Source organism: Meriones unguiculatus, chromosome 3 (assembly GCF_030254825.1).
Source record: "Meriones unguiculatus strain TT.TT164.6M chromosome 3, Bangor_MerUng_6.1, whole genome shotgun sequence".
Classification (NCBI taxonomy): Eukaryota; Metazoa; Chordata; class Mammalia; order Rodentia; family Muridae; genus Meriones; species Meriones unguiculatus.
This window is the reverse complement of record NC_083351.1, coordinates 51,867,547-51,939,635: the sequence shown is the minus strand read 5'-3', so window position 1 is coordinate 51,939,635 and position 72,089 is coordinate 51,867,547. Positions and strand designations below refer to the sequence as shown.

The 72,089-nt window shown below is 44.4% G+C and overlaps 1 long non-coding RNA gene across 2 annotated transcripts; it reads left to right on the top strand.

Annotated features, from left to right (window-relative positions):
- Positions 1-13,204: 13,204 nt before the first annotated feature.
- Positions 13,205-67,573, top strand: LOC132653061 (uncharacterized). 2 transcript variants are annotated; one of them, XR_009590715.1, is made up of 7 exons: positions 13,205-13,445; positions 18,102-18,250; positions 19,213-19,363; positions 24,080-24,760; positions 53,142-53,278; positions 54,276-54,350; positions 67,296-67,573. It is a non-coding gene; the product is annotated as an uncharacterized LOC132653061 (long non-coding RNA). The 2 variants fall into 2 exon arrangements; XR_009590714.1 differs by having other exon boundaries at positions 23,940-24,760.
- The last annotated feature ends 4,516 nt before the right edge of the window (positions 67,574-72,089 follow it).

Sequence of the window (72,089 nt, the reverse complement as noted above, 5' to 3'; positions counted from 1 at the left end):
CAGGATGAGATGAGGCTGCCCAGCACAGATGCGCCATCCTGAGACAAGACGTTTTTCCATTCTTGTGGTTATCTCCAGGCTGTTTCTTGGGTAGGGGATTTTATGGTCTTGTTCCTGGAATTGGTGACCTGTGACCTAGTTCCTGGAACTGATGACTTTTCTTTTAAAGTCAGGCCTGGTCCTAAAATGGAAACAGAGTCTAGTTTATGTTGTCCTCTCAGGACTGTCTCAAATGAAAAGGTAGACAGCACCTGCACACTTTTTTGCACCTGTGCATGCACGCATGTATGTATGTACAGACAGACAGAAACAAGAAACACTATATAAACACGAGAAAGGGGATTAAAAAAACCTATAAGGTACCTTTGAAAATAAGAACAGTGGTAAGAAGGGCCGTAGAGATGGCTCGCCAGTTAAGTACTGCTCTTGCAGAGAATCCAAGACCAGTTCCCAGCACTCAGGACATGCAGCTACTGACTGTCTGCAAGGCCTTCTCCAGAGGAACCAACTCTGTCTTCTGGTCTCAGAGCTCACTGCAAGCATGCACACTACCCACACTCAGACATGCTGCTACAGACACGGTTAAAAACAAAATCTAAAAATCAATAATAGGAAGAGTATAGGAAAGAAGGAAAAACACAAGGGCAAAAGAAAAAAAAATAACAACCAGAGCAACATATTGGAGCAACCCTCTTCTACATTCTGAAGTTTTGGAGTCTGCCAGGGAGGAGGTGTGATGAGTTGAAGTTGGGTGAAGCAGAACTTGTGTTTTGCTTTGTTCAGACTAGGGCTGAGTCCTGAGTGGGCAAGGGCCATTGCCCAACAGTGGTACAATCGCTTTAGGGACTTCTGTTCTTTATGTACCGGAAGCTACTCTGACGGCTTGATCTTTTCGGTCAGAGGGCTGAGCAGTCTCCCTCCCTCCCCAGGCGGTGCACAGTAGCTTGGCTAATGTCCAGCCGAAAGGGTGTCACCCAGCTGTGTATGGGTAGCGGAGCACTGTGATGTGTTACTGCTGGCCTAGTCTCCGTGCTTTCTGATCCTTCTGGGTAGTGAACGCCTTGAGGGAGGGAAGAGGCCGCAGGGAGTTCCCCGGGTCCTCCGTTTAGCGCTGTCGGTTCTCCAAGTGGAAAAGCGCAGAGCAGAGGGAGGTGTGGTGTTCAAGCTGCCTGCTGACCTCTGGTTTAGGGCTTTCCTAGCCCACCACTATCCCACTCCTTGTCAAAGTGTGCTGGGGACGAGTGGCCATGCACGGCACAGCTAAAGCCTCCTGCCTAAGTTTCATGATGTGTCTCTGCCAAGCGCATCACCCATCTATGACTGCCACCTTGCATTCAGAGACTGTGGAAGGCAGCTGACCTATGATTGCTTGATATCAGGCCCCAGAGCAGCCCAGTCTTGAATAATGGCCACTGTATGACATATTGGATCTCTTTTCCAAGGATAACCCATACCGAATGGGTCACCATGTCACCCCAGCAATGCAAACGCCCTGTACTTGTCCTGTGGATGGTATTACTGGTTCTTTTTTCACCAATACCACTTGGATTTCCTTTAGGTTGTAATTTCTGCTTCTGCTAGCTAGTGAGTTGTGCAGATGGAGTCTTTGCATCTTGCTCATTTCTTCTGAGTCATCATTCCATTTCCCCAAAGTTTTCAGCTGCCACCTTCTTTTCGACTTCGAATGTCTTCCACTCTTTCTTTCTTGGGAAGAGAGTCTGTTCTTTGCTATCTAGGCTCCTCACATCCACATCACATGGAGACAGCTTCTAATCCATCATCTGACAACAGAGGTCTGAACTCTCCTAATGGTCTTTGGAGCTCCCTACTCCCCTTCCCCTTCCTGGATCTGCTGACTCCAGATCCCAGTGGGTTCAAGTTTCATGCTGCAGAGAAGCCCCCACCACTTGAGGAGCCCCCCACCCCTTACTCCTGCACAGGCAGAGCACAGACTCCTTATTCTGTAAGGAGATTTCATCGTCTAAAGAAATTTATGCATGTGTTCTCATTTAATTGCCAAAAGGCAGATATGTTGTTGTGGGTGTTATTGCTCTTAATTATCATCGCTGCTTTCTTGAGAGACAAGAGAGCAGAGGGCATCAGATGAGTTAAACCTCATATTCTATGTAGTATTACAAACCACCATAAATTAGACAACCTACAGCATACATTCATGACCTCACGACTCCCGAGTATCAGGAACCTGGTGGTGTCTCATTTAGACCTCCGAATCAGGTGTTTCTTGAAGCCAGGGGGGATCAGCCAGGCCAGGGTCTCATGTGAGGTTCAACTGGGCAAAGATCAGCTTCCAAATTCCTCAGTAGCTGTTGATGGAGCTTGGTCTCTTATGCATTCTTGGGCTGGAGTGCCATTCTACCCTGAGCTGTGTGCTTTTTCCAAGCTTCACTGTGAGCTGAGCCGGCATCTGAGAACTCACAAGTGAAATAGAGGCTAGAAGCTCTTGTAACAAATTCAGGTATGCCTCTGTCTCCTTTACTGCTTTTGTGGGGTGGAAGCAAGTTGCCACACCCACCATATTCAAGGGAAGCTCAGCATCAGGAAGAGGGGCCTCAGGCTATTCGAGTCAGCCCACCACAGGAAGCCACACTTACTGCCTGGACCCTTAGTAGTTGCGTATGCCAAACGATAACAATGGTATTGTTCTCCTCCATTTAGTAAAAATGTTTTTCTCCAGGGATGCCGAATAATCTACCTTTGGGGGGAATAAAGGAAAAAAAAAAAAAAAAAGATAGCAAGAAGAAAAAAAATCAGCATGCTTTCCAAAACCTAAAACACAGTAGCAGAAGTGATGACAGAAAAACCCAGTGACGCTGCTTATAAAGGCAGCTGGTGGCACCTTTCAACCATCCCTCCCTCACTTCTGCCCTAACTCAGACACTGGGCATAGTCCTGCAAACCGCCACTCTGGGGAAGGATATGGATGTGAGGAGCAGGAGACAACCAGCATCCTCCACACCAACGTCCTCTGTGACTCACCTTCCTAGCCACTTGGGTGAGCACAAACCAAGCCCAGACTAAAGAAATTTCCCCTTCAGTGACAGTCAGAAAATAATACCCTTTGTCAGTCATGGCCACTGTTCCTCTACTCTTGACACTTCTGATAGGGATGGCAGCCTGCCAGGTGGCCCCTAACCAGCTTGCAGAAAGTCTCAGGCTCTAGTGCCCGCATCCCAGGTTGTCCATCATCTCACTTCTCAGAAGGTCACTTCTGTTTCTCCAACCCTAGTCATCTCTATATCTGGTACATTCTGTCCTTAGCTCTACTCAGAGTTAATAAGTTATTTATGGGACGCTCACTAGAGAGCAGATACCCCTCCAGGCACCCACAGGAATCCACATAGACATACATTCCCATAGATGACAAGATTATAAGAACTAAGAACACCCCGAAGTCAGAGAGATACGTTTTGGCAGTGCCCTTTACTTTGGCGCGATGCTTCAGCTTTCTAAACTCTTTCCTTTTCTAGAACATGGGAATGGTTTCTCTACATTGCAAGACAGTTGCAAGAATTAAGTGATTTAATTCCGGGGGAGCACTCAGCATGGTGCCCTATAGTAAATACCTAGCACTTCACCATTCCCAGACTATGGAGAGCTCTGTGAAGGCTGGCTCTGTCTTTCTTGTTCACCTTCACATCCTCAAGACCTCATGCAAGGTCTGGCAAGTGATAAGTACTTAATAAACATTTGTCAAATGGGTTAATAAGTGAATCAGTGCTACTGCGGTTAATGACAGAAATAGTTAGCTGGTGTAACCTTCCCAAAAGCTCAAAGATCTCTCAGGGCTAACTGATTTACTTTCAAAGTCCACCTTGTCTGATAAGTAATAGGCCTGACCATTTAGCTGGGCATTTGGATGCATCCTGAAGGGTTAAGTGTGATTTGCCCAAGACCATAGAATAAAGCTGGATACAGGGTTGGCATGGTTACAGGGGTGATGCTCGGATTCTTGGACTCTCAGCTCACTACGCCTACACATTCAGCAGAGTAAGGCTGCCTCATCTTGATTGATTTAGCAAGCAAGTAAACAATTCTTGTGGACTCCAGAATTGGGCTGGGAAGGGCTTTTGATATTTTTTAACTTTTAGTCTTCCCTCATACATTACATTCTGACCACAGTTTTTCCTCCCTTCACTCCTCCCAGTTCCTCCCCTGTCCTTCTTCCCCAGATCATCCACTTCTTCTCCATTTTCCCTCAAAAGCAGGCCTCCCAGGGATATCCACCAAACATGGCCTAACAAGACGCAATCAGACTGGGCACAAATCTTCATATCAAGGCTGGACTAGGCAACCAGTGGGAGGAAAAGTGTCCCAAGTACAGGCAAGAGAGTCAGATACACTCCCACTCCCATTGTTGGGAATCCCCACAAGAACACCAAGCTCCACAATCATAAATTATATACCGAGGCTCAGAGCCTTGCTTAGCTGATTCTGTGGATTGTGTTCTCATGGGGTCCTCAACCTCTCTGGTTTCTACAATCCTTCAGGAGCCTTTTCTTTCTTTCTTTTTTTTTTTTTAATTCCTCATGACCACAAATCATTTTGGTGCTAGCGGCAGAACACAAGACATCTGCCTGATACTTGTTGGTTTCATATTATGATCAGACATCCTTGCAGAGTCTGTCAATCATTCCAGGGGTGACTTCCTTGATATCTTCAGCTCCTCAGCATGACCAGCAGCCATTCCCAGGGTCTGAGAACAAATCTCAGTCTCAGCCCCACAGCTATGTGACCTTGGGCAAGCATTCAACTTGTTTACATTTGCATCAAAAGTAGGAAACCAATATCTTGTGAGGACTCAGCGATCACATCTGTATGATAGAAGGTAACTTTCTTGTGTGCAGCACAGTTTTCAAAGAATGTGGAGAGCTGCAGAGTCTCTGCACATTATCCAGTTGTGGGGTTCCATGTTACTTACTCTTCACTATATGAAGAAGCTTCTCCGGTGAGGGTTGGGTGATGCGCTAATTTATGGTTATATCAATATTAGGAATCATTTTATTGCTATGTTCCTTTAGCAGGATAATATTAATAGGTTTCCTCTTAGGGCTCATGGTCGCTCTAGTCTCAGGGTTTTGGCCTCACTCACAGTGTCAGGTATAGGTTCCGTCTCGTGGAGTGGGCCTTAAATCCAATCGAAAAGTGACTGGTTACTCTCATAACATTTGGGCCACTGTTATCACACCAGCAGGTGCATCTTGCAGACAGATCACTGTTGTAACTTGCAGGGTTTGGAATTGGGTGAATTGATGATTACTTTCCTCTGGCAGCATATAGCACTTTCTAGCACTATGAATGCTAATAAGTGGGGGTAAAACTTCCAGTGAAATACATCTTGATTTCTGCATGTTCTATAGCATAAATATGTGGTATCTTCAGTGATAGGGTCTTACCATCAAGTTCTGAAGAGTAGCCAATAGAGCATTGAAATAATCTGTATTGTTTGGAAGGAGCTGCAATAACCCTTTGTCCAATTACTCAAAAAATGTAACCCATTTCTGGTAGTGGGAATTGTATTTGGGAGCATATGACGTCTACTTAGGTCATTGTCTTCCTTATTTAAGCACCTTTTATGTATGTATATAATTCATTGCCTTTAGTCTTAATCCTGCTGTTAAAATATTAAGAAGAAAGCATATGCGATAGGTACATATTTTTTAATTATTAAGGCAATAGAAATAAGTTTACAAAATGAACTGACTCTGAGTATAAACGTTCTGATACAGGTGAGGATTGGTGAAGAACAGAAAGCCAAAGCAGGAATACCCAAAGAGCACACAATCCCCATGGTGGCTCAGGTCACCCTGAAGTTAGTTCACCCAGAGAATCAGTCCTGAGACAAAGGGCAGAAAAGGTCAAGAAGACAAATTTCACTTCATTCATTTACTTATTACTTTGCAAAATACTCACTGAATGCCTACCATAAGCAAGGTGCTGTTTGATTAGAGGTGTGAGTTGAATAAAGTCAAGACATGGTCTCTTACAGTATACTAAACACTGTTACATCAAGCTCTAACTTGCCAAAGTCGCAAGCTTGGCTGAGCTCCAGCTCCAGCCAGGATTCTTTTCTGTGCCCGTGCTTTTGGCTCCAAGCCTGAGTCTTGTTATCTTGTGTTCACCCTGTCAGTGGACCTGATGAATTTTCATTCTGACTTATCCCCGATTCTGACACTGTGATATCAAAAGCCTGTCAGTAGAGAGTGTTTAGTGGGATTTTGTTTGTTTGTTTGTTTGTTTGTTTGTTTGTTGTTTTGTTCTTCCTTGACTCTGGTCAGAATTTTGGCTGGATTTGATCATTGGTAACTGATGGAGGGTTTTTAATTGGTCTACTCCAGTGTTCTTACTCAGTACTGCTAATTACCCAGTGTTCCTGATAGGCCAGGAGAATGCCTAATGGATGACCTAATGCCTGGGCTGAATCACATTCAGGTTCAAGAAAACCTGTCCTGGGAGGTGGGCAAGTCATGCAAGTGTAGCACTTCGACTTTTAGAGGTTTGAGGAAACAGAATCAGGTCTTGACGACCGCGGAGCTGGTCCTGATTCTAAGGAGCTTTTTACACTGGCTATTGAGCTTATCACGCTTATTGTGAAAACTCAGTTGGGGGAAATCTCTCACTCTCTGGTTTTTGGTTTGGTTTGGTTTTGGTGGTGCTGGGGACTGAATGGGACAGCCTTGTACACACCAGGCAGGAACTGGACTGCTGAGCTACGAGCCCAGACTCTCATTTGAACTCATTTCAAGTTAGAAGCACTGATTCTGGGCAAGCTATTTCAAGGAGCTATGACTCACGGGAAAGAAAGGAAAAAGGAAAAGGAAAGGAAAGTCAAAAGGCCCTAGCAATAAACCTGTGATTGTTGAGAAACGCTCAGTTTGCGGCGTGCACGAGGAAAAAGCCAGGCTCCGTCTCCCTGGGATGCTGACTCCTGCTATGTGTCTGCAGGTTCATTTACACTGAAGTACAAACTAAGTTTAAGCTTCAGAGGCTCAGCATTTGGGCAGACACATGGGCTGTTTGCTTTGAGCGAGTGGCAACAGCTACTCTTCCCCCCAGAGTTGGCACAGAGAACGTTTTTGAAGCACAGACTGTCATGATTGCTGGCACGTCGGCTATGTGGAATGAAAGAGTGCTTTCAAAAGACGGGGGGAAAAAAGAAGAAAAAGCGTATAATACAACAATAAGCCCACACATTTGGTTCTTTTGGTAAATGTCAAATTTTACTCACCAGCCTCACACAGCCAGCAGTGATTACCCCTCTGGTATTCCCCGTGGAAGAGCGTGCTGTTTGTGAAGTCTCGGCGGTGTGTTAGGAAAGACACGAATTAGATGGGCTTAATTACCCCACCAACACAGCCCAGGCTGTCTACGCATACCAGCTCTGCCCTTCCTCTTGGCAGGGGTCCTCCTACAATGTGGCACTCGGCTTTGGCCTTGCCCCAGGTTGCCTGCTCTGGCTCATATTAGAATGAGAGGTGGTAGAGGAGAGGGAACTGGAACATTTGAATGTTTTAGGGCTTTGGGCCCAGGCCCAGAAAGGCTTGATTTCAAATTCTAAATCTACTTTGTACTAGGTGAGTCTTGGGCTCCAGAACGGTAGACGTCTTAATAATAATATGGACTTACTATCGCTTTTCAGTTGTCTTCTGCTGGGGATTGAACTCAGAACCTTACACACAACTGACAAGAATCCTATTACTGGTAGCCACACCCCTAACCCCACATGAGCTTATTAAAAATCATGATGAGGGCCTAATGACAACTGGCTGCTCTTTCAGAGGACCCGGGGGTTCAAGTCCCAACACCAACGAGGCAGCTTACAGCCATGTGTAACTCTAGCCCCAGGGGAGACGATGTCTGGCTTCCTCAGGCACTGCATGCGTGTGGCGCTCGAAGAAAAGTTGTGACACACACACAGAAAAAATAAAACTACATTATTAAAAAAAAGTTGCAATGGGAAAACACACAGTACACAGATACATGTACCCAGAAGATGTTCTTGGTGGTTGCCGAATGTCTCATCTCCGTCACAGGCTTCTCGTGTAAGAACAGTTAAAAATAGCAGTGCTTTCGTGGATTTGCACCAGAATCTGCCGTTTGTCAGAATCCGTTTCCCAATGCATTATGCAGTGCTTTCCGATGGAACACTGAGCATTAACAGAGATTTCTGTACTCATGCTGCCTGCCACAGGACAGCTAGTTACTGCGTGTGACTACTGAACACTTCTAGTTTGGCTATAGGAAATGGCATTCAAATTTAATTTAATTTAATTTAAAAAAACAAACATCCATGTACGGTCTGTGACTACCATAGTAGACTGCACAGTTTTATGATACTAAAAGAGCTAAATCTGTGTGAAAAGGGGGACGATATTGTGACAGAATCATTAACAGAGAAATAGGAATGACCGGAGTTGGTAGGATCGAGTAAGTCAGAAAGAATCAATTTTTTAATGGATAATAGACACTATTTTTACACCTGTTAAGATGTTACATCTGTTACACTATTCTATCTGTTGCTTAGATGAATAAGCAAAATATGGACTAACTCTAACCTTAGACACCAAACTGTCTGGTTTTGTTTTGTGTTTTTGACATGGAGTTTCTCTGTGTAGCCTTGGCTGTCTTGGACTTGATTTGTAGACCAAGCTGGCCTCTAACTCACAGAGATCCACCTGCCCCTACTTCCCTGAATGCTGAGATTACAAGCCTGTGCCACCACGCCAGGCCCAAACTGTACTGTTTTAAGAGCTGTTTGATTAACTGTAAATTCTACTGAAATGAAAAAGATTGAAATTTGATTTGAAATTTGCTAAATTTGTGCCATTTGGCATACAGTTATAATCAACAATTATATTTATATATCAAACACGATCACTAAACCGCAACATGTACGGAAGAGCTTCTGGAATGTTCTCCTCTCTCCAAAGGACACTGAACCTGTGCAGCTGAGAGCATTTTAGGGGATAATGAGAGAGGAAGCCACGCCAGTGTAGTGAGCTCGCCATTGACAGAGTGATGAAAAAGCTCACGAGAGGAGAAATTGATGAAGTTATCATGTGTTTTGTTCCTGTTGGCACAACCCAAGAGAGCAGAACAAATAGTGCTGGTTTGGTAATAATTTCAATGTGCCCCACATGCAATGAGGAAATGTCTGCTGCCTGTGGTATATTGAAGTGACATAAAATTATGGCACAAGTCCAACGTGAAAAATGCACCGATTTTACATTACTTGACGTTGAACACGGAAGTGAACATAGCTGAAGTTAAAGCAGTCCTTCTCTGGGAGCCAGAGACTTGGTTCTGCCAGTTACCAGTTGGGAGCCCTTCGACAAGCTGCTTGCACCCTCTGTCCCCCCTCCCCCCGTCATTCCTGCATTTATAAATGGGACAGTAACACCCACCTCACAGCTTCTTTTAGGGGCTGGGTGGAAAACTGTGAAGCAACCTCCAAAGGACTCTTATCATCATCAAGTGTTTTACTTTCTCAGCAGTCGTCTACGGGATGGGGAAGAGCAAGCTGACCAGACTACAGATAAGGAAGTCAGGGCTGTGTTAAAGGACTTGCCCATGGTTACACAATCATAAAGAGTAGCAGGCTCATCACAGTCACAGGACACTTGATAAAGTCGCCCCATTCATTTTTCAGAGACCCTGCTCTAGAAAGGTCTAGAATGACAAGACTGTAAAAAGAGCAACTGAAGCTATATCTTCTACGTGGGAAGGAGAGGCTCTGCCCAGGGCTATCGCTGGTTATAACAATCAATGGCCAATTGGACCAGATCTAGCCTCACTGGTAGGTGCAGTTCTGTTGCACCACAGCATGCTCATTGAGTTGGGAAGTGCCTTTGGCTGCTGCACAACAGAGCTGAGCAATTGCAACAGAGACCATGTGATGTGCAAGGCCAAATATTTGCACTATCTGCCACCTACAGAATACGTTTAAACACATGGTCCTTCCATCTCTCAGGATCTGGCTATTAGAAGGGTGTGGCCCAAGATACTAGGCAGCTGTTATTGTGCCCAGCACCCCTAAGCCTCTGGGCCCTAGTTTTCTACATATGCTGAATGTCCCAATGTGTGTGTGTGAGAGAAAGCTCTGTCCTCTGGACTGGCATGGCCATTGTTGTCACTCACATGAAGCCCTTATAAGAGTGGCTCCAACACAATTCCCTCAGACCCTCAGCTGAGACTGTAACCACACCTGCTTTCCAGCCCCCGGCTGCACACGATCCTGCCCCAGGTACAGGACCTTGGCGGGGGGGGGGGGGAGGGGGCTGTTAAATTCTGTAGGAGATAAAAGGTTGACCGAGTGTGGGACTCCTGTAATGTAGCTCTATGATCTGGCTCTCATGCTCAGGCGGGGCCTTTGGTCCAGCTCCTGAGCTATCCATGCTCCTGTAAGTCAACTCAGTAAACCACTGGCTCGTCTAGCTGGACCTGGATAAACTTGTTTCTTTGGTTTGTTGGTGCCATATCTGCAGAGAATAGGGGTTTCTGTGCATCTCCCTAGGGAGAGTCATGTTAACACCTAGGGACAAAAAGAGATGGTTTATGAACACCAGGAGGGCTTGGTACTTCCACAAGTGCTCACTGGGGCAGGCATGGTTTTAGGGGTGGGAAGGAAGATTTGAGCAGAAAAGGCACTCAGAAAACAGTAACCAACTTTGTCAAATCTTTCTTATATAGCAGAGAGACAAATCCTTAAACAACAGAGTATCGGTCCCCAGTGGAGGAGGCATCTTTTGTTGACTTTGATTTTTTAACATACCTTCTTTATTTAGTGTTATTAAACACTTCTACCTCCCTTCCAACCCCTCAGCACTGGGTATGAGGGAAAGAAGGTTAGTGGGGACAAGAGGTGGAGTTCTGTCTGCTATTTCCTGCTGGGCAGGGTTGTAGGATTCTTTGGGGGCAATACCAGTATCAGTCATCCAGAAATCCAGAAGTCCAAGTAACCAGCAAATCTGCAAACAGCGAATGCAGCAGCAGGAAGAACCAGCACTCCTCCTCCAAGCAGCTGCCCTTCTTCCTCTCTCTGGCCTGTCATATTTATACCCCTCGAAGTCCTCGGACTTCAACTAATTCCATCTGGCTAAGACCATACTCCTCATGAGACGCTTAACAGGTGTGGACAAACTAAAATCAGCAACTCGGAATTTTAACAAAAACATGTTTACATATCATAAACCAAAACAGCCACAACAGCCTTTGCTTCTCCTTTGGGTTTCAGTTCCTGGTGCTGAGTCTGGGGTGGTCACAGATTGACATGGATACAAGCGACAACTGGGAAACTTCTGCAATGTTAACTCAAAACGCTTCTCTGTGACTCTTCACACAACGATGCCACTTTTTTTTTCCTAAAGTAATTTCATTTAGATAATTTTTACAATTTCATTTAGATAATTTCCACAAGCATGGATTATAATTTGTGTTTTACTTCTTTATTTTTAAAGGTAAAATTTAATTCTTAGAAGAAAAATAAACATGGAAAATATGAAAGATTATAATTTTTAGACTTTTAAACATTTATTTTAATTTTTGTAACTGGATGAAAATGTATTAAAAATGTATATATATATATATTGGGTAGTAATGTATCACTTTTTATAAGTCTTTGAGCATTACTGTCAATAAAACAATTGCCGTTTGCTCATTTGTGAGAGTAAGGATTTGGGGGGGGAGCCTTTAATAATCACAGAAATATCTTTTTTTAAATGTAGGCAGCAGGTGGGAAAGAGGCGGAACAGAATCATTAACAGAATCATTAGCATGGTCCCAGTCCATCCCCTACCATTTCCTAACTACTGAATGACCGATAAGGACTCATTAATGGGAATTACATTATTCTACTCTTAGAAATCTGTTTCTTAGAAGAAGTGGGCAGGGGTGGAGTGGCCTCTTCCTCCTCTTCAGGGCTGCCCAACCCTATTCAGTGCTACCTTCCAGGAGGACCAGGTCTCTTTCCACAACTGCTTTACTAAGGAAGCTGCCTCTCCTGAGGCAGTCCTTAGATTGCCAGCACAGCTCCTGGAAGCCCCATCTACGGCTCCTTTCCCAGGAGGAGGAAGAAGAGCTACTATGCTGGCCAAGAAACAAGGCGGACTTTGTCATCTTTTCCTGCTTCTCCTGGCATCCACTAACATAGCCATCCTGGACACCAAAGACACTCATAAACCCACCCAAGACACCGATGAAAACTGGCACGAAGCCCTTGGAGTTACCGACGTGGATGCCACAGCTCAGCTGGTGGGGAACAGCTGGTGGGAGATCATTCATTCATGTGACAAAGTATAGACTGCATGCCTGTGTGCCAAGCTTCATGCTAGGTATAGGGACACAGCTGTGACAGTGACCAGGGCGCCCCGGGTTGTTCTTTGTTCTGAGCTCCCCGGGACTTTCCTTGGGATTTCATGTTCGGTATGTTCATTATCCATCATGAGCTCTTTTGCATTCTCAGTCAGTTTATGCTAATGAAGTGACTTGGGGTACGATTCCCTAGATAGACTCAGGATTGGGTCTGGTGACTAAAGAGACCTTGGAACTTTTCGTGCCACCTGCCAGCCCCTCCACCAGCCTCCGTGGAGAAGCCCGGAGCTGAAGACTGAGAACTACACAAACACTAACAAGGAAGCGTGGCAAGCTTATGGACTGGTGAATGCACCCCAACTCTATGGAGGCAAAAGCTCTCACACCTGAGGCCTTCTAGAGTGTTCGTGGGGTTCTTCGCCTGTTCGTTCCTTACTGTCTTTTTTATAAACCACACAATGGATGCTTACTTTCTCTGAGCCCTGTGAGATGTTCTAGGAGAGACTGGTGGGAGTCCCTGATTTTACCGTGTTGGTCAGACTCTGTGTGCTCTGGGCTTGTGATTGGCATCTCAAGGGAGGGTACACCATGGAACCTCAACCCATTATGGGTAGTTAGTGTTAGGCTCAAAGTGAATTGTATGATGCTTTGGATGTCAGAGAACTGGATGGTGTCACAAAACATGGATTTCTCCTCACTCCAGTGATGGTACAATGGAGAGGGAAGACAGATAAGGTGAAGTGGAAGTTTCCTTGAAGACTCGGTTGTGTCATGTGATGTTTTGCTATGAGCTGTCTCATGCTAGGGGGTGTGACTTTGGCCAGCTGAAAACATCTGTGGGTGAACTTTGAGGAGAGACTTATATAGAGAAGTCCACAGACAGTAAGACAACACTGTTTGGATCAACATCACTGTGTTGGTCTTCATTTTGAAACTTTACTTTGCAGAGAGAAATGTTTCAGAGAACTTCTTGGCGCAAATCCAACTGAGTCTTGTGGCTTTTCTGGCTTGTCCTGGTCTGCTGAATCGTGTTGCTGTTTGGTGTTGGCCTTTGGACTGGACTGCTGGTATCTGGGCAATGAAGAGTGGACTCATCCGAAGGAACTACTTCTAAAAAGGTCTATAACCCTCTTTTCCTTAAGAACTCTAAATAATGTAGGTTTGTGAAAATATCTAAGCCTACAGTAATGAGACATAATTACATTAGGGTGATGTTTCAATGAGAGGAAGGATGAAGTACCCTGGGAGCCTGTAGCAGGAGGAACTTATCCCAAGGAGCTATGATGTCAGACCTAAGCTGCCTTGCCCTGAAGGAGAGTGCCATTGGCCCATGAAGAGAGTGAATGCATGCTTTCTGTTCTTTGTTAGCTCTTTATGAGAGCTTCATGAGTAACCTTATAACAGTTGATGTCCCCTTAGTGATGGTACCCTGTCTCTCAGAATGGACAAATGAGCAGACGTGGACATGGTGATTGGTTCAGGAAAGGACATGGAACTTGAGCTGGGCTATTAAAATCTTCCCTTAGGACTTCAGGTGGAACTAAAGAGGGGGGCAAACTACTGAGATGGTAAGGAAAGAAGTTGGCAAGACTAGACTGAGCACCAACCTCCAACAAAGCTGCCCTCAGAGTCCCAACTCCCCCACCCACCCTTACCCCCAACCCCTCACTCCTGCTCCCTCACTCCTGAGTAGAACAAACTTGAGGTTTGCATTTCTCAGCTTTTCAGGAGGCCCCTGGTTGTCCAAATCAGTGGCTCTTATCCTCCCAGTCCCTTAATCCTCTACTGACTCCTCACCTGGCTTTCTGGGATCACTCCCCAAACCAAATCCCCACCTCAGGGTCTCCTTGTGTAGAAAACAAACTACAAGGCTCTGTGGTCACTTTTCTTCATACTGCTGATTGTGTGTTTAAGGGCTCAGGGATGGAGGTGATGCTCTCCTTTCCCAAGGTTCAACATTTGGAATTTGTCCTCGTCCCAACATAAAGCTGACTGTTGCCTCTCTGTTTGTCCCTTTGACTGTAAGACGAGTTTATGTCAGACCTTGGCCTAATAGCCAAACATTTATAGGAGATAGCAGATGAACACCTCATAGAATACAGGTCATGCTTGAAATCAAGGGATAATATTGTTAGAGTACAAAGAACAGACTGATGAACTATCAGAACTTCCTCTTAGACCATTCCAATCCTATGTGATGGGTGTGTCAACCGCAAAGCTCAGCCCTCAAGAAGATTCCACATGGCTGCATAAGCTTCTAGCTCCAGTTTCAGATCCTTCTGTCTAATCAGATCGCTTAACTATCCCTCCATAGCAGTACAAAACTAGAATAAATGCTATACTGTATTAACAAGGCAGGTTGGCTCACAGAGCCATGAGATTCACGGAGCCGATCAGTGGAAACTTATCAAGTACAAACAAGGCCATTTGCCATGGGAAGTACAGTCTCTGAGTCACGGCAAGAGCTAGTCGTACTGGACAAGGATTTTACAAGGCAGTCAGCTGGTTGGTCAAAGCTGTGAAGTTTATGTAAATAATCTTCAGACCTAGTCAGTGTCCCCCATTTTAGCCTATTCAGTATTGGGGTACCTGTCTAGGGAAGAGTGGTGGTTAGATTGTATTCATATACCCTAAGCTCTGGGCATAAATATCAGTGCTTATAGAGACTTTTACAGAATAATGGACACATTCCTGCTAGAACAGAAAAGGTTATAGGAACTGTGTAAGTGACTCTTAAGTTATTTCTCAACCTGGGATCCTGCCATAATTCCAAAGCGACCATAGGTCTTTTTTGTTGCAAAGGTAGCTTAAAACTTTTTGCAGTTTTTGCAATCAGTTATAATTTGCATTCAGTTTGCATCACCAATCCTTGAAAAAAGCAGAAGATGCTAACCATACACCTAGGGAAACTTAGCAATTTTGTGCCAAGAGCATCCTAAGCAGGGGCCTAAACCTACGTCCTTCCAAGGCCCTTTCACTGCCATTGTCATGAAGACACAAGCAACACCTGCAGCTCACAATGCTTCTAGGTAAACCACAGCAGGCTCTTTTAGACTATGGGAACCAACTCTTGCCAGATCTAGCTCAAGATCCTCTGTCTTCCCAAAGGAGGAGATAGGGCTATGCTTACAATATATGGGATCACTAAAAGAACAGCAACTCCAGGAGCCTTCCAGGAGCCTTTACCACATCCAGCCATTTTAGCTCCTTCTATTGCTGGGCTGATTCAGTATTGGAGGCTCTTTGGTGGTGCTGAGGATCAATCAATCATGATCCCTTGCTGGGTAGAGTCTTTAGAGGACATCTGTGGTAGGCTGCATCCTGTTCTTTCTCTCTTCTACCGCTTCTGGTGTATATCCTATTTTCCCTTCTGAATGAGAAGGAAGTATCCTCCCTAGGGTCCTCCTTGTTGTTTAGCTTCTTTAGGTCTGTCGATTTTAGTATGTTTATCCTATAGTATATGATTAATATCCACTTATAAGTGAGTTTATACTCACTTTCTGCTTCTGGGTTACCTCACTCAGGATAATCTTTTCTAATTCCATCCATTTGCCTGAAAATTTCATGATTTCCTTGTTTTTAATAGCTGAGTAGTATTCCATTGTGTAAATGTACCACAATTTCTATACCCATTCTTCGGTTGAGGGACATCTAGGTTGTTTCCAGATTCTGGCTATTATGAATAAAACTGCTATGGACATAGTTGAGCAAACATCTTTGTCGTGTGGTTGAGCATCTTTTGGGTATATGCCCAGGAGTGGTATAGCTAGACCCCCTGCTCAGATGTATGTAGCCCATACATCTCCATTTGGGTTCCTAGTAAGGGGAAAAGAGACAATCTCTGACATGAACTGGATTGCCTGCTCCTTGTTCACTTCTTCCTGGTGGGGTGACCTAGCCAGATCACAGAGGATCCAGGATGTCCCAATGGAACCTGATAGGCTAGTGTCAGACAGTAGTGGAGGAGGACTTCCCCTATCAATGGATTAGGGGAGGAAGAGTGAATGAGGGTGGGACTACGAAGAAATGAGGGAGGGGGCTACAACTGGATACAAAACAAATAAATTGTAATAATAATAATAATAAGAAGAAGAAGAAGAAGGAGATAAAGGTTTCATTGGTCAAAGAGAACAAGGGAGGGCTAGAGAGATGGCTCAGAGGTTAAGAACACTCACTGTTCTTCCAAAGGTCCTGAGTTCAATTCCCAGCAACCACATGGTGGCTCATAACCATCTATAGTAAGATCTGGTGTGCAGGCAGAATGTTGTATAAATAATAAATAAATCTTAGGGAAAAAGAAAATTTTGTTAAAAAAAAAAAAAGACCAAGGGAGCCCCCTCAATCCAGTTATTGAGATTTTTTCTTCTGATGCCTGTACTGACATGGGAATTAAATCCATAGTTACTGGAACATTCCTTCCACTAAGTTTGTGTCAACATTTGAATATTTTCTAGAAGCCTCCATTAGCCTGTTTAGAAATATAGCTACATTTTCATCTGTTCGCCAAGTGATCTGGGTCACACCATGACTTCCTGGCTTAACTGAATTTCTCACAGCTTACTTAGGCTAGTGAGGTGCTTTGCCCATTCCCCATGGGAAGCCCATGGGAGATCCCTGTTCTGTATGGCTGCGTGTCATATTTTGTTTGCATTATGATCTGAATGGTTAGCTGTGTATCAGTGAGCCACTTCCCTTGTCTTAGCAATTGTTCTTGCTTTTTTATGGTGTTGAAATGGGACAAGTTTACCAGTGTGTGTGTGTGTGTGTGTGTGTGCGTGTGTGTCTTAAGTCTGGTATAGAAATGCAGACATGTCTTCTGCTTTTTCCCCAACCTCCCAATCAGGCACTTCAAATTTCGCCACAGGGCAGAGTCCCATAGAAAAGTCAGGGATGGCCTCTCAGCTAGGCAGTGAACAAAAAGGAAGAGCATCAGAGAAGCAGAAGGAGAAGGTGACCTGAGTCCAGCCTTGGGTGAGGAGGAGCTGGGACAGGGGGATGTTCAGAACAGCAGTCAGTTTAGGTGGAGGGATTTGCAACAGATGGAGGTTACAAAGATTCCACAGGCATCCTCAGGCTCTTAATAAAGAGTCGCAGAAGTGCATCCATAAGGAGCTTCCATTTTCCCATGCCTGCTGCAGAAGTTATTTAGCTGGAGGTGTTGAAATTAATAGTGCTATCAGTAGGCAATTTTGGGAGCATACCAAGGCCAACTGATGCCGCTGGCTTTTTGAATTTACTCCAATTAAAAGACACCCTGAGAAGGAATATTTTGGAAGGCTGACAGTGTTTCCCATGTCCAAGATCTTAGAAAATTTGATATCCCACAATAAGTGGTCTTGTGCAGGAGTAGAAGGATCCAATACGAGCAGCTGTTTCCGTTAGCTAGGTTTTGTTTGTTTGTTTGTTTGTTTGTTTTTGTTTTCCACTAGGGTCATCTGGAAAGAAGGAATATCAATTGAAAAAAAAATGACTCCATCAGACTGGCCTCTGGGCAAGTCTGTGGGGGCATTTTCTTGATTGGTGATTGGTGTGAGAAGGCCCCAGACTACTAAGGGATGGTGCCACCCCTGGGAGATTGGTCTTGGGTTTTTTAAGAAAGCAAGCTGAACCAGCCATGGGGAGCAAGCAAGAAAGCAGTGTTCCTCTGTGGTCTCTGCTTCAGTTTCTGACTCAAGTGCCTGCTGGGACACCCTCAGTGATGAAGTGTGACTGAAATAGCATATGCCGAGGAACCTTTTCTTCCCCGGGTGATTTTGGTCGATGTTTTATCACAGAAAACTGAAGCCAACCTAGAACAGCACCTACATAAATCAAACGAGACTGCTCTTCCCACACAGTTCTGCAAGGGGCTGGCTAACGGGCAGTCATCAGCTAGCCTGAAGGACTTCGGGTGCTCCAGCTGCTGCACCTGCAGAGCTCAAAGGTGAGACAGAAGAAAACATACTCCACACTTTGAAGGGCACTGCCCTCGAGCTTGTCTTCTGTCTTCCGGTGGTGCTCCCTAACTTTCCTAAGCTAGGGAGGAAGTAAGGGAGAGGGCCACATCTAACTGAGGGAGAGAGACTCCACTTGGAAATAATTCACTTGTCTTCTGGAACTAATAATTACAGAAGATCAGATCCTTTCCAATTAACCTGAAAATTCCTTCCCTGGAGACAAGATAATTTTTTGGGAGAATGCTTTTGATTTTGTATGTATGTCAGAAGAGTGAGGGTGAGCGTCTCTTCTACAGTGCTGAATGAAAAAAAGGATAACAAATTCTAGAAGAAATAAATTGTCCAAATATGTTGTGAGGGGTGTGTGTGTGTGTGTGTGTGTGTTTGTGTGTGTGTGTGTGTGTGTGTGTGTGTGTGTGTGTGTGTGCTTCTCCAGAGATAGGAAAGAGGCCTGAAGCCTTTGGTGCCAAGAAAGATGTGCTGTGTGGATTAAGTTTCTGGAGTTAGCGGGAGCAGCTCAGGGAAGCATGCCTGGCCTACCCAGGGGCTGGAGAAGGGGGAGAGTCCCACCTGGTGTTCATGAGCATCGAGCTCTGTTGGGAACAGCAAAGGACAGGGAAGCTGTAAGCATCAACTTCTGAGGTCAGAGGTCTGCAAAGGGCTTTGGTCCACTAGGCTGTGTCTCGTTAGAAAGGCCGACATGTACTCATGGCCCCGCTGGGTGCCTCTGCTGTCCCTTCCGCTGCTGTACTGCGGTAGCAGGCTGTCTAGGTTGTCTGTTTCCTGCTTACTGACCCCCATTTGCCCTGCCGCTGCTCTCTTTGCACTGGTCTAGTGCCACCCCTGGGTGTAGCTGTTCCCATGGAGAAGCCAGTAAATCTGACAGACATCTAGGCCATCGTGCCACATTTACAAACTTCTTCCATATTCTGGTGTGTCCACCTTCTAGGCTCTGTTACCTTGGCTCTCTCTGAACCCAAGGCTGGAGCCAGGAGGAGAACATTTTTCCCTGCCTGTGACTTCTGAGGATGGCCCTGCTCCTGCTCTGTTCTCTGCTCCCCTGCTGGGAAGATTTCAGTTTGGGCGAGGAGCTGTTACAGGTAAATGATGTCCCTTTAGGTAGGCTCCTCATCTCTTGTCCCTGCCCTGGGTGTTTCTTTGGTCTGAGGCCTGAGCTGTTGAGAATCAAAACACATTTACAAATTTTCTTTCTCAGCTCTCTGCAGCGTCTCTTCACACCTCAGGTGAGGATACTATATCAGCCTGACTGATAGAACAGGGCCGTGTGAAAGGAAGGAGTGGGGAGAGGAGAAAACACATCCCCAAACATGTCATCAGCACCTGGCCACACAAGGACAGCCACACACTGGCTTCCATCAAGGGTTTGGGAACCTCTTTCACACACCTGTGCCTGCTGCATATGTTTGCCCCAGGAATATTTGTAACCTCCAAAATTATTGGGTTTTGTAGAAACTGTATGCAGACCATGACACTTTTAAAGTCATCAGGGGCTGGAGAGGTGACTCAGGGGGAAAGCTCCTGCTGTGCAAACTCAAGGGCCTTCCTCTCAATCCCTGGAAGAGAGCCAGGCTCAGTGGTGTATGCCCATAATCCCAGTACTCCTGGGTGAGGTGCGGGTGGGGACAGGACAGGATGTGGAGCCTCGGGGCCAGCCAACCTGCCGTATTCAGTAAAGGAGTCCCATCTCAAAACAAGGTGGAAGGTAAGCATGGCACCCGGAGCTCTTCTGGCTCCACTCAAGCACTGTGTCAAGAGCACTTACACACAGTAACCGCCACACATACACACATCAAACACACACACACACACACACACACACGCACACACGTCTCATACGTATACAAGCACTCAAAATAAAATAGAATAAAATAGTCTACAGCTGGCGAGGTGGCTCAGTGGTTAGGAGCCCTGGCTGCTTTTGCAGAGGGCCCAGGTTCAATTCCCAGCACTCCAGTAACTCTAGCTCCAGCAGGATCCAACTCCCTCACTCATGCAGGCAAAGTACCAATTTACATAAAATAAAAGTAAATAAATTTTAAAAAATATTTAAATGCCAGTAATTTTTTAATGTATAAAATAAGACGAAAAATAATAGGGAATGCTACAAATATCCCTCAAATCCAGTGTTTGCAAGAAAAATGCCAGTCTCTTGATTGATGTGTTCGTTGGCCTTCCAGGGCTATCACCTTCCTGTGCATGTCCTGGCCAACAGAATCCCTGTGAATGAGTCCACAGTCAGCCCACACCAGGTGTGGTGGCTCCCTTCCAGGGCTGCCAGCCTATGGAAGGCTGTGTGCCAAGCACGGCTCCCACTGCCTGCCAAACCTCACTTGAGGAGTACGAGACAGGCTTTCTCTATGTAGCCGTGGCTGTCCTGGACGCACTGTGCAGACCACGCTGGCCTCGAACTCACAGAGGTCTGCCTCCCTCTGCCTCCCCGACGCTGGCACTGCAAGGTAGACGTTTTAATAACCGAGTCATCCCTGACCCCAAAGTCTTAGAGTCTTCTATTATTTTAAATTTCTTTATTGAGACAAGGTCTCGCTGTGTGCCCTGGCTGGTCTGGAGCTCATTATGCAAGCTCATATAGATCTACCTGTCTTTGCCTCCAGAGTACTGGGAGGTACTGCACCACCATGCCCAGCCGTCTCAGAGTCTTTAATGTACACTTATGTATTGTAAGTGCTCGAGATTGTAGTGTGGACAATAATATATGCCGTAAGCCATTCTCACGGCCACCTGCTGCTTCGGCAGTCTACCGTGGGACTGTTGGCCGGCAGAACTCATTTTCAGAACTGCTGTGGTGGCACACACCTCTCCTGCTACAGTATAATGCTTGTGGTTCTAACCACTGTGATTTGGGGTTAGAGAAGATCTGAGAAGCAGTCATTTAGAATCACGACTGAGACAGCTACTCATCATTCCTGTAAATTTCCTGATGCTGGGAAATCAATGGCTGGGTTATTGCCACTACTCATTTCAGAGTGGGACTTTCCTGGCTTTGTTACTATTGGTCTAAGGCCCAAGATGTTTCCTTTACTTTCAATTTTCTTTCTGAAATATAAAACACTTCGATATTCTAGAAGATATGAATCATCTCATCGTCTTTTCCCCTGAGAAACTCAACTCTTTATTAAGCCAGTTTACCCACCTCCTGCTTGACATGGTCCCTACAGAACACGCAAAGTTAAAGTTCCTTCCATGTCTACTGTACCAATCTTATCTGATGCTGTTAACCATTTATGCTCCAGAAAACGTCACATCCACATAGTTATGAGTAAAGAGGCCAAGTGGAGATGGATGAAATCTGTGTAATTCTCCTAGTTTTGGAGCTGAAGGGTGGGGAAAGGTCCCTGGGTAATGGGGCAGAGAAAGACAATTACTGTGTCACTGATGCTTAATTTCATTGAGTTTTTTGGAACAGGCAAAAAACATATAAAGTGAGAACCTTGAACTGGTCTCAAGACAAACTGTCCCAGCCAGGAGATGGCTGTCAGTAAAGAACTCACCTCAGAAGCACAAGGACCTGGGTCTGGGTTCCCAGAACTTGTGTCCAAAAGGCCAGATGTAGTGACGCGTGCTTATAATCCCAGCAATGCCAAGGTGGAGACAGGTAGACCCTGAAAGCGTACTGGCAGCCAGCCCAGCCTAGGTGTCAAAGATTCTCAGACGGTGAGAAAGCCTCTCCCAAATAGTTTGGAAGATGCCTGTGATGATTGACCTCTTCTGTCTACTTAATGGGATGCAGAGTCACCTAGGAGACAAAATTTTGGGGGTGTGTCTATGGATGAGTTTCTAGTTTGAGCTAATTAAGTCAGGAAGACCCATCCTTCATGAGTGGTTCCCATTCAGCAGGCTGAGCTCTGAAACTGAATAGAAGGAAAAAGGTAACTGAGCACAAGCATCCGTCACTCTGTGGCTTCCTGACTGACGAACACATGTGATCAGATGCTTGTGCTCCTGCCACTTGCCTTTCCCACCGACTGTATCACCCCAAACTGAGCTGAAATAAAACCCTTCCATCCTTGAGTTACTTTTGTTTGGTCACAGCAAAGAGAAAATTAACTAATACGACACCCGAAGAGTGACAACCAGAGGTTATTTGTTCACATGTAGTCACAAATCCTCACAAATATCTGCGCCCATGTATAGATGAAGATGCACACACAAAAAAAGGGGAGGGAAAGAAGGAAGGAAGGAAGGAAGGAAGGAAGGAAGGAAGGAAGGAAAGAAGGAAAGAAGAAAAGAAGGAAAGAAGGAAAGAAGGAAGGAAAGGAGACAAGCTGCTTAATAGATGTGCACAGATCCAGGCATGTAAACATTAGAACAGAGAATGAAAGGAGGCAACGTGCTCAGAGACAATAATGCTGAAAGACCTGAACCACCTTGCCCATTTCTGCAGCAAGCATGGCTAGTACATGTCAGTTCCCACTGCTGGGACCCACCAGGCCAGTGTTTTATTATAATAGTGGCCCTTAAACAGTATGTATCTTCATACAATGATGACAGGTTTTTTATGAGTAGAAATTAGGCCTTGGACCAAGTTTATAATAAACTGCAAGCTTCATTACACAGGTTAGCAGAAGGGACCAGATGCTGAGTGATATATTTGCCATGTAGCAAGAAGGCAGCTCTGAGAAGTTGTTTAGGAAAGGTGCCACAGTGATATTTGACAGGCTCCGGGCATCTGGCTTTTGGGGGTGAATGTGTAGGAGGACAGTAAGAGGCCAAGGATTAAAAAAAAAAAGAGATAATTGGGTAGAAATTCTTCCCACCTCTGTTGAGCCAAGTCATCTGGGCCTCTAGAGAAATGACACCATCATGCGTTGTTTATTAAATGTGAAAGGGAAGCATAAAAATGATTTTTTTCTGTTCAAGCCTAATTAAGATCTATGTGAAAAAACTGGGGGGTTTTCCTCCTGCTCAAAAGTGAACAAAGGGCCTATTAATGCTAGGAAGTGACCTCACTGTGGTTAAAAGTATTTGTGCAGCTCCTGTACAGAACGGCAGGCAAAATGCCCTTCTCAACCTGTGTGGGCAACAAGAAACAAACAGGGTAGAAGAGGAAGTGAGGGTCAGTGGGGATGACAAACTTGGAACACCAGTACTTTCAAGAGAGCTCATACAGCTTCAGGTTCAATAAATGAGCCCCTGCCAATGGCTCAGCCCAGCCTGTCTGTCAGCAGGGTTTGATGTCCTAGCATAAGGAATGTTTCTGGGTTTTTTTTTTTCTTCCCCCCTTGGCCCTTCATGCCAGAGACTGTCTAGTTCTCAGCTTCAAATACTGAGTCCACTGTTGTGCAGCCACAACCCTCTGCCAGGCAGCTTCATGTGCTAGGCTCTTATGACCCGTAGGATTAGATTTTGCCATGCTCATGTGCCCATTCATATTTTCCTCCATCTGCAGCCATACATCAGTAGAAGACTTTGCAGGTAATTGATAACTCTTGCTGGACCTCAAACGAGGAATGTCAGACTTGTCCTGGTTTACCGGTGATCTGTTGAGGCAGACAGACAGAACCAGAAGTATCTATTTGGTTTCTTTGATGGGCCCGTAACATTTCCCTCAACCTAAAAAGGAGAGAGAGTGCCCAGAATCTTGAGGAAGAGATAGACTGAGAGTGGAAATCAGTGTGCCTTTCTCTGTTTCCACAGACAGTGCTTGGAGCTACTCTAAGACAGAAGAGCTGGTCGTGTTTCTGTGAAGCAAGCTGTGATTCTGGGGTATGATTGTAGGGTGGAGGACAGACTTGAGATGCCCAAATAATGCTGTGTCGTCTGTCTGGTCCCCGTAGGAATAGAGACTACTTTTCCTACGACCGAAGAAAACAGCCTCTGTGCAGCCCGAGGAAGCCTGGCAGCTTGGAGGGCAGAGGCCTGAGATGCAGCAACCTTCACTTTGCAGGGACCTGGTGGAGAGTCGCAAGTGGGCGTTTGTGTGCCCCGTTTAAGATGAATGAACTAAATGCAGCTAGTGCAAAACTGAAACTGAAGTGTCATCATGGAGGGAGTAAAGCCAAAGGTGCCTACCGCCTTTTCAAGGTTTCCTCTGGACTTCTAGAAGTGCAAATTAGACTAAATTCATACCCTGTGTACTGAACCATGACCCAGTTGTTTTCCTTTGAGTCCAAATTTTCTTCTAAATGGAAGAATACTATTTGCTTTGATATAAAGCCTATATATATTATCTCCAAGTAGAATTTGGCTCTAAGCCAGGCATGGCAGCCTGTTGTAATCCCAGCACTCTGGAACCTGACAAAGAACAATTATCAGATGTTTGAAAGCAGCTTGGTCTACCTACTGAGAATCAGGCTCTCGGCTCCTTCAATAGATGCTTGGGACACTTGCCAGCTCTTGGATTTGTACAGATTTTACTTCACATGCAATCTGTGGCTTCTATTCTCTTCCCTCAGCGAGAGGCACCTAAGAGGGGGTGGCAGGTGGCATTAGTGCCCTCAGCCCACTGGCAGGGTAAGGTAAGTGCTCCTTTTCTTCTCATACCAAACAGATGATTATATCAAATGCAGTATGTGGCTTTTCTATTGTAGAAAAGCATGAGAAAATTAAAATCTCTGGCCATGGTACAAGGCCAGAGTTGACATGTGGCTGTATTTCCTTCCAGTAATCCCAGACAGCATCACTCTGTTTTTTGCTAGATAGCTCAAGGATTCAGGACCCGAGCTCCTGTGCTCTGGAGAACCCGGATGAAGCCTTCATGTCCTCAGGCACCTCTCTTTAGAGTGGCAGGCTGAATTAGGGATGCGTTGTAGGAGATGTCCAAGAGAGAAAGCTAGGCCTCCCATTAACACAAGCCCACAGCTTGTTTGCCAAGCATTAGCCAGTCACCCTGACACCTACACAGACGGTCAGGTGGCCTTCAGCTAGTTCCAAAGGCTTTGGGGCACTTACCTGATATTTATCTGTAGAAACAAGATTGTAATGATACATCCTAGGTCTACTCACAGAAACCCAGGCTGACAAACAATGTGAGCTAGCACTTGCCCATAGGAGTTCCACGGACTGCCTCTAAGCCGTCCAGTCCAGTTCTCCTTGAGAGCCAATCCTTTGTTTGAATCCCTTCCCCCTTTCTTGAGTCCCTCTAAATTCTAAGAGTTTGAAGAGTCAGTTGCAGGGAACTCAGGCAGTAAAGGCACAGCATTCCCCGAGCGCTGTGACTATGAAGCCAGCTGAAGTCGTGGGCTGGGAGCTGGCCTTAGCCTGTGATCAAATCCCGGGTCTGCCTTTTGTTAGCTGTCTGTGTTTAAGTGTGCTGCCACTGCCTTAGAGTCTCAATTTTCTTATTTATGTTTATGTATGGAGACAGAAATGAAATTCCTGTTGCCGAGTGTGGTGGCACGTGCCTTTAATCCCAGCACTCAGGAGGCAGAGTCAGGCGGATCTCTGTGAGTTAATGGCCAGCCTGATCTATAAAGTAAGTCTAGGACAGCCAAGGCTACACAGAGAAACCCTGTCTCAAAGTGAAATTTCTAAGGGTTTGTGAAGAACAGAGGAGAAAGGCTGTCATTTCCTAGACTAGACTGCCTACATCTTACAGATGCCCACTAACAATTCAAATTTTATTACTAGACCACAAATAGCTGGTAAATATGTAAAGTAATGCTTGTTAATTAGCTTGATGTCGCCACTCCACCCTGTACAGAGGTTCTAACACATCATTCTTCATTCACATAGACATATACACATTTTCCAATTAGATGAGGTTAGAAGGCTGGGGAGTGCAGCTCAGTGGCTGATGACACTCTTGCAGAGGACCATGGTTCTATACCCAGCACCCACATGGAGGCTCACAAATATCTGTAGCTCCCATTCCAGGGGATCCGACACCCTCTTCTGACTTCCATGGGCAACAGAAACATTTGTGGTACACAGACATACATGCAGGCAAAACACCCATGCACACAAAACAAAACTAAATTAAAAAAAAATATATATCCTAAGTAGAGACAAACTTACTTTGAGGGAGGGACGGCATTAGAGGTTAAGCCCAGGGCTTCATGCATGCAGAGTACGTGTTCTGTCACGTAGCCATGCCCCAGTCTCTCCTGGACTTTTCAGAAAGCAGAACAGTAGAGACAGGTACCACCCCTCCTCCCTCAGACACATATGCACACAGTTTTGAGTTTTCAGGGTCCTTCTGTTCAGCTTATTCTGCATTGCCATAGGAGGTTGTTGTAGGTATTTATTATCGACTTATCTTTTAGTTAAGCAGTGGTTATTCCTAAACAGCTGTATACCCAAATCATCACACAGAGACTGGGATTTATTTAATTAACCTAGAGCACAATGCTGGACAATAGTTACTCCATCCTAAACCTCCAAGCCCACATAGTTTCCAACTATTCATATTTCACCCATTATACTTGGTTTTAGTCATATCTTAGGTCCGGTCCATCTCTCCATGTGATTCCAAGACCTCTCCTCCTAATTCTCTGCCCTCCCTCCTGCTTCCTTTCTTTCCCTCCCGGACCAGGATGTCCCACTCTATAGTCTCCATTGTACAACATTGACTGGTTGTTTAATTGACAATTACAGAGAACAAATGGTGGCATGTTTGCACAAATTTGAGATGTTGATGCTTAGACTAAACATTGCAATGCAATGTCCGGATAGAAACCAGATAGTGGGGTAGAGAAATCACCATTTGAATGAATAAGGGTAAATTGTATACATTCCAAAAGCACATTATACCAACAGGAGATGGAGCTTAATACACAAACATCCATCAAACAGGCTCTGAAACCCAACTTGGCAAGGAATAGCTGGCTTGTTCATTGATTTTTACAAAAGATGAGGTGGGAAGGTATGGCTAGAGGTTGTTCCGGAGAACTCAACAATGCCAGAAAAAGGCAGAAGTATAGGCCTGGAAGCTACCCACTAAAATGGAAAGACAGAGACCACTGCATGAAGCCAGGGAAGGTACACACTTCTGCATGACACTGTCCATTAAAAGAGTCACACTGATCCTATCAAATGATAAGCCCATAGCCTAGGCACTGCTGAGACTAATAGACAAAAACAAAGCTTTGTAATAGGTCCAGGCAGGCCGGCTATGAGAGAAACTGACCCAGGGCAGAACTGTAGGCAGGGATCCTCGTGGTCAAAACCAGCAGCCTATTCCACAGTGACCATGATCATACCAGTCCTGTCTCACCATCTGGTCCACACAGGCCAGGAAGGAATCTTCTCTTGCTACCTAGAACCACACTGGGAGTGTTTATGCATTATCATTTGTTACATCCAAGCATAACTTAGTTCCTGTGATGGTTAGCTTTGTCAGTTTGGCACAATCTAGAATCACTCGGAAAGAGAACCTCTCTGAGGCATTGTCTCATGAGTTGGTTTGTGGGCATGTCTGTGGGAGATTATCTTAGTTATATTGATTGGTGTGGGGGACCCAGCCCACCATGGGCAGCACCATTCCCTAGGCAATGAACTGTGCAAGAAACTGAGCTGAGCACAGCAGATAAGCAACTGAACATACATGCATTTAAGCACATAAGCAACTGAGCACACATGCATTTACTCCTCTCTGCTCTTGGCTACGGATGTGCTGTGACCAGCTGTCTCAAGCTCTTGCCACTGTGACCTCCCCTCAGTGACGTACAGAAACCTGAAACTTCGAGCTAAAGTAATCCTTCTCTCCCTTAAGTTGCTTTTTGTCAGGATATTTATTTTATCACAGCAACAGAAATGAAACTAAAACAGTTCCCTATCATATGTTCAGGGACTTGATTGCCATTTGGTCAGAGGGACCATGCTTATCCTCCACAAAGGGTCCAACAAAAGTAGGACCTTGTCCCGAAGGCTTATTTGGAGACAGTTTCCCAGCCACTGAGCTGCACCTCTGAGTTATTTTCTCCTATTCGTTAACGATGGCTTAGAGTGAGTGCAGACACAGGAAGGATGAGGCGGATGTGGAAGAGAGAAAGAGAGAAGACCCATCTCAGCAGGGAGTAAACTTGGGAAGGAAGGTAAGATGAGGCAGTGGTCCCAGAGCTCCAGCTGCCAGTACATGAAACACCTCTCACACACACCCCCCCACAAGAAGAGCAGCCTGAGTAGAGGAAGGAGAAGAGAATGGTTTTGTAGATTTTATTTTTATTTTTTAATTTTTAAACACTTTGCAGATGAATAAACTGAAGATCAGACAGGTAAATTCAAGTGAATTTGAGGTTGTAGTTCACTGCTGCTGTTATAACAGAGCACCACAAGCCAGGTGGATTTATAGAGGAGATCAACTTATTCCTCACAGTTCTGGAAGGTGGAAATCCAAGTTGGAACTGCTGGGAGTTTCAGTGCTTAGTGAGGCTAGATTTTTGCTTCCAAACTGGCTCCTTGAATGCCATTTCACAGGTGGCAGAAGGGCGAGAAAGGGTTGGTTAATGGTCCCCTGATCTCCGTAAAGGTCATTATCAGTTCTAGTCAGGTGTGTATACATGCATGTATTTATTATATGCTTGCCCCGTGAGAATCAGACCCAGGACCCCATTCTTCAAACACTGAGAAGAGGCAGGCAGGTATAGGGGTAGCTTAGCCACAACCCAGGGCCCCAGATGGTTCGAGCTAGATGCATGCCTCTTTGCCAACAACACATTTATCAGCCTGAAATCCTCCACCCGTGTTCTCCCCCTCAAACGATGCCAGATTGCTCTTCCCTAACAACTTCTTGTTAACTCCCCTCTTGTGATCAAACATGTCCCGAAACTAAGGAAACCGAGCAGATACACCCTGAACTAGTTTTTGCATATGTGTGCAGCAAGGGAAAATTGCTTTGAAAAAACTTTCAGGGGAAATTCCCTATTTACCGTATTAGGCATGTGCATGGTTGGGTGTGCATAGGATTAAATCTTATGCATTATGGGAAAGGACGTGCACAGCAAATAAAGACGTAAGCCAAGCTTGGTAATCAAAACAGAAAACCACTCACACCTCACTCCCAGAAACCAGCTCCTCTTCCTCCTAAGCCCTGTAAAGGGAGCCCCCGCAAACAGTAACCATTGCTCTGAACACTACCCGTCAGTAGCCTGCTGCTCCTCCTCCCCCCCATGCTCATCTGCTCTGTACTTGTGGTTTCTCTTCGAATCCAACTTCTTGCCACTTTGCTATCTTTGTGCACCTCTTCAACGTTTTAAGCAGGATCCCAAGAACCCGGAAATACCCAGTGCAGACAGCAGCCCTGACAACAGAGCTGCCGCCTCCATCCTCACCCCTCAACCTGAAGATCCTGCCGCTTCGCACTATCACTTCCTCCATTTTCCAACCAAAGGCTTTCGGGAAAATACAGCCATCCAAAACCACGGCAGCTCTGAACTTAAACTCAGGACCAGGTCTGTCTGAGTTTGTAGTAGTGCTTGTTTCTTTTGTGTTTGCTCCTGCTAAGGACTGGGAACAATGCTGGGATTCTCTGTGGCACGCTTCTGTCACGGTGCCCAGGGAAAGAGGTACCAGAGGGCTCTCCAAGCTGTGCCGGGCTGAATTCCAGAGCCTGAAAGCCTGGAGAGAATGCTGTCGGCTGTCCTCATAACCCAGAGCTCAGTTCCTCAGATAAACCAAGCATTCCTCCAGGATTTTTTATTTATTTATTTATTTTCTCCCACAAGAACAACAGAAAAAGCAGACTCCAAAGCAATTCCCCTCCTGCACTATACTGGCTTTCTCTTCACCGAGAATTCAGCTCTAGTCCCTTCTGTGGGTTGAGTTGCGTCCTTTGCTAAGACCTGTAGAAGTCTTAACTTCACTTGCAAGTAGTCATTGCAGATGGCTTTGCTGCCCTGAGCCACTCTGCTGACACCAATGTCTTAGGACAGCCTTTGGAAACGAGTGGAGCTGGGCCCTAGACAAGAGTGAATTGTCTGTGACTATGGCTGGAAGGTAAGAAGTAGTGACAGGGCTGACCAAGAGCTGGTTCTGGTACTGCCTGGTCTCTGCACATGACTGGTAGATGGTGTTTCTCTTCCCACGGGGCCAGGCTTGGGGAACTTCCTAAGTCTGTGCTTCAGGCTGTCCCATCAAAGCCTGAGAGGCCTGCCTCTATCAGCTTCTTCACAGTGTGCGTCCACTTCCGGAACCTCTGCAGTCTATACACAGTTACACTTTCTCTGAGTGTTCAGTGGGTACCAGGCAGAGGGAACCATTAGAAAAATTATATGGCATGAGAAAGAAGTAGTCCCCCCCACCCCCGCCCCAGGCGTGGGAGATGGTTGCTAGGCAAGGGGAAGGTCAAAATGACCCAGGAAAGTATGGAGAACTCCTGGGAAGATAGCATCAGGAGTAACCAGCAGAAATCTCTGTTCCTGTTTGCCCAGTTTAAAAAAAAAAAAAAAAACTGGTTTAAATTTTGAGGGGGAAAGTGAAAATGTTGGCAGGAACAGAGCTGATGCCGCCGTCTGGGTATTTAAGGTTGTGTTTTAATTTGCAGCAGGATTCCTCAGGGGCGTGTAAAGCCTGTGTTTTCTCCAGGCCTGTCAGGCATCTCGTGGGGGCGACTGAGTCAGCGTTTCTCCTGGTTCTGCTTTTCTCGTCACTGCTGCTCCACTGACACCAATCTCAAATGAACTTTAAACAAAGACGCACCTCAACACTACACCCGCTTGGCGTGCTGGCTGTGGTGTGTCTGCTGTCACATCGCTTCTGTCCTCTGAACTGCCTCTGACTTTTTATCAGCCTTTCCGCCTCCTTGTCTGTCATCTTTGTGCCCTCTGCACTGACTTTTTGTGTTGGCTGCTTTGCCGCTGGCGGCACCTCCCCCACCCCTTGTCACTTCCTAGCCCTCCGTTATTTGCATTGCATTAAGTATGCTAATAAAATGGATGAAACACCTCTTTATTCAGCTTAGACTTCGGAAGTTCTGACGTGAGAACTGGCTTTGTTTTCTGCAGGTTCTTGTAACACCCAGTTTTGCTGCTAAGGCAGAAAGCCTGAGCACCCCAGATGGAAGCCTGTCACCCTTTCACTTCCCTCTCCTCTTACTCTCTCTTGACCTGTCTCCATTCTTTTCCCTCTTCTTACTTATTTACATGATGAAGATAAAAACACTAAGTGACATTTACCATTTCAAACTATTTGTAAAGGTATCATTCAGGGTCATTAGGCATTTTTTACATTGTCTGCAACTATTATCTGTTTCTAGGAAATCTTCATCATCCCAAATAGCAACTCTACCCATTAAACAGTAACTGTTGGTTGCCTCCAGCCCCTGGCCCTGCCACCACCTTCTAGAGGGTACTGTTATTGGAAAGGACCAGAATTCACTGAAAATGCTTTACGCAAGTGGGGCTTGATTGTGCACTCCTTTAATCCCACCACTTGGGATGCAGAGGCAGGCATCAGTCTGAGAGTCCGAGGCCAGCCTGTTTCTGAGTTTCAGAACAGCCAGGGGCTGCATAGTTAGACTCTATCTCAAAAACCAAAAATAAAGAAAATGCACTACAAGCTCCAGAACAACCACCAAAATGTTTTTTTTTAATTAATAACTGATATGCTAAGAAAAGAGAATGGTATCACATATAGTGCTCAGAAGAAAAAAAAAAAAAACAAAACAGGGCTGGAAAGATGGCTCAATGGTTAGGAGCTTGTACTGATCTTCCAGAAGGCTTGAGTTCTTTTCCCAGTACCTACATCTGCTGTTCACAACTACCTGTTATTCCTGTTCAGGGGACCTATTCTGGCCTCCAGGGTACCTAGGCACATCTCATATACACTCACAGAGACACACATAAACACACACACACAGAGGCTTTGGATGGATAGATAGATAGATAGATAGATAGATAGATAGATAAAGTATAATTTAAAAAGTTTTAACTGCAAAGGCAAAAAAAGAGTGGAAGACAAAAACAGAAGCAAAGAACGTGGGCAATTACCAGAGAACAGGAATTATACAGTGGATATCAGGACAGCTGCGTCAACAATAATGTTATTTTTAAGTTACCATACAAAGTAATGTGCTTCATTCTGGCATTTTCACACATCTATGTCATCACACTTTGTTCTTACTCCTCCCGGCCTCCCTACTGTGCCCTCCTGGTCCCCTTCCTTACTCCAATCAACCCTCCCCCCCCGCCGCCCCCCCCCCCCCCCGCTTTTCTGTCACCGTAACGGTTGTTTAAGATGGCCATGCCCTCTATAAGCCAGTTAAACAGAGTTGTAAGAGACCTGACTGTATGTTACCCGTAAGAAGCTTGCCTTGAATATAACGATACAGTAGGTTAAAAGAATGGAGAAAACCAAACCGTGATAACGATAATCGAAGTTAGAGAAGCTGTTTATTTCCGACCAGCTGCCCGTGGTGGTCCGTGTAGTGCCTGCCTGTGCTTGGAAGGACCAGGAGGACAACTCCAAGTCATAAGCCAGCCTGGGCTACGTAGCAAGTTCCAGGTGAGCCTGTGATAGACCCTGCCTCAAAACGGTCTCTCAACTAAGATGTCTGATTAGATGCTGCATCTGAGATTGCAGATTAAAGGATTAGCTTGGAAACAACAATATAAATCTTCTTCCTCTAAGAGCAAGAGAGAAATAAGCAGAGGTGGGAATTTCTTTTCAGAGCTAGTGAGCCACTAGGGTCCCCAGTTGAGATGCAACTCCAGGTGACCAACATCAATGCTAGGCGGCCCCCCAATGCTCCCACAAGCAGTGCTGTGGAGAGAGAAGAGACTGGACTAGAAATGCACACAGAGCAGGATGTGTGCCAGAGTAAGCAGCAGAAGTGTGGCCAGAAAACCTGAAGCTGAGACCTGAAAATATTTGCCAGCGAAAACACTCCCCTCCAGCACCATTGCCCAAACCAGTACCGAAAGGATGCTGTGGAACCCAGTGCAGAGGACTGAGGGCCACAGAAGTGGGCAAGCCTTTCCCCGTCTCCCAGAGTCTCTGTCACAGAGTGTAGAAAGACTGACCCTCAAACATTAGCGTGGCGGGATTGCAAGTTTCTGGCAGGTGCTCTCAGACTAGGGAGTTTAGGCAGAACTGGACATCAGCCAAAGGAATCTTCTTCTGGAAGGACACACTGACCTAACTTGCGGGAGTTACTAAGCCTAGCACACCTCCCTGTCCACAGACACCCCAGAAGACCCAAACTAAGGGCACAAGAAACATCCTGATGAGGAAGAAAGCCCAATGCCTTGTAATGTTACTGCTTATTTTTATTTATTTGCTTGCAACGTTGTAGTTTCATTGTTAGATTATTGAATTTTAACTTACGCCTCACCAGAAAAGACTTTCCGGCTGTCTCCTTCTTTTCTAGGCTGCAGTTTTGTTACTGTACCCCTCACACCTCTGACCTTTCCTTCTCATCCGCATTTTACCCCCTATTTCCCTGTCTGTCCTCACTTCACTACTGAGCTACTGATACCTTTATCTCTAAAGAAACTGTAAACTACGTTTTTCTCATCAAGTATCCAGGTGCCAATGTCTCAGAACCTTATCAGGGACACAAATGAAGTCCACAAGTGTCTCCTGCTGCCACTGGTAAACAGCTGTGTGACTGCTGTCCTCCTCACAAACAGCAGTATAGTCCCAAGTGCTCCCCACAAAGCCTTATAAGGGATCAGAAAGAGAAAGAAAGGGGGAAGATAAAACTGTCAGTCATCCTAATAGATGCATCAAACACAACAAAGAAACCCAAAATCATGTTACCAATGAGGATGAAGCCACCAGTAACACGAAGGATAAATTAAAAAATGTAAAGGGAAAAAAGGAGCAAGGAAATTGAAATGCGCTATGGCACATGCACAGGCATACAACTCAACCATGGGAACCAAAGATGTCAAGAACCTGAAATGCCAGGAAGATTCAAAATCCTACCTTTCCAAAGTACTACTGGCCATATAGGTGATGCAGATAAGATGAATGAAATAAACAATTCAGGACCTAAAAAAGAATATTACCAGTGTGGATGAAAGCATCAGCAATGTGGAGGGTAAATTCAAAAATGTAAAGGAAAAAAAAATGAGCTAAGGAAATTGAAATGCTGAAGAGGAACTGAACAGAAGCTCTGGAAAGAAAAGAATCAGTCAGTCAAACAAGAAACACAGCAGAGCCATGATCAACAGACAAGACTAAGTGGATAATGGATGTCAGAAGGGAGGACAAGATAGGACCGTGGTAGGGTCAGACATACACAAAGAAAAAGGCATCGACAAAAACTTCAGAAACTTTGAGACACACTCAGCAGACCAGAGCCAAAAATCTATGGGGTAGAAGAAAGAGCGGAGACAATGTCTAAAAGAATAGGCACTCTATTCAGTGAAATTCATAACAGAAACTTTCTCCTACACACACACACACACACACACACACAATTTAAAGAATATGGTTGGGGGTGTGGGGATCTATGCGGCATCACAGCTGTCAGGGAAATGAACTGCAAAGAGATTAGAATAAAAAAACTCACTTGGGCCTGGCTTAGTCAACCAGGCTGAGTCAAACTTCTAGAGTCTGATGCCAGCAGGTTTATTGTCAGCGTATTTAAACACAGTACAATTTGGAAAAAAGTTTCCTGGTGTGATATAATCTCTGGTGCACAGGAGGCATAATTACATCAAAACTCAACTCAAAGTGCCTGTCATTTTCCCAGGAAGAGGAGTTCTAGAGACAGGCTACATGTGCTAGGTAAAGGGCCTACGGAAGCATCTGGCCTGGTTCAGTCATACACGAGTAGCCACCTAAGATCCTGCTGGTGGGAGCTTAAGGGAGCCCTTGGCTATGCAGATAATGTAAGAGTCATTTGGACTACCAGGCACCTCCAGTCTTGGTTGTGGGACCTTGACAGGGCCAACCGATAACACAGATCAACAGGCTTGATAATCACCTCCAATTTCCAGCCTTCTGGATGGAAAAACAGGTTATAAGGCCTCTTTGAAAGGACAGTCCTGAGTGCTTAACCTTCCTGGTTTCCATGGTGGGCAAAAGGACCTTTGTACTCCCACCATATGATGAAATTGGGCTGTTACTCAGTGGTAGGGCACTAGCCTAACATGCATAAGCCCCTTAGCCTAATCCCTAACACACACACACACACACACACACACACACACACACACACACACACGAACACATGCACACACAAAGTGTTTTTAAAATTGATTTCAGATACAGAAGGCTTCATAACAAAGAGAGAGAGAGAGAGAGAGAGAGTTGTCACTGATAGAAAAAAAAAGACCTTATTGAAACTCAATGTGGTGGCAAATGCTTGTACTTCCAGCGTCGAAAGACAGAGCAAGGAGAATAGGAATTTGAGACCAGCCCAAGCAGTTCAAGGCCAGCCTGAGCTACATAGCAAGACCAAAAAAAAAAAAAAAAACCCAAAGGCTGGGGGGATATAGCTCAGTGATAGAGGACTTGCCTAGCATTCATAAGGTTGTGAGTTTGCTCCCTAACACCACAAAAACAGCTAAAAGGAGCATTATATAATCTCTACTGACAGTCTCCTTTCACAGATCAGCAGTTGAACTTGTCATCTGCCCTATAAATATTTCCTTCTGAGGTGACCAGAGCTATTTCTTGACATGTGTAACCCAGGTGCTCTTCAAGGAAGCACTGCCAACCACATCGGGAGGAATGCAAAGAATACAGGGCAGACCCAAGCAGCAGGCACACCCAGGTTATGACATCACCTCTGCAAGATGCTTGAGTTGAGCAAGTGGTCCTACCGGACTGGGTACTGTCTTCCCCAGCACTACAACACAGCAGATAACTTCCTTACAGATTTCCCATATAGCTTCTGAGATAAAGGAATCTGTAAGAAGTGCTGGATGGTATGTGATTTCTGTTATTTCTGTTTTAAGCATGCCTATGGAATTCATGCCTGTGGCTTTCTTCTTATACTCTGCTAAGGTCTGATTCTTGTTACATGATCCATAACCTAAAGCAAAAAAAAAAAAATTTATAACTTGTTTATATTAAGTCTGGACTCCTCACACTCCATATACAGACCTTACATCTATAGACAAAGAGTGGCTAATGCTGACACAAACCTGGTTTTCCTTAGAAACATGCCAAAGAGATTAGATAGTGGGTAAAGAAGGGGATGCTTGGCAGGATGGCCACAGAGGTGCACACACAGTAGAAGGAATAAGGTCCTGGGATTTCAGAGTTGGGATACTAGAAAGATCAAAAGCAGCTTACAAACAAGAATGGGAAGATGTCTTCACATGGCTTAGTCAGTCTAACAGAGCTGGCTACTTGCTCCAAAGCCATTCCTCCTTTATTCCATAGTGTGATTATTTTTAGCTGGATGAATTGTCATCTGAGCTAAAGATTCCATTTCCCAACTCTGTTGCTGCTAGTATGACTGTGAGACTGTTTCAGCTAAAGAATATGGGTACAATGGATACACCTACAGGTTACTGTCTGACTAGGGAGAGGTAGGCCCTCCATATGTATTTCCCTTTTCCAGTAGTGGAATGAGGTAGTAGGAAGAGCTATCTGGAGCTGTATAAACAAACGGAACACATAGGGGTGATGGAGCAACAAGATAGAGAGGAATTGCATCAGTGACAATGTCACAAAACTGAGTCAACATCCCAACTGTGCTGCATGTGTGACAGTAGGATATTTTTATGCTACTGTTTCTTTTAGTTTCAAAGATATGGCTACACTGATGTCATCTCTCTCCACCTCCTTAGGGGAAAGACAGTTGAGAAGGAAGTGATTTCCAGAGAGATATGCTACTGATGTGGCATAAGATGAGAGTGTAAAACCTTCTTCTTGGTTAAGCACCAATTGCTTTGTGGCCCTAGTGCCAGCATGTCCAAAGGAGAAACCAGACAAGAGACTCAAATCTAAGAGTGGATCCAAGACGAAGGACGAAGGACAACACGTCTAAGCACCTTGTCAAGAAGTTCAGCTTCAGTTTGGGTCACAGCTCAGAGGTAGACTGCTTGCTCACCATACATGAGGCCCTTGGTTTGATCCCTAGCATTGTGGAAGAAAGGAAGGAAGGAAGGAAAAGAAAAAATTTTAGACATAAAGAAAGCAAATAGAAAGGAGCACAGAGATAAGAATCCATCCTAACAATAATTCAGTACAAGAGTTACCTGGGGGGCAAGACAAGAGGTGGGGCAGCAGTGTAGGACGTTTGCCATGGCACTCCTGCAGTGGTACGCCGACCTCAGCCTCCTCTTGTGATAGAGACTGACCAAGCACTAGGACCTGATGCCAAGGCCCTCTGCCAAAGGGCTGACAGAGCTGAAGGTGGCCTGGTCCCGAGTCTGTGCAGACCACACTGAGCTGGGAGACCTGTGCTCAGCCACAGTGAGGAAATGCATGCTGCTGCAGTAACAGGGCCAGTGGTTTTGAGACCTGCAGAAACCACAGCTTTGCTGTGCTGTGAGCTACACAGACAGGGAGGGTCACCATTTCCCCTCCTGCCTTCAGACTAACCACTTCCTACTCAGCAAAAGGTCCTGCCTTAGAGGAAGTGGTCCTTTTGTACTGATTAGAAGGAGGAAAAAAAAAAGAAAAAGAAAGAAAAGAGAAGAGAAAGAGTCCTCCTTCTGGAGAGCTGACTCAGAGTGTTGGGGTTTATTTAAATATTTTAGCACCACTGAGAAACCCCAGCTTTAGTGAAGAACTGCCAAAAGACAAGATCACAACAATTTAGTGTTAAGATCTTCTTTGGCTTTACTATCAATCCTGGAATTGGGCAAAATTCCATTCTACTGGAGATTAATTGTCATCATGATAAGAGACAAGGTTTTGGGTTTTAAAGGTAGAGGAGAGACTCCAGAAAGCATATACAGAATGAAAAAAATTGGACTGATGACCTCTGAAGTTTATTTCTGTGAAGGTGCTCTACCATCAAGTTACATCCAGTCACCTCCTAAGCCGTGCTGCACCCTCCCCAGCCCCCACATCTTCCTTGTAAGTCAGACAAGTAGAGCCAGATGGGAACAAATGAGAATTGATGTAGAGTCCTTGCAAACTGCTTCTTTTGTTTAAGGATTAAGAGACTGAAAGTCCATATCGATACAGTTGCAACTGGCTTGTTTGGACAATATGCTTGCTCTCTTGCTAATCTTGATCTACCTTAAGGTCAGATAAACAGCTTAGTTTCACTTGCCGTGTGAACTTCAGCACAAGGGACTCCATTTTGATATAGTGCCTTGTGTGTTGGGACTGAATGTAGGAGCTCAGTCCAGACCAATGGCCTCCCACATTGCTGGAGAGGTTAAGAGGGCAGGAAGCTGCAAAAAGAGGCCTCCCTGTGTTCAACATAGTCCCTCACACCGGGGCCGGAAGTTTCAAAAAGGAAGAACAAAATGTTTTTATTTCTCTCTGAATAAGATATGGAAGGTGGTAGCAGAGTTCCCTGGCCACTATTTGCTTAACACCATCAGAACCCTAGAAGTCTTCAGATTCTATAAAACAGAACACTGCTGGACCCTCCCCTTGCTTGGCAGGAGCTGGAATCCTACGGCTTGAAGCACTCACTGCCGGTAGTTCTCTGCCTTCTTGAGGCCTGTCCCCAGCAGTAGGTGCTACTAGAGGTACCAATTTGACTGGCAGCATGTAAATATTTCTTGTCTAGATGTCTCCTTTCACCTCATCCTGAATCTTAGCTTTTTTGCCACATTATCTTTAGAATTGCTTGCAAAATAAATGTTTGGCACTCTTTTCAACTAAGCATAAACTAAACTCTCTTTCCCCTCTCCTCCTCTGAGGAAGAAAAATAGAAAACAGTAGTAGAGAAATCCTAAAGACACTGAAGGGCAGGGCAGGGCAGGGCAGGGCAGGGCAGGGTGCAGATGTGCAGATAATTCATGTCTCCAAGGAGATCTCAATTGGAGGAATTTTCATGGTTAGGAAGACAAGGAAAGGATGTCCAGATAACTTGAATGTTTAAACTCTGGAGTGTTTTCTTGGGTGGGTCCCGTCTTCTTGTCTTCACATCTCCACAGACCAGAGCCACATCCTCTCGAGTTAAACTGCTGGTGGGCTGCTCAAAGAGACAGTTACCTCAGAGCTTTGCTGGAGATGGTAAAAGCAGCTACTTGAATAGTCTTTCCCTTCTCTCCTTCATCAAGCCAGCCGCTGTAGCAACAACAGCAGCAATGGCAACCTAGCATTGTGGGTTTCCAAAGTTCTTTCAAGTTACTTCCATTGACTGGCACAGTGGCTAGTTTGGGCAATGCTGTTGTTTCCAGCCCTTGGTTGCCCTTGCCACTGGAAGACAGCCCTCACACGCTGAGACTGGGATTCCACAGGCTTCCTGGTCAATTGTCTTTATCAGCTGCTGCACAAAGGCTACAGTAGGTCCAGTGAAATCTCAGGGCTGGAAGAAACTCTGCTTTAGCTAGATTGCATTTCCATGAGTTTTCTATGTGTTTTAAATAATAGCCCGCTTATGCCATCTCCTTGTGAGCACTCACTAGGAGGGCGAGGGAACTTGACTTCTAACTGGCCTTGTTAAAGCTGACGTAGATGCCAGCAGCTAGCGATGGAGGACAGGGACTCTCTTTTGTTCAATGGCATGATCTGTGATTTACTGACCCTGTTAGTATTTAGGCAGCTTGCTTCCGGTTTGCCTAGCAACCTACAACGTCATCATGTGTCACCTGCCAGGTAGCCACACCTGGCAGGCATGGTTAAGTTGCTCCTTAAAAGGATCAACCCTTCTCTTTGTCGCTCTCTTGCCCTCTTACTCTCCTGCTCTCTCTCCTTTCTTGTCAGAGTGCCCCCCACTCTTCCCCTTATGCTGTCTTGCTCTCTTCTTCTCTCTCTCTCTTCATCTCCATCTAATAAACCTCTTTCATATAAAATCATTTCATTGGTCCTAACAGACCCGGAGGCTGGACTCCAAATCAGAAAATGCAGGAATTGATTTTTTGGGAAAGGCTCATCCTCCCTGGAGACAAATAGGCCAGATGGTCTGATTTCAGCTTCATCACCCCACCTGTGACTGCTCCTTTCCTCAGGAAATACAGAGAGACCCTTGAAAACACTACAAACTTCCTAATGTCTAGCCTACAATGTCACGTCAAAGGATAGAAGAGCCACATCCCTGTATTCAGAGGGACAGGAGGTGTTTGGATAACTAAGCAATGTCAGTGAAAATCAGGAAAATATTTGCTATTTTTTTTTCCTTTTTTCGTTTTTCAATTTTTATTTTTTTAATATCAGTTACAGTTTATTAACGTTGTATCCCAGCTTTGCTATTTCTTATGGTTTATAAAACAAAAGGTATGTTTACTTTCTTTAGGAGAAATGTCAAGCTGGGCCTTGAGGAAAGGGCATTATATTTTTTTGCTCTAAATTTTTGGTCATTTGTATCTTCCATGTACATATACATATTTGCTTATGTATATTTCTATTAGGCACATATCACCTCCTTTATAACTAAAAAAGTGTGTGCCTACATATGAATATATCCTACAGGTTAAAAAAACAAACAAACAAAAAAAAAAAACAAGGCTTTGAATGAACCACTTAATGTACAACTGAGTTTCTGAAACTTTGTTGATTTGTTTTCAACTGAATTAATGTCACCCCTTGTAACAAAAAGTATGCAGGGCATCCTGGCTATATCCCAAGAGAAAGGGGTGTGTGTGTGTGTGTGTGTGTGTGTGTGTGTGTGTACTCACACACACACGTGTTAAGGATTTTGGCAGTTAGAGGATGTGGCTCTTTCACAGGGAAGGAAGGAGCAGAAACAGGAGTGAGGCCCACTGCCTGCCCTACCCTCCGCTGTGCTGGAAGCCTCAGTCTTTAAGATGCTACAAGCTTTCTACTGCCTGTGGGTGCTAAGCATCCACTTTGACCCTATTCCTCTTCTAGGAAGTGTGGCAGTTAACGTCCCTAAGATGAATATGATTTTTTTTATGTCTGACACCACAGATATAGTTTAAGAAGTTTAAGAAGTGGACATGAAACTGTGAATGATGACCCCCCCACACTTCCTTGAAACCATTTTTATGGAGTTTTCACTAATGCTAAAAGACAGCCCTAATAGTATCCCATATAGGAAATGTAATTACTGCCACTGCTATAGGAAGCGATGTTCGTTACAAATAGAAAACGGGATCAGCTTTCGAAAATTCAGATGTGGAAAGATGGCTCCATGTGTCGAGAGTGTATAGTGTAAGCATGAGGACCCAAGTTTGGGACCCCAGTATCCATGTAAAAGCCAGGGGTAGTAATGTGTTCTGTAACCCCAGTACTGGAAGGGATGACAAAAGCAGATCCCAGGAGCTTGCTGGCCAGCCTGTCTAGCCAAATTAGCAAACTCCAGGTTTAATGAGAGACATTTTCTCAGATAAGGTAGAAAAGGATAGCGGAAAGACAGCTGATGTCTACCTGTGGGACACACACACACACACACAGAGAGGGGGGGTGGGGTAGGGATATGAATTACAGGTATAACTGCCTGATGATCAAGGGATATAGAGGCAGGCAGCCCAGGGTTAGAATGGACTCCCCCTTGGGTTTCTTCTGCATTTCTACTCTGCCCAAAATGGTTTCTGTGGCCAAAGAAATCACTTAGGACCTCAAATGGCTCCTGGGCTCTGATCATATCAACCTTGCCAACATCAGGAAGGAAGAAGAGGTGAAGAAAGGCACGCTCAATCTCCAGGAGTTTCACACTCTACCTCTACTTATATCCCACTGGCAACTTGCCATGAAAGCCTGGCAAATGCAGGTTTTGCTCTTGGGTATGTTATTCAGCTAATGAATAACGATTCTGTTTCTGTAGGAGGAAGATGGGGGTTGGAGGGATATCCAGCAGTTTCCACAGAGATCAAACACGTGGCCTGTGCTACTGCTCTGCAAGGAACTATGGCCATACTTGCAGCCACCGGGAAAGCACTGATGCTGACAGCCCTGCCCACCGAAAGAAATGCTCCAGTTGACCCTGGAAGGCTGTTTCCATTCCCATCTCTGTCCCCACGGCTACTGCTGGAATAGGCTTGGTCACTACACTGTCTGGCAGAAATAGGCCATAAGCCACAGATCAGCAGTTTCCTTGTGACAGTGACTTCATGTCCTCCAGCCCCTGCTGACCACAGCATGTAAATTATCAGGCACATTCAGTCTCCAGGAGTTGCTCCTCACGAACCCCAGGCACCCCAGGCAGTTGCCAAAGGAAAAGGAACAATTTAGGCTACACTCTAAACTGCTCCAGTCACCCTGGGAGGCCATTGGTTGATATTGGTTTTATAACATCACCGTGGGATGGGAATGTTGAGATAGCTAAGAGTACACCTAAGACTAGTAACTTTAGAACAAAGCATCTGGAAAGGTCCTCTCTTAATGAAGTGACAAGAAGCAAGAGCGATGAGTTCTATCAACAGCTGTCACTTAGCTCGGTTGTGGGTGCAAGCCGTCTGGTGATGGCCAGCAGCTGAGACAATGAGAGACCAAAGGATAAGCAGCGATTGTTAACACTATGTAGAGTAGGCGCGGTATAGTAGTAAGTTTCCTGAGGGGAGAGCTACCTCGCTGCGTTCTTTCCCCACCCACTAGAGATACAGTTGCTAGGAAACTGGGCCCTCCCCCTAGGGAGGGACACCTGGTCATTAATGTTCTGGAAACCTTCCTATAGCCAATCGATTCAAAATGTAACACCTTGACCAATAGATGCTTTCCAGGCAGGAATTGCCCCTGCCTTGGGCATGCTGGGATGGACCAGAATCTATAAATCACCCCACTAACCTGGACACGGCGCGCTCAGCTCCCGCCGCTTCGGCGGTGGGTGCTGTGTAGGCCCGAGCTGCAGCTTGCAATTTTCAATAAAAAGACCCTCATGTGTTTTGTAACGGAGTCGATTCCTGGAGATCTTTTGGGGGCTCGCGAACTGGGTATAACAACAGCTGATGGGGTCCTGAATTTCCTGGCTTTCCCTCGTGTGCACTTCCCTCGTGGGCTGCATCCGTGCTGATCTGTTGACAGTAGGACACAGTGAACATGGTGTTGGGTAATGCTTGCAGCTGCATTGTGAAAGGCATCATAACTTCTGCCTAGGGCTCTCAGTTTGGGCCCACAGCCATGCTCTGGGAATCCTTTCTAGAGGCCTATGTGGTAAAACCCTGAGGCCTTCAGTCCAAAACCAGCACAACAAACCAGACACAAGCATGCGACCTCAGAACTAGACCCTCAGCCCAAGCTAGCCTTCAATGACCAGATCCCTGATATCAGTGAGTTTTTCAGCAGCCTAATCCAGACCCAGCTTGGTCTCTCCTAAGTTCCTGATCTCCTGACCCTGTGAGATAGTTCATGTCCGTTGTTTAAGCCACTTTATTTGGGAGTAATCTGTTATATGGCAAGAATTATCCCAGTTTATTGGCAAGAAAATGGAAGGTTAGTTAATTTTCCCAGTATCAGGTAGCTGGTAGAAACCAAGTTGGGACACTGTCTTTTTTTTTGGGGGGGGAGGGGTTTCTTTGTGTAGCCCTAGCTGTGCTAGAACTTGCTCTGCACCAAGTTGATCTCAAACTCAGAGATCTACCTGCCTCTGCCTCCTGAGTGCTTGAATTAGAGGCTGTCTTAGTTAGGGCTTCTATTGCTGGGACAAAGCACCATGACCAGAAAACAAGTTGGGGAGCAAATGGTTTATCTGGTGTACAATTTCGCTGCTCAATATTAAAGGAAGTGAGGACAGGAATTCAAACACAGCAGGAACCTGGAGACAGGAGCTGATGTGGAGGTCATGGTGGACCACCAGCCCAGAGATGGCATCCCCCCACCATGGGCTGGTCCCTCTCACTAAGAAAATGCTCTCGAAATTGGCCCATGGCCCACTCTTAAGGAGACATTTTCTCAATGGAGGCTCCCTCTTCTCAGACGACAACAGTCTGAGTCAAGTTGACATAAAATCTAGCCAGCACAAACTCCAGTGTCTCTCTGCTCACATAAAGTGCTGGCACTGGACTGCTGCTCAACTATGTTACATGTTATGTGGGCCTACTTAAGGTCTCCAGAAGACCAAGGAGCAGAAAAATCCAGATACAGAGAGCGACCTACGGTCTTTTCAACAGCCTGGATTGTTTGGGAGTTTCCATGGGACCTCTCTGTCCAACAACTCACTTAGAGGTAACCCCAGTCCCCAGTACCAGAAGCCTCATTTGGTGACAAGAGATGTCAGTTGGAGCTCTGCTTCCCCTGTTATTTGGTAATTTTATTTAGATCCTCTTCATATATGTACATATTTTCCAAAGCTTCTGTTGTACTAGGTTTTCTTTTGATACTGGTCAGCTCTGTCTCCTGGGTAGGCCAGTCGACATCTGTGTACCTAGCATCCTTGTTTGATGCAGGTTTCATGGCTGCTAGCTTCCCTTGGAATGGGATCAAGTGCTGAGTGGCTTAGTATACTTGACTTTTGCCAGACTCTTTTGTCACCTGGTACAAAGCATGGGAACCTATAAATAAGGAATGACTCATGCTTATTCTGATGAACAGCTTCTCAGAATGTCATGTCTTATGACATTAGGATATCTTAGATTATATTCAGGGTACTCTCTTTAGGAAGGCAGGAAAGTATCAATTAAATAGATATAGTGAATAAAAGTTTAACTCTCAGACATAAGGAAAGTAAAGCTACTAGAAATGGGTCTTAATTGTCTATAAATGAGGGCTGATTGAGACAGCAAGTAACAGAATGCTAATTAGGAAAAACTTAAACCATAAGAAGAACAGAGGAAACCAGACATGATGGCACATGTCTGGAATCCCAGCACTCAGGAGGCTGAAGCATGAGGGAGGATCGTGACATTTACGCTAGCCTGGACTATATGGTGAGACTGTCTCAACAAAATAAAACAAAACGTACAGAGATTGGTGATTCTCAGCATTGGTTAATAGCTCTGTGATGTTAGGGCAATCATCTCTTAGATTCCTTTGGCCTTTGGCCTCGTGTTTATAAGATCACTTCTGCAGAGCTACCACTGGTGACCACATTCAAGGAAGGAAGACTTGGGTAAGGCAAGAAGAGCAGAGATTTTCCAAGAATCCACTCCCATCTTCCAACAGATTGCCTATGAATATTTTATTAGTCCAGGCAGTGCCATCTTAGTGGCCAGGCAGGCTGGGAGATTGGATGTCTAGCTTTCCAACTGGATCAACAGCATCTTTATTCTGCAGAGTAGTGTTTTCATATTCTATGGGGCTTGATGTACTGTATAGAAAAAGAAATGCAAGATAACAGAACTAGCAAAGGAAAAAGCCTAGCTCTGAATGTGGGCTACACTGCTTATTGACTCTATAGCAACTCACAGCACTGTTATGTGAAGGGAGACGAGGTCCTCAGTGCCTGTATTGGTGGCTATTGTGAAGACTAAATACAATGGTGTATTTATAGGCCTTAAAGATACATATGAAAAAGTCCCTGTTTTATGTGATGTGCTGGGTTCTGGCTAATGGTAGATACACACAGAGTAGATGCTAGTAGAGCTTGAACATCAAGAACACAGGCTCTAATCAGACGATTGGGTTTAGATGCCTTCCCTCCTATGGGCTCTCTCCAACCTCAGCTCTCTATCTGTTGGCTGGAAGCAAAAACAGAGGGTGGAATTATGAAGAGATGATGCCTAAGAGCCATGAGCCCTGAATCTGGCACAGACACCCATTGTAGGTGCCAAGTGTTATTGATTGCACTTTTTTGCCCATTAGCCAGAACTGAAAGAGTAAGTGTGTTGCGGTTGAAACTCTTCAAAACAAAGTCATCTTCAATCGTATAAGGCACACAAACTGTATATGTTGGATATAGCAGAACCTGCTGAGTGGGGTTACATTGGGCCTGCCCTGGATTCAGATGGGAGTGATCACCATCTGCAGAGAAGTCTTAAAACAAACCTTTGTTTTTAGAGAGAAAGTTGGTCTGCTTTCTAAACTACTTCCATGAAAAAACAGTCCCTCTCCAAAACATTTGCTTTTTCGAATTATAAATGATGGCTGCTTTGTGCTAACAATATACCTGGAAGCTTCTATTTTGCAGACTGTCTCTTGGTTACTCTTCTCATGGCTGTGGCAAAATGTAACTTACCTGTTACTGTCCAGGCGAGAAAGTTACAGACTGAAATACATACAAAGACAAATTAGATGTCATAAATGCCCAATTTCAGAAGACAGCTGTCCTCATTTGCTCTGTGTTGATATGATAAGGACCATGACCAAAAGTAACTTGTGGAGGAAAAGGTTTATTTCACTTATGCTTTCACATTACAGCCCATCACTAAGGGAAGCTAAGGCAGGAATGAAATCAGAGGTAATAGAGGCTTACTGGCTTGCTCACTGTGGCTTGCTTGGCCTTTCTGTACCATACAGAACACCTGCCCAGGGGTAACATCACTCGCAGAAGGCTAGATCCTTCCACGTCAATCATTAATCAAGAAAATACCCCAGAGACTTGATTACAGGACAACCTGTTGGAGGCCATTGCTCTCTCTTACCAGGATATGTCTAGGTTTGTGTCAAGTTGACAAAAACTAACTAATGCACTAGTATTTCACATTAGCTTGAGGTAAAAAGCCTGTGGAACATTTTTTGGAACAATGCTCACGGATTTGACAAAGTATGAAATTCAAGTATGTTTCTTTCTTCTAATGGCTGCATCTGAGAAGAGAAATTCCAAGACTGATAGGTGAATTATAGCTGTGTGGTAAACAACCAAGGACAAACCAGCGCTGGCTGAGGTCCTTACCTTATATCATGTTCTGTGGGTTTTTAAGGTCACTTGTTTCTATTTAAAAGGACAAATATTAAGAACCCTATACCACTCTTGCTCATAGACCCAAAGGACTCTACATCCTACTATGGACACTTGCTCATTCATATTCATTGCTGCTCTATTCATAATAGCTAGAAATTGGGAACAGCCTAGATAGTCATAAACTGATAAGTAGATAATTAAATTGTGCTACATTTACACAATTGAATATTATTCAGCTGTTAAGAAAAGCAAATGAAATTTGCAGGTAAGTGCATAGAGCTATGACACAGTCATATCTAATGAGAACACTGAAAGTTAAAAAGCCAGCACAGCTGTTTGACAAAGCTCCCGCAAAGGTGACCTGAGTGAGCAATTGCTGTGGTGCAGTCTCCTACTCTTTTGGCCTTGATCTCTACCTGTCACATGCTTGGGGGTCTTTTATTATTTGTACAGCTTGGGGATGTTGAATTGATGGAAATTTTCTTATGAGTGATTTATGCCCTCTCCTAGGTGTACTGCTTCTAAGCTTTCCTATGACTGTCTGACCATACTACCCCTCGCGCTTTGGGGGAGATACTCTTACCTGGCCCTACTTAAAGGTCTTCCTTCCATACTGGAGGTTGTGACTCAAACGATTATGCCAGAGACCTTCTTATGAGACTCTGACTCAAAGATACTCTTGGTACATCTGCCTCTGCACTTACTTAGGAACTAAAATAATCAAAATAAAGTAAACTTTAAAAGGAGGTAAACAATATTCGGTAGGCTAGAGAAGTTGGCAGCAGATCGAATTAAAAGCCTCTGCATTATACTGATGGAAAAAGAATGGTATAGATAAATGATAAAAAAATTAAAGTATTAAGACTGCCCCCCCCTTTCTTAGAAAAATTAGCTTGTGTAGGGCCACTATGGTGTCATATAACCAATAAATTAAAAATTAAAATTAGAATATAAATAAATTCTACAAATATATAAAATATAAACATTGTATTGAAATTGAATAATAACTACAGTAGAAATTGAATAGTAACTACAGTAAGTTCTGTGTGAAAACTTTTCCTGGACCTAATGACAATTACACTGTGACTCTTAAAAGTTGATAATATACTGTTTGGGGCATGACAATCTGCTAAGGCTGGCTTGGAGATTTTCTTTCTGTCGACTACCCTTGAAACCAAAAGAACTACCAGCCTGAGAACAGGCTGTCATGCTTTGGCAAAATATGCCCTTAAAATTGCAATATTGTTAAAAGTTGAGTTGTGGGGTTGATGAGGGAAAATGATTGTAAAAGATAATTCTGTTCTATCATGGTTTATTGATAATGACTAAACGTATGGCCAAGCGCAAATTAAAACACGTGTATGGGACAAAAGTTATAGGATCTACGTTTTGGAACAACATGAATCTATCTCTGCCTACTAAGTTCTGTGTAAATAAAGAAGCACCCAGACTGCCAGTCAGTCAGGGTGCAAAACTCCTCCTGATCCCAGTGCCTGAAACATTCCTCCCTCACCACTCTTACACCCACCTTTCTTCAGCCCCTGATCTCACCCGGGGCTGGACCCCAGAAGAGCTAGAAACAATCATCCTAAGTGAGGTAACCCAGACTCCAAAAGACAAATGTGTGTTTATCTCCTACGTGTGGATGTCAGCCTGTAATCCTTCCATATGGGTGTTATAATCTGTTTGGTGGCAGAGGTTAGATGCTTAGAGTAAGGGACTGGGTAGGAGGAGATGATCTCCCCAGGAAGGGAAAATAGAATATATTGTTATTAGAGAGATGCTGGGGGGGGGGGGGCAGGGGAGGTTGGAATGGGAGGACTAAATAGGAATAGGGAAGGAGACAAGGAAGAATGGAGGGATTATGGGGAAAGACAACTAGCACCAAGGGCCATTTGAGGGACCATAAGGAAACCTGCTACTGTAGAAACTTCCTAAAATATATACATGTACAAAAGTAACCTAAATAAAGTCACAAATAATGGGCGAGACAATGCTCCAAACTAGATCTCTTACACTACCAAGTGAAACATCCAGTCCCAGGAATGGGTTACAGCTTGTTGAATCATTGGCCCCAAACATCCCAGGCTATTGCCAAGACTATTGGCTGCCCTCCACAAAACTGATGGTAAGACTCTGCTGAAGGCTATTCTTACATAGCTCACCAAAAGCAGAAATTGAGCTGTCGCCTACCTAGAGGTTTCATCCCTACTGACTAACATTCATGTTACTAGAAGGTGCTCTGCATGCTGCCAGAGGAGAAAGGTAATCAGCAGCCTAACTACAAACCCTATGATCTACAATGATGACCTGCCTGTAAGATGCTGGTGCAATAGTGGCACAAAGCTTGTAGGAGTAACCAACCCCCTCGGATTTGATTTAAGGCTTACTCCACGAGATGGAACCCATACCCAACAAACCTTAGGCTGCCAAGAAGCTGAGACTCAAAAGGCCTTAAGCCGGGGGTGGGGGAAGGAACAAAACCCACTATCGCTCTGTAAAGGAATATAGCAATAAAATGACCCCCAGTGACATTCTGCTATACCCAGGGCAGTAGATGGGAACTCACACAGAGACTCAAAACTGGACAACAAGCATAGAGTGAGAGGCTTTGGAACACTCAGTCCTAAATGGGATGACTTCATTGAACCTCTCTTCAGGACTCAGGGATCTATGTCGAAGAGGAGGCAAACCAATTGCATGAGCCGGAGGTGGCGGGTCTTCTAGACACATATGAACTCATGGTGACTGTGGCAACACGCACGAGGCCTGCACAAGTTCAAGCCGGAAAGAATCCTAGCACCAAGAACATGAAGCAGACATGGGCTCCCACCGCCAACAAAGATGTTATCTGCAATTGACACCAGCTTGAATAGGAAAATTAGCTTTCTTCAACGGAATGTCACTGGGCATATTAATGACACTTCAGAGTAAGCCCCGTGCCCAGGAGTAGTTGCCAAAACAAATTAACTCAATATTTTTGTATACTTTTTATCATAAGTTGCTTAGTTTGGCATTGTTTGTTTGTTTTAGCTTTTGCTTGTATGTTTTGGTTCTCATTTGTGTATTTTTGTGGGGGTTTTGGTGTGTGTATTTCTTGGTGTTGTTCTTGAGGGAGATACTGAGAACTGGTCCCTGCAGCCATAGTGAAGTGAACCGTTCTGCTTTATCATATTCTCCCAGTCATGACGGAAAGAGATGGAGCAAAGGGACCAAAACCTGACAACATGAGCCAAAGGAAAGCCTTCCTGTGAGTGGAGGAGCACCTCACGGATTTTGTCACAGCAGGGAAAAGCTGTAATGCTGACACATTACACACTATACTGCAGACTTTGTTAAATCCCTTGTTTATTTTTGGAGGCAGAGTCGCACCCTGTAGCCCAAGCTGGTCTTGAACTCACAATTCTCCTGGCTCCCGAGTGCTAGGATTCCAGGCATCAGCCATCACACCCGGATGTTTCTGTAAACGTAGTGTGTGAGGTTAAAAGCACACACGAGATACAGAGTTGGTACCAGGTGTGTGCCTTTAGCAAGCGCCTAGGTTTTTTCAGTTCACACTTCTCCATCCATGCAATGAGAAAACGTGAAGGCAGCTTAGAGGGGAGGTAAGAAAAGTGGCCACAGCATGGAAGCTGGCACCAAGTAGGCCTTCAGAGCATTAGCTCTTATCAGTGCTCTCCTTCCCCACACAGTTTGGTTGTGGTGTCTGTGGTTGGCAGTGGGTTGGGGGTTGGCTGTGAGGAACAGGTCATGGTGGAATAGCTATCATAAGTCAGTTCAGGATGGGTAGTGGTTTGAATAAGAATGCTCCAGGAGCTTATGTAGTTGAATGCTTAGTTATGGGGAGTGACACTATTAGGAGGTGCAACCTTGTTGGAAGAACTAGACTTTGGGGTTTCAAATGCTCAAACCAGACCCTGTCTGTCTCTGTCTCTGCCTCTCTCTCACTTGCCTGCAGATCCAGGTGTAGTAGAACTCTCAGCTACCTCTCTAGCAACATGTCTGCCTGTGTGTGGCCATGCCTCTCACCATACTGATAATGGACTAAACCTAATGTAAGCAAATCCCAATTAGATGCTTTTTTTCCTAAGTGCTCGCGCGCGCGCACGCACAAACACACACACACACACATGCTGTCGGGCTTTAGTGCTGACTTTTTGTAGCCTGAGTTGGCTTAATTTGTTATAGAGACAGTCTACACGCAGTGATGGTGTTTTGCCCTGCTCCAGGTTGTGCTGGGCATCGCTAGAAAAATATTCTCTGCCTTCAGGTCCCCAGAGGGAAACAGGTAGAGCTATATTACATACTAGGTGCTCCCAGAGACCTGAGCCCTGTTAGAGAGACTGTAGCTAGCCCCCATGGAGCTCATGCATCATTCCATCTTGAGGTTGTGAGTTGGAGCCCAGAAAGGAAGAGGTTTAGTCTTGTAATGGGAACACCTTGCCCCTTGTTCCTCCTGAGGAGAGTTTCCCTTCATGACAATTTGGACCCTACTGGTCATTTTCTCTACTCCTGGTATGAGTTGTCCAAGTAGCCAAAGGAGAGAAGCATTGCTTTCTGTGGACAGCCAAGACCTCACCTTCTCAGACAGGAAACAGACCTTCAATGCTCACACCACCCTTGGTCAAGGCCATACCACCCAAAAGCGTGAGGGGTTCCTCTTAGCAGCTCCCCTCCACCCTCCTGCTGAGCGACATCTTCCTATATCACCTTTATCACTAACAAAAGATATTTTTGGCACCACCTGCCAGATCTCTCAACTTATATCTTCTTAAGTTTGAAATTTGTTTAAGACAGAAGAAATTTATTTTTTGGTCCCCCGGGAGCTGAAGACTTCTACATCATATACCACTAGGTGGACTACAGTTCCTTGGGCAAGACCTGGTTGATGCCAGCACCCATCCCGTCCTGTGACACACTCAGTGACTTCTCCAGCACTGATTCAGTGAATGAATTAGTAATTCTTCTGTAGGGGGCACAGTGTGGGGTCATCAGAAACCAGGAAACACCACAGAAGAGGGGAATCGTTTTATTCAGGCTTGGAAAACTGAGACTGATCCTGCTTTTTTGCCTGTAAAATATGAAGTTTCCTTGCCTCCCTCATAGGGTCCTTGGGAATAGTATATCATACATGCAATGCAGAAACCTTAACAACTATAAGCTGCTCCACAAAGTATTATATGATACTGTTTCCAGCACTAATATCTATCATTAGCAGAGGAGGTGAAAGCATTTCTATGTTGATGCCATTTTAAAACTTTTTTTTCAATATAAAATTGAACTCTCCCATCATTAATGTTCACTGTCTCCAATTCAGAAGAATTGGCTGTCACTAATGATCGCAGTCCTCAGTTCGGCTACCATGTCACTTGTCTCTTCTTAAAAGATGGAAAGCAGAAACCCACTTGCATTTGTGGTCATCTTAAATATTATATTTTCAGAGGGAATAATAGGAAAGCAGACCCCATTGTGTATGTGACATTTCTTGTTAGAAAATTCAGGCTGCCAGTATCTACACGCAAGCATCATATTTAGGAAGCAAATATATTCAGGTGCCTTGTAAATGTCTTTTTTTCCTCACTGTATGTATGGAGAGGGGACCAGTAGAAAATGTAGTGGCAATCAGATTTCTCTTGTAACAAAACAATAAAGCACTTTTGATGTATGATAAAATAATCATGAAGGCAGCAGCTGGCTTCTTTCTTGGTATAATTAAGTGCTTTTTTTTTTTTTTTCTACAAAGAACACTTAAATCATACCATCATACCTCAATCCTCCCTGCGTCAAAAGCCTGTCTGGAAGATGGCCTCTTTTTCTCCAAGACGAAACAGCACACTTTTTTTCCGCCTATGATGATACTGCTTCAGAGAAAGATTGCTGGCTTTGAGTAGCAATCTTATTTTATCCCTAGCATGTGGGTGAATGCTGTTGCTTCTAGAGACTGGAGAAAACTGTGCCAGGTGAGGCAAGGACCAGTATGGGCAGAGGCTGTCGGCAAACAAAGAAAGCCTGTGGGAAAGGAGAGAAAGCATGCATTAAGCTACAAGGCTTAACATCTGCCTATCAGCAGCTGGGGGAAGACAGGAGCCCAGGAAATAAGTCACTGGCAGACAGTTTAATGATTTAAACATGGCAATTGCCCCTGTGCAGAAGTCACCCTACGCCCAGAGCCACCTGCTGTGTTTCCTCTGTTTCAGGTGAAAAGGAGGAGGGCTTTGGAGCAGAGCCATAGATGTCAGCCCACTGTCCAGACTCTTAGGTGTCATGGGGAAGGACCATGGTTCAGAGGGGACCCAGCTATTTAACGGAGCTAGCAGAATTCCCTTTTCTGGAGGTAAGATTTCCCAGCATTATCCCTAAGCAGGGTTCAGCGTGGTGGTGGGCGTTACAGGAGTCACATTCCCAGCCCCTAACACCCAGAGGATGACAAGCAGTTTACAAAGTGCTTCCTTCACCTAGAGCACTGTAAAATTTTGCCCCTCAACAATTAGAAGGATTATTTTTAAAGGGGAAATTATTTGTTTGAGAAAATAAAATAAAATTTCATAATGACAACTACTCAGGTGAGCTAGGTGGCTCACAGCTGTAATCCCAGAACCCTGGAGGCTCAGGCCAGTTTGGTTTATATAATGAGTTCAAGGCCTGCGTGGATTATATAATAAGACCTCATCTGTCCTGATTAGTTCTATGTTGACATAAGATAGAGTCATCTGAAAGGAGGAAACTTCAACTGAGAAAATGCCTCCAAAGGTCTGGCTGTAGGTTATTTTATTAATTAGTGATGGGAGGGCCCAGTCCTTTGTGGGTAGTGCCATTCCCAGACTAGTGGTCCTGGGTTCTGTAAGAAAGCATGGCTATGGGAGCAAGCCAGTAAGCAGCACTCCTCCATGGCCCCTGCATCAGCTCCTGTCCCCAGGTTCCTGCCCTGTTTGAGTTCCTGTCCTGACTTCCTTCAATGATTAACAGTGCTGTGGAAGTGTACGCCAAATAAACCTTTTCCTCCCCAATTGCTTTGGCCATGGTGTTTCAGCACAGCACAGTGATTCTAATTAGTACAACATCTCAAAAGGAAAAACAAAGCAAACCTCCTCAAAAGAAACTAACCATAACTTCTCAAATTCACTGCATTTACCGGACTTCAGACTCAAATGCCGATTTCATTTTCATAACCCTTAACTGGTTGGTATTCAGAGTCTCCAGAGAGGATCAGTCTATAGCATACATTGCCCCAGAAGAGTATAATGAACCCAAACCTCCAAAGCAACTGATAACACATAAGCAGCCTACAGCTCCCCTCTGCTTAACTCCTCCTCCTCTTCTTGACACCCTAGGGAAAGACATTCAGCAAGCATTAAGTGCCTATACCAGGGAGAGCTCTTGACGCAGAGAAGGCATTTGCTGACTCAGTGAGTATGACCATATTTTCTGGGGACCCCATAAGCAGGGCATTGCTCTATCCCTGTAAACCTATAAAGGTAAACCTATAGGCAATAAAGCTCCCTGCCTTCTGGAGCCTGTGCCCGCTGAAGCAGGCTAGTGTGCTTAGGGGTTAGGATATAGCATTATCTGTTACAAAACAACAAACTCAAGGAAGAAAAGAAAACCCAGAAAATGGTGAAGAGCATGTTACGTGACAAAACTCTTCCCAGGGAGACACACCAAACACTCATCCCAGATATGGAATCCCACGTACACACACCACTGAAGTACAGCCTGGGGAACCAATGAGTTTTATTGAAGTTACTTATAGGTATATGATGAGCAGTTACTTGCAGGAGCAGAAATTATTCTGACAGCTGCATCACCAAGGCCTGTCCTAGCTCAGATGACAACTCACAACCTGGGAGACACAGTACACAGCCTGTGGGCAGCTCAGCAGGTTGGAGAGTGTCCTTGCCACGTGCCTCTGTTATATGAACCTCTTCCAGGCATTTGGCCTGGTCTGAGAATCTTCTTTGCAATCTGGTCTCTGCTCTTCTGAGAAAGACTCCCAGTTTTTTACTGTTTACTCTTGCATGGTGGCCTAGTGAATCTGCTCTGTTTTAGGGACTTCCTGAAGCTATTTTGGGTTATTTACCTTCCTGCTTTAAGAGCTAGTTTCCTGTTGGATAGAGTGTTTCAATCTCTGAGGAAACAGCTATGCAATGGGGGATCAGCACAGCTAGGGCATGCCATGCAGCTAGGCCACTATGCAGTGGTGATCTGTTAATCCCTGTCCTGGCCATAAATCCAGGGCTTGAACCCAGGACTTCCTGCATGCTAGGCAAGTGCTCTACTACTGCATACACACCCAGCCTCGAACCTTTAAGTAGGGTGGTAGGAGGGGTCTCACTGAGGACATGGCACCAAATACTAAAGAGTCAAGAAAGGAGGGAAGTATTGTTACAGGTAGAGGAAACGAGTATGTCCAAAGAACTGCCAGGAAGCTGGGCGTGATGGCACATATTAGTAATTCCAGTGCTTTGGAGGCTGAAGCAGGATCTTGAGTTTGGGGTCAGCCTAAGCCACATAGTTACAGTCTGTCTTGGAAAACAAAGGGAAAAAATGTAAACAAGGAAAGAAGGAAGGGAAGTAGGGAGGACAGACAGAAGGGAGGAAGGCAAGACTATGTCATGGCCATGCTGGTGAGTGAAGAAGACAGAAGCAGCAGAGGGTGGCAGGTCCTGTGCCACTCTCGAGATCTGAAGTCTAGAATCCATGCAGAGGCAGAAGGAGAGACCAAATGGCACAAACTTGTCCTCTGATATGTACCCACACACAATAGTGTATATTAATTGTACATTATTTATTATACATTATATCATTATAAATGATTAATTATATAATATTTATTGATTATAATATATATTAATTGATATTAACGTACTGATATTATATTACTAATACATGTCAATATAGTGTTAAAATATTAACACTGATATATTATTGATATATTATGTTAGTATATTAATACTTAATTATTATGTATTATATATTATATATAATCATAGATGTAATTTTTAAAAGGATGCTAAAGGGGGAAGAATGGAGGAGAGGGAGGCCATGAAGTAGCCAAGAAAGGATCCAAGTAGAAGCCAGTGCGGCTTGCCTGGGTGTGGCAGTGTGAGGAGATCCCATCAGGCTGTGTGTGGGTTTTGGTTACTGAGTCACACTGCACATTGACTTGGTTATTAAACCAACCAAAGCCTGGTGGAAACAGAGCTATTTTCTTCACACAGGAACGGATCCTAGGAATTCTGTCCTAGGAATGGTGATGTGAGATACTGACAAGCTCTGAGAGCTTACAGAGATTCACCTTCAGTCCCAGTGCAACATACAGCAGGAAATAGCACATTTCTTAGTTTGGTGTCTTTATTTTGTTCTATTTAACATTGTATCTACATGTCATTTTTTTTTCAGAAACTTATTAGAAGATTTAAATTAATACAATGACAACTAATGAAAGGTAAAAAGCACTAAAATAAAAATGAAAAAGAAGCTCTGTGTAAATAGTTGAACGTGTGGAAACAGATCATGACAGTATTTCAGCAGCATTCCAAACGAGAAGAAAATACATCTGGAAGTACATTTAAACAGGAATTCTAACAAAACAGAGTCAGGAATTTAAAATCTAAATCAATCAGTCTTGACTTTCGAAGTTTTAAGTAAAGCATAGACACCAGCTACTGGGTTTTAATCACTGAGTAATGTCATGTTGGAAGAAATTGCCTCTTCTCATGGGCCCCTTTCAGGCATCTTCCCACTTTCGCTTTCGCATAGACTCACACATATAGAAACATGGAAGCCAAGCTTCCCATGTAGGAAAGAACTGTCAGCGTTTGTTGGCTTGGCCTCGGTTGCCTCACGTAGTATAATATTTTCCAGTTCCATCCACCTTTCCTAGAAATTGTGTGATTTTGTTTGTCTTTGCAGCTGAATAGAACTATTGTATTCTATCTTCATTATCCGTTCATCTATTGATGGACAACTAAGCTGTTTCCTTTTCCTGGCTATTGTGAGCACAGCAGCAAAAAACGTGATGAGCAAGGACCTCTAGAGTAGGATATAGAATCCTTTGGGTATATGCCCAGAGCGGTACAGCTGTATCATATGATAGATCTATTTCTAGCTTTTTGAGGAACCTAAACACGGATATCCATAGTAGCTGCACCAGTTTGAACTCCCACGAGCAGTAAATGAGTGTTCCTCTTTCCCTGCACCCTCTCTAGCATTTGTTCTATTTTTTGTATAAATTCCTTATCTCATTAAATCCAATGGATTCATTCATATAAAGCAAGTCTCACCAGCACAGCCACACCAGGGGCGTGGTCTTTAAGACTGCATGACAGGTAAAGCCCACAGACAGAGTGACAGTACTGGAGGGACCTTTGCTGGCCTCCATTTTAACCCAAGGGGAAAGGGGAGAAAGACAACGCTTTTGCTGTCCATGGGTCCTAAGGCCTAAGCACTGCCATCAGGAGAATCTATGGGCCAGGCTCTTTTCATAGCCTGTGTGATGACTACCTTTACTTGTCAGCTTATCTATATCTGGAAATAACTAAAAGGCAAGTGCTCGGCCCTCCCAGAAGGGATTTTCTTGATCAGATTATCTGAAGTGGGAAGACCCGCCCTACGGTGGGCTGTACCTTTCCTTGGCAGCTATGAAGGAAGTGGAAGGAGAAAGGGTTTTAGCCTATCTTTTGGCTCCTAGCCTTCACTCTCCCAGACAGGTTCATCAACCGTGTTGCTGCTGTTGCTACATTCCTTTGTCCCATGTTACAACCTAGTTTTGAGCTTCTAATTAGGAGTGGAACCATCCAGGCCTTCAGCCAAGGGACTGCTGAGACAGGGACTAAACAAGTATGGGGTTCTGGGCCTTTCCACTGTGAGACAGTCATTGCTGGATGACTTAGACCATATCCTGTAAGCTGATCTAATAAATCCTCCTATAATAGATATTCCTTCTATCAGTTCTGTTCCTCTAGAGAAGCCTGACTAATGCAGAGTGCATCTCTAGATGCCAATTCAAGAAGCACAGTGGCCAAGTGAATTGGATTATCATTCCTCTTTCAGGAGAGAAAGATGAGTGTCCAGTATGAAGAAAGCAGCTGTCTTTGGCTTAGTGGCTCTTGGTGTATAGCACAGGATGTGTTTCGCTCTTCAAACTGATCAGCTCCTCCTTGAATATCACAGGCATGCCAGCCAGAGATAAGCATCAACCATATTTCCTGATTGTCTCCTAAGTGCCAGCTCTCTGCTGTTTGCCTCGCTCACCTTTGTCTACACAGCCTTTTAATTAAGCCTAACATTCTTTACAAAGGCAGTGCTATTGTTAGTACTCAGGATTGAAAGATGACCTTGCTCTGCTCCTCAGCAGCCTAAAGGCTTCACAGCAAGAACACGCCCTCTCATCCCGGCTGAGTATTCAAGGTGGATGACGTTACTGGATTGTAATCTTTTAAAGCTGTTTTGCTTGTTTGTTTTTGGTTTTGTTTTGTTTTTTTTTTTTAACATTGGCTGTTCTCTGTAGTGTAGGCTGACATTGACCTTTCAATCATCTTGCCTTTGTCTGTGGAATGTTGGACTTGGAGTGTATATTACCACGCTTGGGCCTGGGATTATGTCTCAGGAGTATGGGCTTACTTAGATTTATATCCCCCTGATTGCCTGGTTTAAAACTGTGCAGCCAACATTGGACTTCCAGCTAAGAAAGCAGATGACAAAAGCTTCCTTTGAGAAGACTACTATACACAACTGTCTAAGTGTATTCCCTTCAAAATAGACTGCAGAAGATGCTAATTAAACAGGATCCCTACTTCTGAACATTCTAGACACTAAAAGGCAAAAAAAGAGAGAAATAGGCAGAATTATAATTATTTGCAAGAATTGAAGTCAGGTGTGGAATTTCTGGGAGCCCATGGTCAGCCTGAAATACAGAGTGAGTCTCACAAAGACCAATCCCCCAAAGACATAATAACTATTATTATATTAGTTTTACAGAATTATTAGAAACAATAAAATTTGATGAGGAGCCACTGCTAGAAATCATTTTCTGTCATCCTCAGAGAACAGAACCTTGAGAGTCAACTTGCCCACTAGCAGCCAACGAAAAGGCATTTATTATTCTATGGAGCTCTGTGCCTGCCCCACAGTGAGCTCAGAAGAAAGGGAGAAATTTGGGAGCCTTGTGTCCAAGATTAAAAATGGAGGCCTAAAACCTATGCCTTTTATCCTTCTGCCTTCCAAAAAGCAATCAGATGATACAAACCAAAAACCCACTGCTACCAGAACCTTGGGTATCTAGCCAAATTTCTCACACTTAAAAATATTATACAGGTGGCTGGAGAGGTGGCTCAGAGGTTAAGAGCACTGGCTGCTCCTCCAAAGGTCCTGAGTTCAATTCCCAGCAACCACATGACAGCTCACAATCATCACAAGAAGGTGCCCTCTTCTGTCCTGCATGCATACATGCAGGCAGAACACTCTATACACAATAAATAAATCTTAAAACAACAACAACAAATATACAGGATGACATAAGGCCATTTTCACACAAGTGTATAATATACTTTGATCATATCCCCCATTACCCATTACTCTCTTTCACTGTGTGTGTGTGTGTGTGTGTGTGTGTGTGTGTGTGTGTACATGCCTATGTGCACATTAATGTGTGTATAGGTCAGAGGTCAACATCAAGCATCTTCTTCAATTGCTGCTTCATCTTATTTTTTGAGGCAGGGTCACTCTGAGCTTGAAGCTCATCAGTTTGGCTAGACTAACTAGTCAGAAATTCCCTGGGATCTTCCTGTCTCCACTTTTATAGTGCCAGGATCACACACACACACACCACATGTGACATTTGTACTCCGGTGCTGGGAATCAAACTTGTCATCTTGCGCAGCAACCACTTTACCTCCTTCCCTTGTGGGTTCTTCGTCTCTCTTGCATTCCTGCTTCTCCTACAACTACAAACAGATCAGTGGTAACATTTCAATAAGGAAAAGGCCTAAGAGTGTGTTTGGGGCAGCTATGACAGTAACTTCGAGAAGCACCTAGGGACACGGTAGCTGATTGATGTGGAAGGCTGATTTTGGAGCAATGATGCTCTGTGAGAAAAATGTGCCCGAAGCATCTGAGGTAGCTGAAAGGTCCAACGTGGGAATGTGGCTGGAAGAGGCAGGGTGATCACTTGACTCCATCTCAAAGATGATTACAACAAATTTTCCTGTGAGTTCAAAACATCTCACTCACAGCCTTCAGCACACGGATCTTTAGAAGTATGTTTGGATGTAAGAAGATTGTTTCCTAGCGAGTCCCCCTCCCCATTGCCATGGAAACGGTGCCCTGCTCATGTGTCAGGTGTGAGCTTGCACATGCAAACACAGAATGCTAATTGTTGTCAAGGAAGTGTCTGTTATGCTTTCTCCTTCTGGTGGCTCTTTATACTTCTAAAAATTATACATTTGAAGTTTAAAAAATCTGCTAATTCCTGTCATGCAGTTGTTATCTGTAGTCTCTTTTATTTAACTTTAGAAGTTACTGACTGGGGGCTTTTTTTTCCCCTGGAGACACAGTTTCTCTGTGTAGCACTGGCTGTCCAGGACCTGCTATGTAGTCCAAGCTGGCCTGCTTCTGCCTTCCTGAGTGCTGGGATTACAGGCGTGCACCATCTAGTTTGGCAAAATGTGTAGCCCAGGCTGGCCTCAAACTCGTGATTCTCCTGCCTCCATCTTCTTCAGCAAATCTTACCAGCATGTGCCACCACAGCCATCTGGGGACTTTTTTTCAGCATAGTCATTCTTGATGTGAAATCATCTGTTGTTCGTTCCCCTCAGTGATTCCAGTTTTTATCCCTTAAATGACTGGGTTGGAGATCTCACTACCTACAGCTCAACTTGAGAAGGAACCAAGGGCTAGGGATGTTAGCTCAGTGGTAGAGCACTTGCCAGCATGCATGGGCCTTGGATTCTATAGCCAGCACTGCCAAAGTAAGCAAATAAATAAATTCCACTTTAGATTCTATTTGATTTCTTTGGTAGACATAATGATGTAGTTTGTATACTTCATGTCCTTAAATATTCTTAATCTGAATTGTTATTTTAAACTGGAAAAGATGGCAGCTTCTTGGGAGAGTGTTGATGAATCACAAGCTCAGAAATCTATGTAAACTTGAAAGGAAACACATGAAGATAAATCACTTATTTAACAAGTAATTCTTGGGCACCTACTATCTGACTGTATAAATACCCTTGAGGACTGATTGTGTGTACCTGGGGAAGGTTGTGATCTCTGATAAGATGCTTTGGAGCCTAAGGGTGAGGAAGGCAGCTTTTAGGAGTTCACCACCATCAGCTGTGAGCTTTCCCTTCACTTGAATTGGAGTGTAGATGCTGTAAAACATGAACAACTTGGACCAGATGGTTTTCCTTCAGTTCCAAGATGGCTTGTATGCTATCACCAGGTTCAGGAGAAGTGGGTCATGGGACTGGGTAGCCTGAGTTAAGTACCACTGTACAGGAAGTGACTCAGCCACATCACTGGGTGTGGTCCAACACCCTGGCAGAATTTTCACCCCTGTATCATCAGCCTCTAGAAAATGACTTGGTACTCCAGGTCCATACCATGCCCACATCTGCCTTCTTTACTCTTTACTCTGCCTTCCTCACTCTTAGGCTATGACCAGACAACTTGACAGGTTAACTGATGCCAAATTTCCCATGAGCTGCATCTGTCAAGCTCAAGACAATTTGCTACTTATCCTGGGCTGGCCTTGAACTTCTGACTTTCTTGGTTCAGCTTTTCCACTAGTCGGTGTGTACCATTACACTCAGCTAATGTTTCAGGGTAACATTCTTAAACTGTCCAGTTACATTTTCAGAGCTACCAGCCGTCTACCTGTTTCCTATCACTGCCCTTCCTATGCTTTACTTCTGCCTCAAGAGCAATTCCTGGAACTCACCAGCTCAGGGCAGGCTCTGCCTTGGCTGGCAGCTGTGTTGCTGCTCCTGCCAGGCAGATGGTCTTAACCCCAGTCCTTCCCCTGAGTCCTCTGCTCCTTTCTGTCATTCAGGTCTTACCAGAAAGCACAAACATCTTGTGATTGTTTGCTGTCCCTCTCCCCCAGCAGATCACAAAACCATGAAAACATCATGCCCCAGTTCCCAGCATGCAGCAGGGGTTTAGGGAATTACTATTAAACTAATGAATGAATGTGCTGTCCTAACCCAAACACAAGAGTAAGAAACCCTCCCCCCGCCCAATCCCGGATGGTAGAGAGACTTTGTTTTATTGTTTTACTTTTTGAGACTGCTACTCCTATGTAGCTCAGGCTGACCCTATACTCGAGGCTGTCCTCCTGCCTCAGCTTCTGAAGTGCTGGGATTGCAAGTGTACATCACGTTGTCTAGCTAGGAAGGTAGGTTTTTGGTTTGGTTTGTTTTTTGTTTTTTTTTTTTTTTTTTAACAAGCAAAACTTCTCTTTTTGTGGCTACTTACAATGCTCATTTAGCTTTAAATTTTATTTTTAAGTACAATATACAAATACACGGCTTTCTTTTTGGAATTTTCATGCATACATATCATTATACTTTGTTCTCATTCCCTCCCTCGTTTCCTTCTCTCATTCCCCTCCTCATCCCCTGTCGCTGGTCCTTATTCTCACTCCACATGGTCCTCCCTCCTGCTCTTATGTTATATGTATTCCATTTCCCTTTCTTCCCTCCTCCAGGCCCCTAAAAGCATTCCCTCCTCTGTCATGCTCTTCTCTTTTCAACACACACACACACACACAGTCAGACACACAAATACACACACATAGGGAAACACATAGACACAGCACACACAGAGAAACACAACACACATACATGGATGCACACACACACAGTGCACATTCTAAAGAAAAATGTGACATTTGTCTTTCTGAATCTTTCTTGGTTCACTTTGTATTATAATCTTCAGATCCATCGATTTCCCCCCCCAGAAAGGCATGATTCAATTTCCTTTCTGGGTGAAAACTTCCATTGTGTATATGTGCCACATTTTCTTTATCCATGATTGGATGGACATGAATGCAAGTTTGTCTCTGTTCCATGGCTTTTGTTAGCAATACCTCAATAAACATGGATGTGCAAGTATCTCTGCGTTGTGTTGACTTAAGTGCTTTGAGTACATATCAAGGAAGGGTATAGCTGAGTCATATAGCAGTTCAATTTTAGTTTCATGTGACTTTTGCAGGACAGATGTCAGCAGCAGAAAACACTGGCAATCCCCAATGACTAACTTGACCTACAATTGTTTGATAGCAGTAGGACTTTGACACACTATGAATCTTTACATGAATTTAAGTAATTTTACTTTGCACATTGGTGACAGACCTTAGAAAATGAAGCCCAATAGCATAAACTTTAGGCTGAGATAATAAAATTTATACTCACTCCCAGCTTGTAATGGGAGAATTTTCTGTTTCATCTTTGGCAGAACAAAAAACCAGATTTTTTTTTTTTTTTTTTTTTTTTTTTTTTGCCAGTGTCATGGTCCGTTTCCTATGTCATAATAAAAACAATACAGGATTGGTTGTCCGTTATGAATAACAGTCTATTTATCTCACTGTTCTGGAAGTTGGAAAGTCCAAGAACATGACACCAGCCTCTGTCAGTATGAGATTGGGGGCCTTGTGCTGTATTATAACAAGGTGGATGGTATCATGGTGAGACAGATCCAGACACCAGCATGTTCCCCATTATGGCAAAATCACTCCCGTGACTGCCCCTTAAGAATCCTTGAATGAATCCATCCACTCATGAAGGCAGAGACCTCCTCATCCCATCATTTTCTGAAACCCTACCTTCCAGCACTGTCACCAACTGTGTTTCTAACCATTTCCAAATCACAGCTTCTGGGCAAGTCACTCTGCTACTCTGGGCCTCAGTTTCTCCCTCTGCAGGAAGATTTATTACCTTTGTCTGCTTCTTAGTAGACACTATGATTTAACTTTTTTTGACAGCACTAATAACCAAGTCCCTCACATACAAAAAAAAAAAAAAGTTGTGTCAGGAAATCCATTAATGAAACCATAATTTCTTGGATTTTGTAGCATTTACTATTTTATTAGCTATTAAAATTGGTTATATTCCCTAATTTCATATTTATAGCTTTAAAAAATTGTCCCAGTGTGAGCTTTTAAAAAAATAATTGTCTTAGAGATGACAGAATAATAGTATTAAGCACTTTTGTAGTCTGGATTGCTGCTGGGAGGTTTTGAGTGTCCCTGCTTATTCTGTTTGTCTTTCCTAGGGGAACACAGGTGCTGAGCAGATTACTCTCAAGTGTTTGTGCATTGGACCCAACTTTAAAATACACTTTCTATCCCAAATTCACCACTGTGCCAAAGTCCTGCCACATCTATTGCGAAATGGAAACTGTACTAGGCTCTATGTGTCTTGAGGAATTTGGCAAAGGATGTTGAAACTCGTGACTGCCACCATGCGAATTCACACCCTACCTGACCTCTGCTCACCAGAGGTTTGCAACACCTCTTGTAGGAGTCCCAGGTGTCTAGAGCAAGGCACTAACTTGTGTTCTGTGGCCAGTTACTTCTGGAGCAGTGGCTTCCGAGGGACTGAGTCTATCCTGCCCTATTCTGAGGCCAGTGAGAAGAATCAAGATAACTATGTCAAGCATGTCTCTGTGCAAAAGCATGTATCACTGTCCTCCTTTCCCATATTATTTTTGGTGTTCAAATTTTAACATCTCTACAGTGTGTTCGTGTATTAAATTCTAAATTCTGCTTGGAAACAGTGAGCTGAAGGACAGCCCTGCAGTTTCCAGGTCTTCTGTGACCTGCTTTTGTCAGTCAATAATTAACTGACTTTGGTTAGCAGAGATAATGCAAAGCTCTGGAAATTTACCTAGCTTTTAACAGTAGGATTCCAGCCTTGATTGAGGACGTATGTGCTGTATGCATAGGTAAATGTGTGGGGCTTCCATATCCACTGCTGCCTCAAGTACTCTTGAGAGCTGCGTGGTATGGGAAACGTCATAGTTGTTTAAAATAGCAGAAGTCAGACACTCGGAGAGCACACGTCACTGGATTAGGGTCAACCAGCTAAGGTTTGAACTAAGCCCAAAGCTCATGGACTTTTAACTGTATTAAACTGGTTCTCAAAACAAACCACAGAGAATGGATTTCAATATAGGGTACACTTTCTGCTGTCAGCAGAAAGCCATTTGAGGGTGAAATTTTATTTTTGTTGTTGTTGTTGTAAGATAGGGCCCTGCTTTGAATTTGTGATACTCCTGTCTCAGCCTCTGGAGGGCTAGAGTTCCAGTTACGTGTCACCATGCTCGGTGGGAGCTGGCTACTCCTGAAACTAGCAAAGAAACGCTGGAAGACTTCAGAGCTTGGGCTTTGCTTTAGGAGAGTCCTAAGATGAGTGAGACTTGTCCCCCCAGGGCCGTCTGCTGAGTCTGTAGAGTTGAAGGGGTGATAGGGACTAAGCTACAAGTCACATAGTGGCCCCCCCCCCCCAATATTTTGGTGTCATTTGTCACAGATTCTTTTGCCATTCTATAGGAATCGCCAATGGATGGGAAAGACAGAAACAAATGAATCACTTTTGTCCTTCAGGTCTGTACCTAGGCAGTGACCAGTGTACAGGGATGTGTGGGCCAGTGTTTATTCCTTTATGTCATCTCTGCTCTTCCCAAGACTGCATTTTACTGTGAAGGTGGCTAAGAAAAGCCAATGCCAGAATGTTCAAGACTTCAGTATTAAGACATGAATTCAAGAGGCTGGAGAGATGATCCAGAAGCTATCACTTGTTGCTCTTGCAGAGGACCTGGGTTCAGTTCCCAGCACCCACACAATGGCTCAGAACCATTCACAACTACAGTTTCAGGGGATCTGGTGGCTTCATGGGCACCAGATATACCATACACATGGTGTGCATTCAGACCAGCCAGCGGGCAAAACCCTCACACACATACAATAAATTAAGATGTCTTAAAAAAGAAATCGGTCCAAGAGAAGACCATGACTTTGGAGAATAATGAAAAATCTCCTAGGTTTCCTGTTTGCAGACTTTAGTCAAAACAAATAGGCACTGTAGCACGCCTGGTCAGATGACCTGAAGTCAGTGTTATAACAAATGATCTGAGATACTTGTGCAAGTAAAAGATTCATGGGGTGCACACTGAAAAAGAGTGTTCTAATTCGCGTTACACACAACTCCTAGCCCGGTGGAGGCTTTCCACTTACTGTTTTTTTTCTTTCGAGATGACAGAGGCAGCAGAATTTTGTGACCCTATATGCCAAGAGGGACCAACTGCACAACCTCCAAATAGCTATTTCTTTTCATGGATGTTTTAATATAAAATGGGCCAGAGAGAAAAATCCTCAGCTGTGGAGGGTCCTGGACAGAGCCAAGGGAAGGGTGATAATCAAAGAATCCTCAAGATACCCCTCCCTCCTGCCCTGCTGTCCTTGCAAATGTTCTCTACGGGCACGGAATAGGCTGCACTTTGTCATCGTGCAAGTCATGCATCTGGGCGCAGTAGTTTCAGATGGTTCTATTTTTACTGACTCTATAAGTCAGCACATCTCTCAAATGCTACCTGAAAATGGCTCCATGCTGGCTGGCAGCCAGGCTTCTCTAAGGGAAGGCACATCGTGCATGGGTGGAGCTGTCTACGGCTTCCTTTGGACAGGGAGAGATTCTGGCCTGACCACCCCATTGCTAAATACACTGACCATCATTCCTGACATGACCAGAGCTGCCTGGGTGATCTTGCCATGGGAAAACATGAAGAGCAAAAGGTATAAGGACGCTTTGTAGCTGAAGTAAGGCAGCAGTGGGAAGAACAGGGACTACAGTAAAAAATGTTACTATGGTGTCTCCAGGGGAGTAGAGGAAATCCAACTAAGGATGATCAGGTAAACGTCTGTAGGAGAATCACATCTGAAGGATGGTCTGTGCCCCTTGAGCCCTGAGCTGGAGGCATGGCATGATCTCAGGAATGATCGTCTGGTGTCGATTGCTGATGTCTGCCAACTGCTTAGGATGGGTGCATCCAGGAATGTGTGTGTGTGGTGTGTGCGTCAGGCCTGCTCTTGTTGACACGAGGCCATCTTTTAAGCTCTCAACATTTACTGATCTTTCCTTTGAAAAATACAACCAGCCTTCTCCTTCTTCCTTGTGAACACACACAGCTATCTGCATGCTGCTCAGGTTAGAGACTTACAGTAGTTTAGGCAAAAAAAAAAAAAAAAAAAAAAAAAACATCTTTCCAGGGTATCTGGGCTAATGAGCAGTAATTCCGCTTAACCTATACATGGAAATCCGTACAAATTGGCTTTCTCTTTTCCTTTGCAACAGATGTTCAACAGATCAGGCGCTCCCCTGCCTCAGAACCAACTGCTGCTTTCAGATCCCACAGAGTGGATCATGGCTGGGGCAGAATCCATGACATCTGCCACTCGGCTTCTCACAGAAGGCACAGTAGGTGGGAACGAATTATGACTGTAACCACCAGCACCTTTTGTCACAATGGAGGCTCCAGAGACTCTTCCACCCCAATGGAGTTGCTGTTCCCAGACATTCCCTCCTGAGGGAAACATGGTACAGATAGGCCATTCACCCACTCCATTTTTGCACTGCCTGGCTCTTTGTCATTTTTATAAAATAAACGTTTTCCTTAAATATTAAAAGTCGTGTGTTCAGAGCGCTTCCCTCTTAGCGTGCTTGGGCTGCTCTGATGAAGTGTCCTAGATGGAGTAGGTTTAACCACAGGTATTTTCTCCTCAGTTCTGGAAGGTAAGGCCAAGCTCAGAGCACCTGCTGGTGTGTTCCAGTGAAGGGCAGCTTCCTGGTCTGAAGACAGTCACCTTGCAGTGACCTCGTGGTGGAGGAGTTATTGCTCCTTGCTCTCCTTAACAAGGACACTAGCCCCACCAAGAGCCCTGCCTCCCTTGTGACCTATTCTAAATTGGCCAACTGCACAGACACCCACCTCCACAGTCTCACAATGGGGCTTATAGCATCAGCAGACTCATTCCATAGCATCCTCTCTGTTAAGGTGCTCTGTTTAGGACATCATCTTGCCACTTACCTCAAGATCCTCCTGTCTCAGCCACTCAAGACCCTCCTGTCTCAGCTACCCAAGATCTGGGGTTATAGGTCTGAGCCATCATACTTACAGCTAAGCTTCCTAATGCTAAAGATCTTCATGTGCCTTTTCATCTAAGTTTGTGCTCAGAGGAGGCCAATGGTACCAGGAGAAAAGAGCCTTCAAAACCATGAGATTTAAAACAGACATGGAGACACATACTAATAATCTCAGCATTTGGAAGGCAGAGGCAGGGCCCCCTAAAGCTTGAGGTCAGCCTGGGCAACATAGTGAGATTATCTCAAAAGATTTTTAAGATTTGGAAAGACAATGCTCCTTTTTCCAGTTTCTAAGAGAGCAGTGGGTGGCTGGGTCACTATTACTAATAGCGGAGAAATGCCTCTGTGAACTGTGTGGGTGAACACAGGACCCAGCAATGGGGAGGAGGTCGGCTTGCACCATTTAGGCTGTTTCCTAATAAACAAAGATGGGTAGTTCTGCTTGTTGAGTTGTTGATGCCATGTGGACACCAGGGACAGATGTGGATTTCAATTCATGGTTTTCCTACTTAGGAGCAGTGTGACTTTGGGCTAGTTATTTGATCTCTCTAAGCCTCAGATTTGTCACTCCTGAAGAATGAGTAGTAATTATTCCTTCTTTATGATACTCACTGAGCAAGACAACCCAGGAGAATGCATCCAAAGTAGTTCAGGAATATGTCTAGATTGTGGTAAGTGCTATTACTGATTAATAACACATGACAAGGGTACAGCACTAAGAAACAGGGTCCCTCTTGCATTTGCCAATGTCAGCTAACAATTACAGCAATGGCTGCACAGCGGTCAACGCTTTATGATGCCAACAAGCCCTTGACACGCATTAATCTGTAACCACATGTGGGGGTGCTCCTGTCCACCTACGGTAGCATCAACCCTAAGTCAGTTATAACTGAGGAAACAGCATCACACAAAGATTAAGCAATTTGCCCAGAATCACAAAGCAAATCACCAGCAGGGCCTGGAGTGTCGTGGGAATCTGCAGTGCAGTGCAAGTCTGCAGAGCAGTGTGAATCTGCAGAGCAGTGTGAATCTGCAGAGCTGATATGTTGAACCGTGATGATACTGGGACCTCAGGTGGAAATGGCGGGTGATCCCAGTGATTGAGTAGGATCCCCCTATGTTTGAGTACCTTTGTATGTCCTTGGTTTGAAGTCTATACTTGCACTGCACACTAAAAGCACAGTCCTACAGGACATACGGTATATACAGAGGCACACGTGAGGCAGCCTGGGCTACATGGAGAGACCACCCCCAGAAAAAAAAAAAAAAACTCACAGAGGCCTATACTTATTTTCACACATTTACTCAATTCTCTCATATGGTACAAAATTAAAAAATGAAGGCAGCATTATCTCAAGTTGCTTCTTATTCCATCATTCAACCATCTAGCTCACTCCAAGCTCTGTCTCCAAGCAGACCCTGAAGACTGGAGTAGAACTGCCAACTGCATGGTTGGGTGTTACAAAGGGCCTCTTTGCGAAGGCTGGAAGACACTGATTCTTGGTATAGCTAATAGTTACCTAGCTACTAAGCTAACTAGACAGAGACTTTGTTGGCCAAACATGAACAAGAATACATGGTTTACAGAATGTTTTTAAAGGGCAGCAATTAATAAGCAACAAATAGCAATAGTTACAAACCTAGGGAAGGATGATCATTTAATTTCCATAGTTACCACTTTGTAGTCAGCTTGCTGTATCCATGGATTTTGCATACATGGGGTCAACAAATGTAGAGAAAAAATTAAAATTTTTACGAATCACATTAACAAATTTAATGATATTTTTATTGAGGGGAGGGAGGGGAAGAGCACATGATGTCACAGTGAGTAAACCAGTGGAGGTTAAAGACCAATTTGCAGGAGTTGGTCCTCTGCTTTCACCATGTGGGTCACAGGAGTGAGACTTGGACCTTCAGACTTGGTGAGGAATTCCTTTACCCACTGAGTTATCTGGCTAGTCTCTGACCTGTTTTGGGGTTTTTATTTTTTGGTGTTTTTTGTTTGTTTGTTTTAATTGTATCTATGTTTAACATGCACAGATTTTTTTTTTCTTGTCCCTGCTCCCTAAACAATACAGTTTAGCAACGGTTTACACAGCATTTGCATTGTGCTAGGAATCATAAACAATCTAAAGCAACAGTTGCAGCTCGGCGGTGGAGCTCCTTCTTTGCATACATGAGGACTTGGGTTCAGTGTCTAGCAGTACATAGAATACACACATAGAAACAAAATAAATATGAATGGGCAGTGTGGGCCATATACAAATATTATGCAATTTGTTACTGCGATTAAATATCCTTAAAGTAAACACCAATTGGGGAGGCAGGCATTAGTTGAAGGGTTCAGATTTTATTCAAGAATATAGAAGGGTTACTTAGGGGATTCATGGCACAAAAGGATTTTATAGGACAAAATGAGACAGAGTGACAGAAAAACTCAGAGACAGGCAAGACTTCAGTCATGGCAGCATATCTTTTCTTCTTCAGTGGGAACATCACCATGGAAATGGACTTTGATCTCCTGCAACTGGTTAAGTAAAACCTGATGGAGGGCTTCTCCATACCAGAGTGGGTTAAGGCAGAGTGATGGCAAAGGGCAAAGGAAGGAAAGGGCAGTTCAAAAGTGCCCCAACAATAATTTTATAAAAGGCAACTACACATGGACTTTGGAATCTGAAGGCAATCCCAGAACCGACTCCCCAAGGGACAACTTGATGTAATTTTAGATATCTATGTTTTAGCCAAAAATCATAAGGCATTAAAAGAAAAAAAAAATGGGAAATATCTCAGCCCGTAAAATACTTGCCTTACAAGCAAAAGGACCTTAGTTTGTTTGAGTCCCCAGACCCACAACAAAACAAACAAAAATAAAAACTGAGTATAACAGTGCGCACGTATGTCGGAGCTGCGACAGTAAGGAACAATGTCCATCAGCCAGTTTAGCCAATCAACGAGCTGCAGGTTCCGTGAGAGTCTCTGTCTCAAAGCGTATGGTGAAAAGCAATTGAGGAAGACCCTTGATGTAGACTTCTAGCCTCCACAAATGCATGCATACAGAAAGGGAGGGAGGGAGGGCCCAGGGAGGGAGGAAGGAGGGGGTTATGGCAGGTAGAGGAGGAGGCAGCAGTTGATGAAGAAGTGTGAAAAAGTCGAGAACTTAGGATGTTCTTCATATGTACCAATAATAAATGTGACTAGATAGATAGCCATTCCACGGCTCAGTCAGGCCGATATACACCTTAAAAAATATTCAGCCAGCCCTGGCAGTGCAGTTCCCAGCCGCTCACGAAACTGGGGCAGGAAGATCACAAGATCAAGATTGATCAAGGTTGGTCACTGGGCTGCAGAGAAAGTTCAAGATAAGCCTAGGCAACTTAAATGAAGCTGGTGCGGAAGCCAGAGAGGCCTTAGGGCCTCAGGTCCTTGCTTATGGTAGGAAAATGTTCTTCTACAGTTTTATTAAAAATATTTCCTGTGCCACTGACCTGGGTTTCTTCTTTTTCCTCTATCCCTATTTTCCAACATTTGTCTTTCCAGCTGGGCACGGTGGTGCACGCCTTTAATCCTAGCACGTAGGGAGACAGAGGCAGGTAAACAGTGGTGAATCTGAGGCCAGCCTGGTCTATAAAGTGAGTCTAGGACAGCTAAACAGCCAAGGCTATACAGAGAAATGATGTCTTGAAAAATCAACCAACCAACCAACCAAAAAAAAAAAAAAAAAACACCCACCACCACCAACAAAAAGATTTGGTCTTTTCATGGTGTCCAAGATTTTCTGAATGTTTTATGCCTTTATTTGTTTATTTTTAGATTTAACGTATCTTGGCTGAGGTATCTATTTCTTCTACTTTGTCTTCATCACCTCAACTTCTCTCTTTCATGTCCTGTAATTGATGAGGTTTTTGTTTGACTTCCCAAATCTTTCACTTCCAGCTTAATTTCAGTTTGGGTTTTCTTTAGTGATTTTGTTTTTTGTTAAATTCTACTTTCATGTCTTAATTTGTT